Raw genomic sequence first — 72,089 nt, 5'->3', positions numbered from 1 at the left:
GTGTATTAAAATTTAATAAATGTCTTCTACTAAATATAAAAGTGAAAACTACTGATTGGAATGAGCTTGCTGGGGGTGTGCCAAAGTGGCGTAGAAAACATCAGCAAAGCTACTGGACGGATGTGGGGCTCAGCGAAGGGAGGACTCCCTCTGTAACCAGGTGCTCCTGGATGGGGAAGATTTAATTTATAGCTTTGGAGAGGCTTCTTGAAATGACATTCCAACATGAGTGGTATAGCCTAAGTCCCCTTGCATCCCTTTCTGTTTCCTACAGAGCATCTTCCAGTTGTCACTTTAAGGCCTTTGCAGGTTGAGAACTGTGCCCTTTGACTCTGTCTTTATCACTGTCTGGTATCTGATTCCTACTCATCTTAAACACATTCCCCACTAAGCAGTCGAAGTCTTCGTAGTTTCTCAATGTACTGGATAGTTTTCTATCAACTTGACAAAAGGTAGAGAGGTGAGAACTTCCACTGATTTTCCATTAAAAAATTCTCCATTAGATTAGGCTTTGGGCAAGCCTGTAGGGCACTTTCTCGTAATTAGTGGTAGATGTGTGTATGGGAGGAATCCATAGTGAATGTTGCCACTCATGGGCTGGTAGTTCTGGGTTCTATAAAAAGCAGGCTGAGCAAAGCTGTGGAGAAGACAACAGTAAGCAGCAATCCTCTGCATCAGCTCCTGACTCTAGGTTTCTACCTTGCTTGAGATTCTGCCCTCACTGCTTTCGTTGTTGTTGTGGTTGTTGTTGTTGTGATAGTGTTTCTCTGGATAGCCCTGGCTGTCCTGGAACTCACTCTGTAGACCAGGCTGAACTTAAACTCAGAGATCCACCTGCCTTTACCTCAGGAATGCTGGGACTTAAAGGCATGTGCCACCACTGCCCCTTTTGATGATGAACTGTTCTATGAAACAGTCAGTGAAAGAAATCTTTTCCTCCCCAAGTTGTGTTTGGTTATGATGTTTCATCACAAAAGTAGCAGCCTTAAGACACGGAAGATGAGCCACACTGGAAATGTCTGGGTCTCGTGCTGGTGAACTAGAGATACAGACAAATGTAGCCAAACCATTCTCAACACAGTACTATGTCCTTTGCAGTTGTGCCTAGTCCATGACACAAATATATGCTCCTGTAATCATGACTGTAATAAAAGGACCAAAGAGTGAGAACCTGGGCCTTCTCCCATTTACTGCTGCTCTTCCCACTGAATGACTAAAATCTCAGAAGCATCTTGAAGCCAGCTGGGACAATGCATCCTTTAAACCACAGCAGACCCCAGCCCGATTTTACAGAGTAAGAGAGCTTTCTGACTGTATTGCTGAAGTCCTTGAATAAACCTAGAGTGATATTGAGCCTTCAGGGATCAATGTTGTGTGACTTTTCTTAAGGAGATGTGAACCATCTAGTCACCACTGAAGTCTAGTTCAATGAACCAGTGAGTTTACTTGTAGGGATTACTTGCAAGAACATGGGGGACTCCAAGTCAGCTACATCACTACAAAGTCCATCAAAATCATTCTGGAACCTTCTGACCAATTCAAAGGCACTTGTTATAGAGTCTCCTCTGACCAGCACTTGTTACCAATTGCCTAAACCTGGGTGGGACCTTGTGAATATTTTAAGTTTTAGGAGCTTCCTGAGCCTAGTGAATTTTCCTTCCTTACTGAGCCTTGAAAGTCTCATTTCCTCCCTGAATTTAAAGGGAGCTTCCTGAAGAAGGATTTGGAATTATGAGGAAATAGTGATGCCACATTTCAGGATTACAATTTGGGTCCAGTGCAGGAAAGTGGGCACCTTTGTTCCCTCAGCCATGCACCCATGCTGCACTGGTTTATTCTGCTAAACTAGAACAAAGCACAGAATCATCCTTAATGCAACGGAGTCACTCGCTCCAAATTAGTTACAGAAAATTAGAGAGTTAATTGGACCCTCTTCCAACAGCCAGGTGTATGATTTATTGAACTGTCTTGCCCCTCTTTGTCCCTAGTCACTACTCTACAGGCCCAGCATAACTGGAGCCCATTTCAGTCTGTGCTGGTTTTCTGCAAGGATCTCTTCTAAGCAGGAAAGAGGCATGGATTTCACAGGGTGGCAGGATGGCTGCCTGCCCAGCAGAAAGACCTGCACAGAGGCAGATTAACTACAGCAACAGAGCTTTCCACCTGGATTCTCAAGAGCTTTTGAGACCATTAAAACTGTAAACCCAGGATAGCATTAGAAATGTTAATGTGCTGTAAAACTTTCTACATGGCTGCCGTCACCTGCAAAGAAGCTGAGATGAGTCTGCAGCGCTGGCTTTTCATCTTCTCGGTGGATTTTTATTACTGCAGTAACAAGAGCAATCCCACTTAAAAGACTCTCATGTCAGGTAATGGTACAGCCGATTATAACTCAGAATGAGAAACAATCTCTGCCTCATACAAATTTAGAATGACCGGCGTGCAAATGAGCATGAAGAAGGATAGCTCAATGGCATCAATAAACATGAGAAATGTGTGTATGTGTGTATGTATGTGTGAGTGTGTATGTGTGTGAGTGTGTACGTGTATTGGTGTGTGTATGTGTGTGTATATGTGTGTGTTCTGTGTATAAGTGTGTATATATGTGTATATGTTTATGCGTGTATATGTGCATGAGTGTATGTATATATATGTATGTGTATGTGTACACGTGTATATGTATGTATATATGAGTATGTGTGCGTAAATGTGTATGTGTGTATATATGAGTATGTATGTGTTTGTGTGTATATGTGTATGTATGTGCGTGTGTATGTATGTAAGGAAGCCAGACGTCCATATCAGTCTTCCCCAATTGTTCTCTGCCTCATATTTTTGAGATAGGATCTCTCATTGACCTTAGAGCTTACTGATTTGGCTAAAATGAGCTGGCCTGCCAGCCCTGCTTATCTCTACTGCTTCTCCCACCAAGCATGGGCATTACAAGTGCCTTTTTATTCAGGTCCTAGATATAGAAACCCAAATCTAAACTTGTGCAGCAAGTATCTCACTTGTTGAACCATCTTCTGAATCTCTCCACCTATGGGATTTTTTTGAGAGTAGCAAAATAGGAGAAAATATGGGGTTGGGGTCTAGCTATGGAGGGAAATTACATCATTACTTAAAATCATTCACCAGCAGTATACAGAAAGGTCCTTGTGGAGGAATACATTGAATACATTGCTACCATTGAAAAGCCATACCCAAGACTAAGACTGCTATGGCTTTGTTTGCAAGATCTAAAAACTCAGACATACCCCTTGCCATTCTGAGAACACAGACCAGCATGCTCAGTAGGCAAATGACTCTGACACCCTCAAACAGGATCTTGTAAGGTTGTCTCAGCAGGACAGAAGGATTCGTGGTCTGTCTGTCTCCTCCCTGACACATTAGCTGAGGGTTTTTGGTGATATGGATGTCAATTAAAGATTGGCATCAGTCCTCTGAAGCCTGAATTTAGCCTAGAGCTGGCTTCCTCTCTGGCCTGCCTGCTTTTTGACAGATGCTGGCCTGGGCTTGCTCTGAGCAGTAGGGCAGGCACTGAGGCTGATTTGAGTGGTTGCTTGAGAGGGTGAAGCATTAATGAGAAGCATGTGGATACCTGATTGGAACCCATGGTCTCTCATCAGGGTGGTGAGCTCTAATTTCCCTCTCTGCTGTGACGCCTGTGGGAGGCTGACCTGAGTTCAGGACCATATTACTGGGAAGCTGATAGTGACACAGCCTCTGCCTCACTGTCTGTCCTAATGAGTACAATGCTCCAACTATGTAATGTGTCCTTTGGTTTAAATAATGAACAGAAGATTCTAGATACTAGGATGTGGAGATGCTTAGCCGGTAAGGACTCAACTTGTAAGTGTGAGGATTTAGTTAGGTCCCCAGAACCAATGTTTAAAGTTGACAGTAGTACATGTTCCTCATATCAGCACAAGGAGGTAAAGTCAAAAGTTCTTCAGGGTTCACTGGCTTGGCAGCCCCACTCCAATTAGAAAGCTCGTGCATGTACACACACACACACACACACACACACACACACACACACACAGCCTGTTGAGATTTGGTCTTGCTCTCTATTATAATGCTAAGAACAGGCCCCCAAGACCTGAAGTCTGCATGTAGACCCAGTGACCCTGTCCCCAAACTATTGCTGATTGGTAAATAAAAATGCCAACAGCCAATATCTGGGAAGAATAGGTGGGGTTTTCCAGGTGTTGGGGTCAGAGGAGAATGACTGGGAGAAAAAGAAGGGGAGGAGGAAGGAGGAGCTGCCATGGGTTAGGTGAGCCATAGAAATCATGGTCATGAAGGCTAGCCACATGGAGTTAAGATTAGCCCAGATGAAACCTAGTAATAACTTAAGGTTATCAACAGGAAAGGTGTGTGCTTCTATTATCTGTGGACTCATTGGTAAAAGACAGGAAAGAAATCCCAGTTTGGGATTAAATTTTCTACAACACCACACACACACACACACACACACACACACACACACACACACACACACACCACAGACATGCACTTGTGCATACATATAGATGTGCACATACAATCACACACACACATATATGCATATATATTAAAAGTGAGAAAGAATAAAAAGAAAACCTTGTAGGTGTCATGGTCAGAAGGAAGCTTTATCACAGAATCATCAAACATTGGAGAGAAATTAACCCAGTGAAAGCCAGCTTAGATTACCATCAGCACCCAAACAGAAAGGCTAAATCCCTCCAGCACTGCCACAGAAGGAAACAACTTCTGTTTCTGATATGGAAATATTGGGTGTCCTGGAGAACAATGGAGCTTTTCTTGGCTTGGGGAGCTAGGATCTCCCCAAAAACCAATGGTCACCAAAGTCATTTTAAGCAGATAACTTTGGGATTCTTGTCTCATGAATTTGAAGAATGGAGTTCATGCACCACATAGGATGAATTTTAGAAAGATCTTTTAGCTTGACTTCCAGCAGCTTGAAGGAATATGCTCCAGTCCTAGCATAGGGATATATAGAGAGTATCCCCAGAGGCCTGGCATGAAGCATGAGTCTTGGGACCTGGGCCCAAACCCATGCTTGTGATACAGCCTAATTTAGTGTTGAATGTGTATTCAGAGAGTTGCAACTCAGGGCCCTACCAGGAAGAGCTGGGAAATTCAGGATCTTTTTCAGTGAGTCCTATCCTACCAATGACAAGAGGACTGGAGAGACATTTAGGATGGAGAGTGAAGCCAACTGAAACTAGATTTATTTGACTAGATAAAATGATGGAAATGCTTAATGCTGACGGGCAGGAAAGGACAGTGGTCAGAGTAGTGATGGGTCGATTGGTAGTCCTCCACATAGCCTGAGCACCAGAGTTGGGGGTGGTGGTGGTTTCTATCTGGTTTATAATTCAAGAGTTATCATCTTGAGCCAGTGAGATGGCTCATCTGATAAAAGTGCTTACCATGTGCAAGCTTACTGATCTTACTTCAATCCCTGGAACCCATAGAATGGTGGGAAAAGTAGACGCCACAAATCTTTCCTCTGACTTCCACACGCTTGTGGCCTGCACATGTACACACCTATACCCTGCCACTAACAAAATTAACAAAAAGTTAAAGAGAATTATAATCTGTGTTTTGTAGAGGCAAAAGTTTAAATGCACAAGAGAAGAGAGCCAAGTTTTTAAAAAGTCAACCTGCCTGACTTAAAAGCCCAACTCTTGAGCACTGCACCCTTCTATTTGTCCATTTACCTACCCAGTTATCTACCCATTTATAACACCCATCCATCCATCCATCTTCCCACCTGTCCATCTGTCCATTCATCCATCCACCCACCTACCCACCTGCCTGTCCCATCTGCCAGTTCATACATCCATCTATACATTCATCTATCCTCCTACCCATCCATCTGTCCATCCAGTGGTCTGTCTTTCCATCCATCCATCCATCCATCCATCCATCCATCCATCCATCCACCCACCCACCCACCCACCCACCCATCCATCCATCCATCCATCCATCCATCCATCCATCCATCCATTCATCCATCCATCCATCCATTCATCCATCTATCCACCCATTCATCCATGCACCGACCTATCTGCCCATTCCATGCATTCAACCCTCCATCCTTTTAGCATCTACCCATCCACCCATCCTTGTGAGAAACTACTGGGATGAGTTGATGCAGGAGGATTATTATTTTTTAATTCACTTCTAAGATACTCCTGCACTGATGGATGAGACAGATCCTGAAGGGCCGTGGTGTGGGAAGTCTTTTTAAGTGGACTATACATTTCTTGAGATGTAGAAATTTGCAATTGGCAGTGAAACAGTTTTTTCCTCTCTGAGTAACTTTAAAGCTCCATTTTTATCCTGTTGAATTAGATACCAGAAGAAGTGGTGAGAAAAATACACACTCTCTTTCAGTGGCCTAGGATCCAGTGCTCCCTTTGAAAGCTGTGCTTTCAGAACACATGTGTATGGGAGAGGAGGAACCGAGGAAGCTATTTCTGATACTCTATTCCTTATGTTTGGTCAAAGATAACGTGGTTCAAACTTTATATAACAGGGTAATCTAATGAACCAGATAATTCCCACAACTCATAAAATGGTGTTGCATTTCAAATGCGCATATCAAATTGCTTTAGAATCTAATTTTTTAAAATGTATTTTAGAATTTCAACTACTATATTGAATAGACAGGAAAGAGTGGGCAGCTTTGTATTGGTCCTCATTTTAGTGGGATTGCTTCAAGTTTCTCTTCATTTAATTTGATGTTGGCTATTGGTTTGCTGTATATTGCTTTTATTGTGTTTAGGTATGTGCCTTGAATCTGTGATCTCTCCAAGACTTTTACCACTAAGGGCTGTTGGATTTTTATTGAAGGCTTTTTTAGCGTCTAATGAGATGATCATGTGGTCTTTTTCTTTCCGTTCACTTAAATAGTGGATTATGTTGATGGAGTTTTGTATACTGAACCATCCCTGAATCCCTGGGATGAAGCCTACTTGATCATGGCGATGACTTTGATTGTTCCTGCACTCAGTTTGCAAGAGTCTTATTGAATATTTTAGTTTTGATGTTCATAAGTGAAATTGGTCTGAAGTTCTCATTTGTTGTCTTTGTGTGATTTAGGTATCAGGACAACTATGGCCTGAGAGAAGTAGTGTTCATTCTGTTTCTATTTTGTGGAATAGTTTGAGGAGTATTGCTATTAATTCTTCCTTTAAGGTCTGGTTAAATTCTGTGCCAAAACTATCGGCCTTGGGAATGTTTGGTTGGGAGATTTTTAATGACTGCTTCTATTTCCTTAGGAGGCATAGGGTTTTTACTTTCCCTGATTTTGATTTAACTTTGTTAAGTAGTACTTGTCTAGAAAATCATCTATTTCATTTAGATTTTCCAGTTTTGTAGCTTACAGGCTTTTGAAGTATGACCTAATGATTTTTATAAAATTTCTTGGTTTCTATTGTCATGTTTCCCTTTTTGTTTCTAATTTTGTTAGTTTGAATACTCTTTCTGTGAAATCAATCTGGTTGTTTCTCAGAAAATTGCAAGTATTTCTACATGGAGACTCATCTGTATAGCTCCTGAGCATATACCTGAAAGATACTCCACCATATCACAAGGACACATGCTCTATTATGTCATAGCAGCCTTATACATAATAGCCAGAAAGTGGAAACAACCCAGATGCCCTCAACTGAAGAATAGGCAAAGAAAGTGTGGTTCATTTCCACAGTGGAATACTATTCAGCTATTAAAAACAAGGACTTCATAAATGGATGAAACCAGAAAATATTATCCTGGGTGAGGTAGCCCAGACAAAAAATGATACACATGGTATGTATTCACTGATAAGTGACTATTAGTCATTAAACACAAAATACTCATGATATGCCCAAGAGACCCAAAAAAAATTAAACAAGAAGGAAGGCCCAAGCAAGGATTCTCCAGTCACACTTAGAAGGGGACACAAAATAGTCATAGGAGGCAGAGGGAGCAATAGAATTGGGTAAGAGAGAGAACAGAGAGAGGAATGGGGAGCAGGATCAGATGTACAGAGAGATAGGAGAGAGACCCAGAGGGCCAGAAGAATGAATGGAAATCTGCAGCTACCAGGCATGGAAAGGGGTTGGGGGATTCTTTAGGAAGTCCCAGAGACCTGGAATGGGGAAGGCTCCCAGGAGTCAATGCGGGCAACCTTAGCTGTGATACCTAATAGTGGAAAAATGGAACCTGAAGAGGTCACCTCCTATAGCTAGAACAGGGCCCTCAGTGGAGGGATAAGGACCCCAACCCACGCACAAAATGTTCGACCCAAAATTTCTCCCGTCTAAAAGAAGTGCAAGAAGAAAGATGGAGCAGAGACTGAAGGAATAACCAACCAGTAACTGGCCCATCTTGAAATCCATCCCATAGACAAACACCAGTTCCTGACATTATTAATGATACTGCTATGCTTGATAGGAGTCTAGCATAACTGTCTTCTGAGAAGCTCCACCCAGCAGCTGACTGAAACAGACTCAGAGACTCACAGCCAATACTTTGTTAGAAGTCAGGGACCCTTATGGAAGAGTTGGGAAAAGGAGTGAAGCACCTGAATGGATGGAAACCCCACAGGAAGACCAACAAGTCTACTATCCTGGACCTGGAAACTCTCAGAGACTGAGCCACCAACCCAAAGGACACACATGGGCTAGAATGAGGCCCCCACACGTGTTGCAAATGTGAAGCTCAGTTTCTCTCTGGGTCCCCCAACAATTGGAGCAGAAGCTCTCCCTTCAGGGCTGCCTTGTCTGGCCTCAGTCAGAGGCTACACTTACCCTGGCAGAGACTTGATTCTTTGGGGGAGGTAGGTACCCAGAGAGTGACCCATCCTCTCAGAGGAAAAAAGAAGGGGGAACAAGGCCAGTCTCTGTGAGGGGTAACAGGGAGGGGCAGTGTTTAGAATGTAAATAAATAAATACCTAATGATATTCTGCTATATTAATAGATTGGTCCCCAACCAAACTGTCATCAGGGGGATGACATCCAGCAATTGATGGGAGCAGATTTGGACATTCTCAGCCAAACGCTAGGTAGAGCCAGGTGAAACCTGCAAGGGAGTGGGAGAAAGGCTTGTTTGTAGGAGCCAGAGGGGTTGAGGACACCAGGCAAACAATCAATTAAGCAGAGCTCACAGGAGCTCACAGGGACTGCAGAGACTGAAGTGGCATGGACCCTGTATGGGTCTGAGCTAGGCTCTCTGCATATGCCTTATGGTTGTGTAGTGTGGTGTTCTTGTAGGTCTCCCAAAAGTGGGGGTGGGGAGAAGTGTCTCTGACTCTTTTGACTTCTTGGGACCCTTCCCTTCCTACTGGATTGTCTCCTTCAGCAATGATATGAGGATTTGCACCTACTCTTATTGTAACTTAGGCTGTGTTCAGTACATATTCCTGGGAGTCTTGCATGTGTGTGTGTGTGTGTATGTGGAGTACAAGTGTGTATGTGTATATGTATATGATGGATATGTATATGATACATATGTATATGAAGTATATATGTACATGTATCTGAATATGAATACATATATGTATATGCTTATGTTCATTCATATGTGCATGTTGATGTGTATGTATATGTATGTAGGAAATGGGTGAGAAGTGGATCTTGTGGAAAGTGAAGGTTGAGAAGAGACTGGAAGGAGTAGACAGAGGGAAAACTGCAAGATGAATGTAATGTATGAGATAAGAATAAAGAAAAGAAAAAAAAAAGAATCAAACTACAATCTTCTTGGTTCACACCCTCCAGTTCCCATGGCGTCTGAATGGTCAGTCAGCTGTGTGCTCCCCGTCTGCTTCTGCTTCCCAGGTATGTGGCTGTCACGCACCCAAAGCTACCTATCTGCTAAATAGTAGAATATCAAATGCGATAGAGGCCCAAGTAGATCTTTTTATTTTAACTTTTAAAATTTTATTTCTTAGTAAATACATAATAATTTATATTTATTAAATGAAATTAAATAAAATATAATTTAATTAAAAACAAAATTGAAAAGAGAACTAGAAAAACAGTTATAAAGAATAGTTTAAATACATAAATGACAAATTAATGAAAACAGAGTATATCCGTTTCCCCCTTCCCTTTCCTCCCCGTGTCCCCTCCAGCTGCTGTCCTTTCAACTCTTCCCTTGCACCCCAAGACGAAACTGTCAGTCATCTGGTTCTTGTTTTACCTAAGCGCCGTAAGCTTTTATGAGGCCTCACCCCCATCATATCATCTACTGTATTTATGTGTTTATGTGCACATGACTCACTGCAGTTAAAGTTAGTGGAACCTGAACTGGATCCCAGTGTACACTGAGCACTTTGAAGGTAAGGGTTCAATGGTCTCTGAGTTTGGCTCATCACCTAGCCTAGTGTCAAGCACCTCGTTATAAATCTTGGTGAGAAGAAGGAAAAATAGTAAAAGTTTGTGATCTGAAGCAAGTTTTTTTGTCATGGCAGTGAAGGCTGTAGTAGAAACTTCTCGAATAGAAGGGGAGGCACTGGGGTTGATTCTGATGAGGTCACAGCTCTGCTCCGAGTGATACCTTCTGGTCTGTGGTTAAGGGCTTTGTTCTGTATGGGAGCTTCTGAAAATAGTAGCATCTTTATGGTGCCTCTAGGTGAAGAACGGCAGACTGAGAAATTATTGTGCATGTGTCTGAGCTTATGTGTGCATATATAACCTGTGTTTGAGGACAAGACCTTTGGTGTAAATTCACAGTGGAGTTTGTCATGTGAAAAGATGGTTTCATACTGTCATAGGAAGACATCCAAACTTGTGACTGTATTAGTTGCCTCCCTGCCTCTATGACCAATTAACTGACAAGAACCAACTTAAGAGAGGAGATAGTTGTTTAGGATGAGAGCATAGAAGTACAACTCCTTGCGGAGGTAACCAATCAGGAAGCAGAGATAAATGCTGCTGTTCATCCTTCTTCTTTCTGTGCTAACTGGGACTACAGCCTGCAGAATGGTGTTGTCCCTACCGAGGGCATGTCTTCCCCTGGACATCGTCCAGTAACTACAGGTGGATTCTGTTAAGTTGACGGTCAATAGTAATCATCACAAGGTGTTTAAATGAATTCTTCAGCTCTGGGTCTCAGCTTCCTCCGGTGAGAAGCAGCGTACAGAGCTTACTCTCCTTAATGATGAATGAGGACAGAGGTAACTACTGATCTTGAGTTCTGTATGCTACAAATGCTCAACAATTGGTGACTAAACACCAACTTCAGTGTTACAATTTGTATCTGTAGTAAATTAGTTCTTATTAAATCAATTTATAGAAAAGCATAACTATCATTCCAAAAGCTCAAAAGTGACCATATGGAAGCCATCTTTCTGCATTACAAACTGCCACTGTGATTTTACACCAAAGGTACTGACTTCAAACATAGGCTGTACATACACACAGAGGTGTGTGTGTGTGTGTGTGTGTGTGTGTGTGTGTGTGTATGTGTGTGCTTGTGCTTGTATTTATCCTGTAAATAAAGTGGTTCTCAAACATGTTTCACAGCAGTTTTTTTTTCAATCAGTCATGACATGGAACTCACTCTATCCTATGGTGTTATTCTTCAGTATGAAAGAATCCAGATCTCAAATGCTCCCCGGTTCTGTGCTTTTAAGATGTCTGCCACGTGCTGTGGGAAACCTTGCACATGCTCTCTGAAGTCTCAGTGAGGGCAGTTCTCTGTAGCTCATTTGGCTTGTCCTGTGTGAGCACTAGAGAGTGTGTGGGTATTCTCTGCCCAGAGAATGTGGCTGAATTAGAAACCTACAGTCGTGGACTTCCCTTTGTCCCTGCCACATGGCTAGCTTCATTCTCAATTCTTGGTGCATTATGTATCATCTGAGTTGTGTGTGTATGTGTATGTGTGTGTGTGTGTGTGTGTGTGTGTGTGTGTGTGTGTGTGTATGGATGTGAAGGTACAAGTAGGTAACATGCATGCTTGTACATGCATTTCTGTGTGTCTACATGTGTAATTGTATGTGTGCATTTGTGTCTGTATGTGTGAGTGTGTGGTTGGAGGCTGATACATCCAGTAGCCTAAAGGCTGCTAGTATAGGAGCAGGTATGCCCATGAAAGACAGCAGCAGAAAAGAAGAGAACCAGATGGAGAGATGGAGGGGTACCAGTAGGGACTGAGCTTAAGAAGCTCATAAAGGGTGAAGGCTGCTGCTCTTGGGCAAGGGAAGCAGGTTGAAGACAGAAGCTCATGCCTCTCAGAGCCATGTTAGCGACATGCTCACCCTGGACCTGGGCTGTACTGAGTACTGAAAAGAGGGGGTTGAGAATGTTGGCTGAAAAAGACATTCCTGGGAGCTGCCCTCTGTCCCTTTAAGATCTACAGGATCATCATCCTCTTTACTCTCCTCTCTTTGCAGCAGGATGGGCAGGTGCTCTGCAGGTGGGAACAGGCTTCTGGATTCATCACTGGAGGGCTCTGCTTCAATCCCTGCCCTTGTACATCTCTAAGACAGCAGCGTCAAACAGGAGAATGGAAGCTGAAAACTTATGGCGGCCTGACCCTTCATCGCAGCAAAACTGCACGGAGGAGGCAAATAAATTTTGTGCTACGCCAACTTCCTTATCTATTTTTATTTTGGAGAAAGTGGTTAAAAGACTGCATAGTTCAGCTGATGTTTTTATTCAAAATGGAGTAGATCATATCCACTTTAATATACATATATGGCAAGAAATGCGTTATATTTCATCCACGAGCTTCTTGCTATTTTCTTCTCTTACAGATAATTCATTTTTGAGGATCATCACGTTGGTATCTAGGGACATTTGTTCAGGCAGCGAGATGAACAAACACCCCACCCCTGCTCTGGTGGTAAGCTCACAAATCAATCAATGATCTGAAGATCTACCATGCCTCCCAGCTGTGTTTATTTCCCTCCAGGGTTTGACAAGCCTCTTGCTTTGGTTTCTGCTCCAGGATGGAAACACTTGACCCCCGCCACTGCAGCATCATTCACGCTGAGTTGGAAGTGATCAGTACTGTGTCGCTGTTGATGAGCCATTCAAGGACAAATGCTATAAATGTGGAAGCATGCAATCTCGGCCTCTCTGCAGAGTGATTAATCTTCCCGGTGTAAATATCAACCTCTGAGTCCTTCCAAACATGCAGAGGAAGCTGCTGGGCGATGTAGAAATGGGAGCTAAGATGTTCTTGTCTGTTGACTGACTTGCTATTAAAGGGGCTAAGATGGCAGAGGGTAAGATGGTATTTCACCAGGGAGTGAGCTTTTGTAGACTGGCCTGCATAGGAGTGTAAGGCAGAGGGAGTGGGATTCCCAGTGCGTGTGTGTATGTGTATATGTTTGTATGCATGCATGTGTGTGTGCCTGTGTACATATGTGTGTGCTCATATGTATGTATGCATGTGAATGTTTGTGTGTGCATGTGTACACACGTGTGTGTGCATGTGTGTATGTGTGTGTGTTTGTGTGTGTGTGTGTGTTTGTGTGTGTGTGTGTGTGTGTGTGTGTGTGTGTGTGTGTGTGTGTGTGTGAAGATGGTTATGTGTAAGTGTGGAGGTCAGAAATATGAACTGAATAGCTTATTTAATAGCTCTCCACCTTGTTTTGTTTTGAGACATTCTTTTCACTAGAACCTGGAACTCATAGAACTAGTTGGGCTAACTGACGTGGGAGCTCCAGGGATCTTCTTTTCTCTGCCTGCCCAGTGCTGTGGTTGTGAACACTACACTCTGCACAGCTTTAAACACAAGTTATCAGGGATCAAGACCAAGTCTCTCATAACCCCTCTACATCATGTTTGACTGAAATCAGACTGTAGCTTCTTCCTAAATGGCAGATGCAGACACCAATGTGGCCCTTTGGCATTGGGCTTGTGTAGCAGATGCAGGGTACATCCTTTCACATGGAGTTTCTTCTTATAGTACCCCACCATCTTTGTGTTCCTAGTGCAATTACATCAATAGGAGCATCATAATGCATGTGATTGCATCTTTCGCTTCCCTAAGCACTGACAGTTCTTTTGATGCTTTTTTTTCTCAGCACCCACCACAGAAGCCGAAAGGTGCAGAGAAATGATATACTTAATGCAGGTTGTGGTAGTTTGAACGTAATCATCCCTAGGCCCATAGGGAGTGGTACTATCTTGAGGTAAGGCCTTGTTGGAATAGGCATGGCCTTATTAAAGGAAGTGATTTACTTTGGGGGATGAGCTTTGAGTTCTCCTATAATCAAGCTACACCCAGTATGGCACACGGTCTCCTTCTGGTGCCCGCAGATAAAGATGCAGATTTCTCAGCTTCTTCTCCAGCACCATGTCTGCCTGCATGCTGCCGTGCTTCCCACCATGAAGATAATGAACTAAATCTCCGAAACTGTAATCCAGCACCAAGTAAATGTTTTTCCTTTCTAAAAGCTTCAGTAGTCATGGTGTTTCTTCACAGCAATATAACCCAGATGTAGACACATGGAAACCAGCTAATGAATGCTGGTCACATACAGAGTAGCACCTGTGTCATCTTGCCTGCACATACACATACACATGGAGATGGAGACCAAGTCTGCATACAGATGAGGAAATGGAGGCCCAGCACTTAGAGGTGGGAGTGTGAGGTTCCTACTACTAAGAAGAGGGAGTAAGGGGGATGGATCAGGTTCAACCTGTAGCACCCGAGGCTGTTAGACTAGGCTCTCCTTATATGTAGCCTTCAAGAGACCCAGGCTAGTAGGCAGTAGAGTGGTGTAGAGAAAATTTCAGGCTTCTATCCTCCAGACCCACCTTCTCATTCAGGCTCTGAAGGGAAACTGCAGAAACATCTGCCTCTGCCAATGAGGTAAGGTTCTGCAGCTCCAAGGCATGGGGAATAAGAGCATGTGTCTTTGAAGATGGAGTCATACTCTGAGGGTGCTGGAGCAAATCAATGGTGGTTGTTCTGAGGAACCTGGAGAGCTGAAGCGGAGGCTTTACTCCCTGCAGCCAGCTCTGCCCCCAGCAACTGGAAATGTCTTGCTTTTTCACATATGGAATTCTGGATGACACGGGAAGTTTTTCCTATTTTTTATGAGCTACTAGACTTTTTTAAAGTCTCTTCGACACTTTCCAACTTACCAAGTGGATGCTGAGCTGTGTTCATGCAAGCTAAGCAAGGTGTGTCTAACCCCCACCTGGCTTATCTTTGAATCTGATGAATCCAGCCTCCTCCATCTCTACCTGTGTGGTATCTTCAAGTACAGACACCAGCTACAGATGTACACTTCAGGGTATTACCAGCTTCAGGAGGCTCCAGAACTATGGAGTGAGTCTCAGGCTTTCTAGCAAGAGAGAGGACTCTATGCAGTGTTGTATGATGGTTAAATAACTAAAAATTTTAACAACTTTGTATAAATAATTCTCTGACATTCTGAAGGGAGCAGTAATTTGATCCTGACTTGATCCTGAGGTTGCATTCAGCCAACTTGTGTCCTTTGAAAGAAGAATTGAAGCCATTCACATTTAGAGTTATTAATGGAAGATATGGTGTGTGTGTGTGTGTGTGTGTGTGTGTGTGTGTGTGTGTGTGTGATTTTGATATCTTTTGATATATTTGTTTGTTTGTTTTACTGGTTTGGGTACTTGTATCTTGTATGTCACTAAATTGTAGCTTCATTTGTTTTTTATTTGTGTTGTGCTGTTGTTGAATACAAATTTTAGGCTGTTTGGATCATAGAAAGCTTTTCTTTCTCCTTCCACTGTGGAAGATAGTTTTGCTGGGTACAATAGTTTAGGTCAGCAGCCATATCTTTAAGAACTTGGAATGAATCTCTTCAGACTCTTCTTGCTTCCAGAGTTTCTGTTGAGAAAGTGAATATTATTCTAATAGGTTTTCCTTTATTTGTGACTTGTGTTTTTCTCTTGCAGCCTTCAGTGTTTCTGTTTACTTCATTTTATATGTTTAGCATTTCAACTATGATATGCTGTGGGCTGTTTACTTTTTCTTGTTTAGCTGGGGTTCTGCATGCTTCTCTATGTTGTTCTTTACTTTGGGGAAGTTTTTAATCTATGATCTCGTAAATATAAGGCAATGCCACTTGCCCCGATATTCTTCTACCTCATCTGTGTCTCCAATTCAAAGATTTGTTTTCATGGTAATCTTAAATTCCCTGTGAGTCTCTTTCCTGTGATTTTTAAAACATTTTTCATAAGCTTTGCTTATTTTGTTGAGATCCTTTACTTTATCTTCAGGTACCGACTGTCTATCTTTTGCTTCTCTGGGTTTTCTAATTGGGATGCTGAGTCTTTCAATTCCTTTCTCTCTTCAGTTTCTGTTTTCTTCAATGTTTTATGTCATCGCTGAGTCCAGTTTTCAAATCCTGATTTGTCTTTGTCACTTTTTTCAGCTCTGTGTTTATTACGTGACTTTTCAACAACCCACAGTATAAAAACAGTGACCTATGAGGGAAAAGCTGGGGAAGCAGAAAAACAGACTCACCTGTCATCTGAGAGCTGACTGAACGGATATTAAACTAAAACTAATGAGAAGAAGCAAATGGTGGTGCTTCATTATAATCAAGAGGTACATTAATCAGGTGGGTATCACAATACTAAACATGTGCACCAAACCCTGTTGCACTGAAGTTCATTAGAAGCATAAAATGCAATTAAAGACATAGATTAATACAAACCCAATAGTTGCAGGGGATTCAACATCCCACTTTCTCTGATCAAACTGCTTCTTACATCCACCTAAATACCAAGAAATATAGTGTCTACTCAGAAAAAAATATCCTTATATCCCTGATAAACATAGATGGAAAAATACATAATAAAATTCTATATAAGCCCATCTCAAAAATATAATTTACCACAAGCATCTTGGCCTTATCATGGAAATACAGGATAAGTTTAACACATGTAAGTCAATAAATATAATAAATCATACAGATGACCTAAAGACAAAAATCTTATGATAATCTCAACAGATAAAGAAAGTGTCTTTGACAAAATCCAGTATACTTTCATGATCCTGGAGAAAGTGCTACTGGAGGTAGCACTTTGTTGAGGTTCTCTACCTTAACAAAATGAGGGGTATAGATAAAAAGCCCACATTCAGTGTTATCTAAAATACTGAAATTTTATCAGTATTATCTAAAAAACCAAAAGCAACCCCATTTAAATCAGGAATTAATGGATTCCAGTGATCCTTGCTTTTTTTTTTTTTTAACTATAGTATTTCAAGCACCAGTCAAGAGCAAAAGGCAAGAGTAGCAAATTCATGGAAGACAAACAGAAGATGTCCAACTATCCCTATTTGCAGATGCTATAGCATTATATCCAAGATATTCCAGACACTCTGCCAGAAAATTTCTAGACACAACACTTTCAGCTAAAGGGAAGCATTTTTAATACATCAACAACACACTGAGGAAGAGATCATAGACATACTCCCATTTACAATAGCACCAAAGACAGTAAAATGTCTTTAGTAAACCCAACCATGAAAGTAAAGGACATCTACAATTAAAACTTCAAATCTCCAAAGAACAGTATCAAGGAAAAATACCCCATGTTCATGGATCAGAAGAATTACCATTCTATCAAAATGTATTTATAGATTCAATGCAATACCAATCAAAATACCCACAAGATGCTTCGCAGAAATAGAAAAAAAAATCCCAAGAATTGATTTGTAGTTAAAAAAAGACTCCAGACAGCCAAAGGAATCCTGAATAGAAATAATAATAGTGAAAAAGTTCTATTCCAGACATCAGGATATATTATAGGACTACGCTGATAAGAACAATATGGTACTTGCACAAAAACAGACATGTGTAGACCAATGGAATAAAACAGAAGATCTCAGTGTGGATATTCATTACTACATAATCTGATATTTGAAAGAGAGTCTAAAAACACGCAATGGAGGGGGAAAACACATTTTCAACAAATGGTCCTTTGAAAACTGGATGTCTACATCCAGGAGAATGAACTTGGGTCTATAACCATCAACCTACACAGAAACTAAACTTAAGTGGCTCATCTTGAAGCCTAAAGCATTAAAAGTACCAGAAGAAAACATGGTAGTACTGTAAGAGACATAGGCATAGGAAAGGACTTTCTGAACAGAATTCCAGGAGCTAAGGCAAAACACTGACAACTGGCTAATGAAACAATCACAAAGACACATCTTAAAGGCAATGATGCCACTTGAACTGACAATGATCCCCACAAAATGGTAGACTAACAAAATCCCCTTTTCACATTTGACTGCGATAGTTCAGGTGACCCGCAAATCACTAGGAACTATGAATGGAGCCCTTGGTGGCTTCTGAGAGGTTTAACTTAGGCCTTAATGCTGAAGACACGGAACACTTAAGACAGAGATATTGGGTGATATACCCTGAAAGTCTACTTCCTATGGCTATAGTTTTCTTAGAACCAGAAAATATAAACTGCTAAGGAGGGGAAGGAACTACACACCCAGCTGTGACATCTATGAACCGTGACAGTGCCCAAAATGGCAAAAGATTTGTAAGGAAGTAATAAGTGATACTCACTTGACTGTATCACTAGCAGCAGCTCTCTAGTTGGATATGATGGACCACTCATCCAGAGGAAATTCATGCCTGGGATTGGAAATTTCTGCTGCTACCAGGGATAGTGATGTTAGGGAGCCTTCAAAAGAGTCCACTAACATAAAACTTCCTAGACCAGCATAATTCAGCACAACATTCTAAAAAAAGTGTATCCCCATAATTCAGATAAGCCACCACACATCATCAAAGCAGCTTTTCTTTGTGCAAATGGAGAGCATCCCATACAACAACATGTGTCAGAGATCAACTATTTGGGGGAGTTCAGTAGCATGTGCTCACCTGCATCCCAGCCCCTGAACCCATGGGTCAGAGGGCATCACAGAAGAGGCAAAGCGTTGGTAAAAGCCAGAATACCAGGAAGTGGGCTGCGACTCAGTCTTTCCTAGAAATGCCTGCATAACAAGGCAAGAACAACCACAAAGTTATAGACTTATTAATGTGAAAAAGGGGGGAATGTCTTGGGGCTCCATGCCTAGACAAAGAGCTATAGGCAACTTGAGAGAAAGAATTAGCCTCTCCCAGGGACAAGCCTCTTTACTGATTGTCCAATAAGTGGCCAGCCCTGAAACCATATACACACGAAAAATAAAGACAGACTCAGCAGATTGTATTTATATATTTGTGTGTGAGTGTGTGTGCGTGTGTAACAATAATAATTAAAGAAAAAGAGGTTGTCAGTTTTGTGAGTTGAGGAACTATGGAAAGGTTTTGAGGGAGGACTCATAGGCATAGATGGAAAAAAAAGGAAGGAAGGGAAAAGTTAGTTAATTCTACTTTAATTAAAAATGTATTTAAATAAATAAATAGCTGTTACATTTTATAAAAATTCTTTCTGTAACCTTTGAGCTGAACATGTTTTTTTTTTTAATCATTTTTTCTACAAATGTGGTAAGCTACAGTTTTTTAAAAAGTGTTTAAGTAAACTCCAGTTTCTGGAATAAGTCCAATTTGGTCGCTATGCAGTATATTTTTAAACATACATTATTAGGTCCAACTGCAAAATATTTTAGTTAAGATACTTTTGCCCATATATATACAAGGAAGTTTAATGAGATGTTTTGTGGTTTTGTCTGAGTTTTGACATGTAGATATTTATTAACTCTATAAACTGAATTTGGAAGTGATTTTTCTTTTGAATAAAATTTTTGTGAGACTTTTTATTTTAAAAAATGTGTGTGTGTGTGTGTGTGTGTGTGTGTGTGTGTACTCATGTGTGTGGGCACAAGTGTGTGCAAGGAGGGGGAGGCTGGATGTTGATACTGGTGCCTGCTTTGACCACTCTCTGATTTACTGATGGGTCAGGGTCTCCTGGAGCACGAGGCTCAGAACTTTCAGGTTTCCCCATTAGCTTGCCAGTGGGCTTGTCTCTGTCTTCTGAATGCTGAGTGGTGACCTCCTTGCCTCTCCACTTGCTGCGGGTCCTCTTCCCCCACCCCCACCCGATTCTCTCCTTTTAAATGTTTAGAAAAACTCACAGGTCAGTTCACAGAGGAATCTTCTTTTAAATTACTAAGACAGTTTATTGAATAGATATAGAAACACTCATGTTATGTCTTCTTGGTTATAACTGATCATTCTTTTTTTTTTTAAATGGCTGTCTACTTAAAATTTTTGACCAAAAAAAAAAAAGTTCAAACTTGCTTTCAATTATTTATAAATGAAATTCAGTCATCATATCCCCATTATTTCCTGGAAGTGATTTTCATCCCTTCCCCTTAAGTCTGTCTTGTACTTTTATTTCACAGATCCTCACATATCCCATGCTGGCTTCATTGCTATGTAGCCAAGGGTGATCTTAAACTCTTGGTCCTTCTGCCTAGTGAGTGCTGGTGTTCTGAACCATGCATGTTTTGTGTGACCGAAACCAGGGTCCTGCACTTGATAGGCAAGCACTCTTACCTGTAGAGAGACTATCTTGTGGGTTATATGGATGTATCACCTGTCAATTAAAAAGGCTGTGGCTTATGGCTTAGGCAGGAAATAGAAGGTGGGGCATCTGGGAGGCAGAAAGGATTCTGGGAGATTTGCCTGGGATGATGTAATGAGACAGACTCATGGTGTCTGAGCACAGGTGACCAGCCATGTGGCAGAATGCAGATTAGAATAAATGGGTTAATTTAAATTATGATCTAGTCAGAGAAGAGCCTAGCTATATGGCCAAGGTATTTGTACATATCTTTTGAGTCTGAGTCATTTCTGGGAGCATGGGAGAAAGAACCAGGCCCTACTTTTACACTTACCAATAAAACCACATCCCCAACCTCCCTCCTTCTCTTTTTCTGTCCTTCCACACCTTTCTCTTTCTGCGTTTAATCCTTTTTTTTTTTTTTGTTTCCTTAAGAAAAAAGTTATCTGAGTTGTTTTATTTGTTTTTTAATTTTTTGAACTTTCTACTTACAAATATTTGCACCTGCTGTCCTTATTCCTCCCTGTATTTTTTGGGGGGACTATTTTATGTTCTCATTGGAATTAATGGGCTCACTGAGCCTTCTGCTCGGACCAGGCTTTTCAGGTCTTGGCTCCTGGGGTGTTCTGGGGGTTCAGCAACAATTTCTACTTCCCTGACCCAGCAAGATCATCCAGAAAGCCAGGCAGGTTGCTCCTCTTATTGTCTTTAAGCACCAGGTTACAATACTTCCGTTAGGGCCAAAGACCATTGCAAAGTTCCAGCCTGGAACCGATTCTCTGCCATCACTGCTTTGAACTGAGTTTTTATTGTTCTTGCTCCAGATCCTAGGCCTGTGGAGGGAAATCTAGAATCATCACTTTGCTAAACCAGCATATACTCTAACTACACTAAATATGTATTTTTATACCCACAGGCATCATTCTCATCCCTGATCAAGGAAGCTTATTCTTACAATAGGCAGCAACCATTACAGAAAAGCACAGCAGGTCATCCATAATACAGAGATCAACAGATCATGGGGGAGGCGCAGCCCCACTGCATATATCTACGGCACATGACCATTCAAAACTCAGGGAACATGGGTACATCAGAACAGAAAGACTGTAAGGGCCAGAGGCTCGGGAACTTTGCTGTGAGATTTGTCTCCTAGAAATGACAAGAAAGCTACACCCATGATATACTAACAACATGGCTGCCCAGACAAGACCGGCATAATGGTATTATCAATAGGCAGATTAACACCGAAGGGAGAAAGTGTATGGGGTCTCACTTCTAGACAAAGAACTGTAGGCAGTTAATGGTTGCTCAGAAAAGGAGAACTAGCCTTTCCTAGAGATGACCCCCTTGACTGGTTATCCAATACAAAGTGTCCTTCCTGAAACCATATATACACAAGCCACAGAAAGCAAACTCAGCAGGCTCTATTTATACATTTATGCATATATACATACTTACCAATGGTAAAGGACATCAATTTGAAATGGAATGAGGAGGGATCATGGGAGAAGATGCAGAAGGGAAGGGAGGAGTGATGCGATCATATTTTAATTTTGAAATTTTAATTAAAAATACCCATCATGTGAACTGAAAGCATATTTATATTAATTGCAATTAAATTAAAAACTAGCTATAAAAGTACACCCTTCATGACCAATGCAGTGTTTTATTAGCCCTATTTCTAGAAGAGTAAAGTTCAGGATAAAATTAAAATATTCGGCTTCTCTCTGCAGTCATTTGGTTTTTCTTGCATGTTGCTGGTGGGTTTTTCTCCTCAATAACTTTACTATGACTAGTATTGGAAACTGAGAATGGAGCAGTTAACGTAGTGAGGATGATTTCACTTAATGACAGTGTCCCCCGGCAGCGACAGACAGGCTTCTAAAGTAGTCACTCTTTGGTGATGATTTTGTTCCAGCTTTTAAGTCTAGAAATATGATATCATATGAAATAAAAATATAGTGCTTCTGGAAATGGAGCATCATAACTTAGGATGTAGAGTATTCTTATTTTTAGACAAGAAGTAAAAATGTATAATTGGTCACTTGAATATGTGCTTGCTGTTGCTCGGGAAAGAGGAGAGGTTGCCCAGTTAAAGGCTATAAGGTTTTACATCGACAATTTCCTAAGACCCCAAGCTCTCATTTTTACATTAAGGTCTATTGAGTGGATTTTTTTTTCATATAGCGTGAGGTCGGAATCTTGATTCATCCTGACATCTAGATATCCAGTTATTCCATGTATCTTTGCTTATTAATGGGAAGACTATAATTCTCTCTGCCGACAGGCCTTGTCCTCATTGTCAAAAGTCAGTCAAACCTGGACACATGATTTATTTCTGTTTTCCTTGGATTTCTTTGCTTGATTTGATGCTAACATCATTTTTTCAAGAATAAAAATGGCCATTAGAATGTTTTTAAGAATTGTTTTAAGAATTGCTTTTATTTTTAAATCTCTCTTTCTCTCTCTCTCTCTCTCTCTCTCTCTCTCTCTCTCTCTCTATCTGTGTGTGTGTGTGTGTGTGTGTGTGTGTGTGTGTGTGTAGGTGGGGAAGGGTAATTGCATGTGTGTGCAGTTTCCAGCAGTGACCAGAGGAGGGCATCTGATCCCCTGGAGTTACTGTGTGACACTGCAGGGGTGCTGGAAACAAAACTTAAGTTCTCTATAAAAGCAGAGATTATTCCTACTTGTTCAATCATTTTTTACAGCTTCAGACCATTAGAATTTTAAAAGTTATTCTATCACATCAGCAGATCAGTTTGAACAGCATAGCCACCTGGGCGGCCTGACACCTCATAGTTTATGACAACAGATCTTGTTCTATTTATGCAGCCAGAGTTTAGTTCCTTTCATCAATAATTTGAGCTTTGTAATGCACATCTATTGTGTTCCTTTGGTTAGGCTCATTACAAAGTATGCTTTCTTTCAAAATTCTTACTACCATAAGGAATTATCTATTTTTATTTCCGACTGCTCATTGATAGTTACAGAACTACACCTAAGTTTTGTTGATTAATCTTTGTTGCTTAAAATCATGTTAAAGTCGGTTCCCATTTTTCTTGTTGTTGTTGTTGGTGGTGGTGGTGGTGGTGGTAGTGTGTGTGTGTGTGTGTGTGTGTGTGTGTGTGTGTGTGTGTGTGTGCACGCGTGTGTTTTTTTTGTTTTTTTTTTATAAAACAACTTTATTTTACAAAACAAAGATAAAGGTACAGATTTTAAACATTTTTTGCTTAAAATTATACATTTTTGTCAGTACTTTTTTTCAGATTTTAACATAATTTTTACATAAAACTATATGAATATATTTTTTTAGTCAGTACTTGATTTTTTTCGAGGTTTGATTGTATGCCTTGAAAACTTAATAGTTACAATGAGCTAAAGTACATGTAAAACAAAATGTAACATGGAAATAGTAAAAGTTTTTTTGTTTTGTAAATATTTTTTTGTTTTGTTTTGCTTTCTTTATTTCTTGGACTTCATACAGTCTGTGAGTTGTTTCTGGGGGAGTGCAAGCCTCTGGGGTTAGCATCCTGCTATCAGTGACAGCATATTATGTCTGTTCTTTTGTGACTGGGTTATCTCACTCAGGATGATATTCTCTAGATGCAGCCATTTTCTTAAGACTTTGGTTAAGTCACTGTTTCTGGTGGCAGAGTAGTATTCCATTGTGTATATGTACCACAATTTTTGTATCCATTCATCTTCTGAAAGACATCTGGGTTCCTTCCAGCTTCTGGCTATTATAAATAGAGCCGCTATGAACATTGTGGTGCATATATCTTTGTTGTGTATTAAAGTGTCTCTGGGGTATATGCCCAGAAGTGGAATAGCTGGGTCTTCAGGTAGTACTATATCCAATTTTCTGAGGTATCGCCAGACAGATTTCCAGAGTGGTTGTATTAGCTTGCAACCCCACCAACAGTGGAGAAGTGTTCCTCTTTCTCCTCAGCCTCGCCAGCATCTGCTGTCATCTGAGTTTTGATACTTGGTCAATCTGACTGGTGTGAGGTGGAATCTCAGGGTTGTTTTGATTTGCATTTCCCTGATGGCTAAGGATGTCAAGCATTTCCTCAGATGTTTCTCGGCCATTCGGTGTTCCTCAACTGAAAACGTTTTGTTTAGCTGGGTTGGAATTTTGATGGGGATTGCATTGAATCTGTAGATTGCTTTTGGTAGGATGGCCATTTTTAAGATGTTGATTTTTCCAATCTATGAGCATGGGAGGTCTTTCCATTTTCTGAGATCCTCCTCAATTTCTTTCTTTAGAGGTTTGAAGTTCTTGTCATACAGGTCCTTCACTTGCTTAGTTAGAGTCACACCAAGGTATTTCATAGTTTTTGTGACGATTGTGAAGGGTACCTTTTCCCTAATTTTTTTCTCCACATGTTTATTCTTTGAGTATAGGAAGGCTACTGATTTGTTTGAGTTAATTTTGTATCCAGCCACTTTGCTGAACTTGTTTATCAGCTGTAGGAGTTCTCTGGTGGAATTTTTGGGGTCACTCAAGTACACTATCATGTCATCGGGAAAGAGTGATGTTTTTATCTCTTCCTTTCCGATTTGTATCCCCTTGATCTCCTTTTGCTGTCTAATTTCTCCAGCCAGGACTTCCAGTACTATGTTGAATAGGTAGGGGGAGAGTGGGCAGCCTTGTCAAGTCCCTGATTTTAGTGGGATTGCTTCAAGTTTCTCGCCATTAAGTTTGATGTTGGCTTTTGGTTTGCTGTATATTGCTTTTATTATGTTTAGGTATGGGCCTTGGATTCCTGTTCTTTCCAGGACTTTTAACATGAAGGGGTGTTGGATTTTGTTGAATGCTTTCTCAGCGTCTAATGAGATGACCATGTGATTTTGGTCTTTGAGTTTGTTTATATGGTGGATTACGTTGATGGATTTCCTTATGTTAAACCATCCCTGCATCCCAGGGATAAAGCCTACTTGGTCATGATGAATGATCGTTTTGATGTGTTCTTGGATAAGGTTTGCAAGGATTTTGTTGAGTATTTTTGCATCAATGTTCATAAGTGAGATTGGTCTGAAGTTCTCTTTTTTTGTAGGGTCTTTGTGTGGTTTAGGTACGAGGGTTATTGTAGCCTCAAAAAATTAGGTGGGTAATATTCCATCTGATTCTATCTTTTGGAATAGTTTGGCGAGTATTGGTGTTATATCCCCAATAAATGTCTGATAAAATTCTGCACTGAACCTGTCTGGACCTGGGCTTTTTTTGGTTGGGAGGCTTTTGATGACGTCTTCTATTTCTTTAGGTGTTATAGGGTTATTTAGATGGTTTACTTGGTCCTGGTTTAACTTTGGGACCTTGTATCTGTCTAGGAATTCGTCCATTTCCTCCAGATTTTCCAATTTTGTGGAGTATAAGTTTTTGTAGTAGGATCTGATGATTTCTTGAATTTCCTCAGTTTCAGTTGTTATGTCACTACTTTCCTTTTTGATTTTGTTAATTTGGATACTCTCTCTTTGCCCTCTAGTTAGTCTGGCTAGGGGTTTATCAATCTTGTTGATTTTCTCAAAGAACCAACTCTTTGTTTTGTTGATTTTTTCAATGGTTCTTTTTGTTTCTATTTGGTCTATTTCTGCCCTAATTTTGATTATTTCTTGCCGTCTACTCTTTTTGGGTATATCTGCTTCCTTTTGTTCTAGGGCTTTTAGCTGTGCTATCAGGTTGCTGATGTGAGCTCTCTCCAGTTTCTTTTTGGACGCACTTAGGGCTATGAGTTTTCCTCTCAATACTGCTTTCATTGCATCCCATAGGTTTGCGTATGTTGTGTTTTTGTTTTCGTTGAATTCTAGAAAATCCTTAATTTCTTTCTTTATTTCTTCTTTGACCCTGCTATCCTTTAACAGAGCATTATTTAGTTTCCATGTGTATGTGGGCTTTTTGTTGTCTTTGTTGTTGTTAAAGACCAGCCATAGACCATGGTGATCTGAGAGGATGCATGGGAGCATTTCAATCTTCTTATATCGATGGAGGCTCATTCTGTGTCCAATTATGTGGTCAATTTTCGAGAAGGTGCCATGGGGTGGTGAGCAGAAGGTGTATTCTTTTACTTTAGGATAGTATGTTCTGTATATATCTATTAATTCTAGTTGGTTCAAAGTCTTTGCTAGTTTTGCAGTGTCCTTGTTCAGTTTCTGTTTCCCTGATCTGTCCATTGGTGAGAGTGGGGTATTAAAGTCTCCCACTATTATTGTGTGGGGTGAAATGTATTTTTTGAGCTTTATAGGGTTTCTTTTATGAATGTGGGTGATTTTTTATTTGGAGCATATATGTTAAGGATTGAGAGTTCCTCCTGACAGATTTCCCCGGTAATGAGTAAAAAGTGTCCTTCCTTATCTTTTTTGATAACTTTTGGTTGGAAATTTACTTTATTCGATATTAGAATAGCCACTCCAGCTTGCTTCTTGGAGCTGTTTGCTTGGAAGTTTTTTTCCCACCCATTTACTCTAAGATACTGTCTGTCTCTTTCTCTGAGATGAGTTTTCTGTATGCAGCAAAAGGCTGGATTTTGTTTATGTATCCAGTCTGATAGTCTATGTCTCTTTATTGGGGAGTTGAGACCATTTATGTTAATAGATATCAAGGAATAGTTGTTTCTGTTTCCTGCCATTATTGCTTTTTTGGGTTGAGTTGTGTCTGTGTTTTTTTCTTCTTATAGTTTTCTTGTTTAGGAGTTTTCTTGTTTTTACTAGGCTGTATTTTCCCTCATTGTATTGGGTTTTCCACCTATAATTCGTTGTAGTGCTGGGTTTGTGGTCAGATATTGTGTGAATTTTGATTTGTCTTGAAATATCTTCGTCTCTCCATCGATGGTGATTGATAGTTTTGTTGGGTATAGCAGCTTGGGCTGGCACTTGTGCTCTCTTAAGGAGTGCATGATGTCTGTCCAGGCTCTTCTAGCTTTCATAGTCTCTGTTGAGAAATCGGGTGTGAGTCTGATTGGTCTGCCTTTATATGTTACCTGACCTTTTTCCCTTACTGCTTTTAGTATTCTTTCTTTATTTTGGGCACTTGATGTTTTTACTATTATGTGTCTGGACGTAGTTCTTTTCTGGTCCAACCTATTTGGAGTTCTGAAGGCTTCTTTTATGCTTGTAGTCATCTCATTCTTGAGGGTAGGGAAGTTTTCTTCTATGATTTTGTTGAAGATATTTACTGTGTCTCTTAGTTGATACTCTTCTCCCTTTTCTATTCCTATTATCCTTAGGTTCTCTCTTCTCATTGTGTCTTGTATTTCCTGGACATTTTGGGTTAGGAGCTTTTTGTTTTTTGCATCTTCTCTGGCTGTTTTGTCTATGTTTGCAATGTTGTCTTCTGCCCCCGAGATTCTCTCTTCGATCTCTTGTAATCTATTGGAAATGCTTGCTTCTGTGACTCCTGATTCCTTTTTTTGGTGTTCTGACTCAAGGGTTATCTCTTTTAGAGTTTTCTTTATTGTGTCAATTTCTGTTTTAATTTCCCTCTTCCATTCCTTTATTTCTTTGGTTCTGTTTTCCTCTAGTTCTTTGAGTTCTTTGAGTGTTTTTCTTGTTTCTTCTTTAAAAGCTTCTGAATCTTTTTGCTTTTCCTCCCTTTCTTGTTTAAATATCTCTATCAGCGTCTTGAGGTATGATTTCAGGTCTGTGTATTCTTTTTCTGGAGTGTTTGGAATTCCGATGTTTGCTGTTATGGGAGAGTTGGGTTCTGGTGTTGCTAGATTGTCTTGGTTTCCTTGGGATATACTCTTTCTCTTTCCTCTTGCCATTTTGTTGTCAGTGATATGTTCTTGCCTTTCCCTTGTCTCTGGTCTGTGACCCTTGTTCTCCACTGGTCCAGTTGTCAGATGGGCCAAGCACTGTTTTATGCCTCAGAGTCGTCGGGTGTGAGCAGAAGTTCCAACATTCTGTTTCTGGTTGCTGGATCGGGCAAGGCAGGGCTGGGCTAGTTAGGGTGTATACTTTCCGTGTGCACTCCGCAGAGATCTCTCTGCTCCCCTGCAGCCTAGGTCTCCCACTCACCAATTGTTCAGCCTCTATGCGCCGCCGTTCCAGGTGGCAGATGGGCCAGGCTCCGCTCTGCGTCCTGAAGTCGCCTCCGGGTGGAAACAGAAGTTCTAATTTTCTGTTCCCAATCGCTGAATCTGGCAAGGCAGGGCTGGACAAGGTAGGGTGTGCACTTTCCGTGTGCACCCCGCAGAGATCTCTCTGCTCCCCTGCAGCCTACGTTTCCCATTCACCAGTTGCTCAGCCTCTATGAGTCGCCGTTCCGGGTGGCAGATGGGCCAGGCTCCACTCTGTGTGCGTGTGTTTTATGGGCATGTATGCATATGTGTGGCTATGTATGCTCATTTGTGCATGTGTATGTGTAGAAACCAGAGGTCAACTTCTGCTGTCTTTCTCTATCACTCAGTGTTTGAAGACAGGGCCTCTCAATGAAAATAGAGCACAGTGTTTTGACTAGGTTAGCTGTTCCTAACCTACTTAACCCTGGTTAACTTTTGGAGAGAACCCTGGAGGGATTACTCTACCCACCCCCTCAGGTCTGGGGTTACAGGGATGTGCCTCAATGCTCAGCTTTTTCCCTGGTGCTGGAGAGCCAAGCTACACACTTGGGCTTGCGAACTCTGCCCTACCCTATAGTGCATACCCACACAGAGATCAAGGTCTCTCAGATGTGAGAGCTTGGCTACGGTTTGGTGTTTTCTTAGGCATATGAGCAGCTTTGCATGTGTGACTTCTAAAGTTCTCAGTGCATTTAGGAGTCACTTAGAGTGTCTATAGCGTTCTTACTGCTTAGCTTTCCATTTCAAGGTTCCTTGGGCTATTGCTTGCTACAGTACTGTTTTTAGCACTTCTTTTAACCGTATCTCCAAAATTATTTTTAAAATATTTTAACAAACACCATTACCTCCTGGGAAATGTTTATTATCAGTCAACCAATTACCACAGGCATTTCAAGTAAAGCTTCCAGAAAACAACTAGATACATAAAATTTATATACTTGTTACAATTTTTATTAGATTTTGAGCCCTTAAATCATATGTTAGTAAACACAACTGCCTTGAATTTTATTTCCAGGAAGTCTGATGCCCTCTTCAGGCCTCTGAGAAGAACCTGCATGTATGCGGTACACATGCATACACTCAGGCACACATATGCACACATAAATTAAAATGTACAAAATTTAAAAAAACTCAATGCATGTTTAAGTTAAGGACTGGTTGGATGACAATTGCTTTTAGGGGTTACCTGTGTGACTTTGGACAACAAAGAAAGTATCTAGAACAATATTGACCAAACGGTAATTTCAATAAATTACAGTTGTTGCAGGGATATAAAGCAAGCAGAAATAAAAATCATCAAGGTCAAGCAGTACATGCATGACTCGTTGCTAACACATGCATGCTTGTGTGTGCGGGGGTTATATATGATGTTCCCAGTATTTTCATACAACTGGAATGTCCAAACTAACATGTTGGAAATATAATTTGGTTTCAGACACTTTATGTCCATGCAAAGCTTGTGATTCAGTTAGGGTCTTTTTACTGTGGGATACCCGTGAACTCTATAGTCAGGCAGAAAGAAGCCCGTGACAACTCTGACCAGAGTGATTCCTGTCACCATCCTCCCTGGCCAGGTTTCCAACACCCGGCACTTCCTTCATTCACAGTCGCAAGGCTTCTGTTCACTCAGCTCATTGGAAGTGAATTCTAAGCTCTTTTCTGTCTCCTGTGGGTTTTTCTTAGAATATTTTTATTTATTCATTGATAATTTTATGTATGTACCTAATGAATTTTGATCATATTCACTTACAAGTCCCCTCCCTCTTTGGGTATTTTTAAAAAACATATAACCCACTAAGTGTGATTTATGCTGCCCACATGTGGGACTGTGACCATCTGAAGGCATGTGGACAAGAAAAACTATGCACTTCCTTCAGCATTCATCCATCCATCACCTGCCAATAGCTCCTCTGCTGGGGACAAAGGCCCATGAGCCCCTCCCACATCCATGGACATTCATGGATGCTTTGAGTTTGTGAATGGAAGGCTGTATCTTGTTCAGAAGATATCCACCACAGCACTCCTCACCAGCCTTCATCTTTTGAATTTTTTCTACCTCATCTTCAGTGATGGCTCCTAAGCCTTAGGGGTGTTGTGTACATGTTACATTTAGAGATGAATGGTCAATAGTCACTTTCCAGTACTGTCTTAGTTAAGTTTTTCTGATGTGAACAGACACCATGACCAAGGCAGGCAATTCATAAAAACAACATTTAATTAGGGCTGGATTACAGGTTTAGAGGTTCTATCTATTATCACCAAGGCAGGAACATTGCAGTGTCCAGGTAGGCATGGTTCAGGAGGAGCTTAGAGTGCCACCTCTTGTTCTAAAGGCAAACAGGAGAAGTCTGGCTTCCAGGAAACTAGGATGAGGGTCTTAAAGTCCACACCCACAGTGACACACTTCCTCCAGGAAGAGCACACTTACTCCAACAAGGCCACTCCTCCTAATAGTGCTACTTTCTTGGCCTCGCATATTCCTCAATCTGGGTCCCGGAAGAATTCAGTCCCGCTCTCTGCTGTGGACCCTCCTCACACTGCCAGCATCCATTCCCCATGGTTAGCTGTCATGATTCCCAGGAGCTTAACAGAATCAAAACTCTATAGGCTTGTAATTTATCAATTAGGTTTATATCAGTAAATTCTCACTTCTCAAACTATCTATACAATAAACACAGAGCCAATTGATACTGATACAAATTGCCCACATAGATAAGACAGATTGTCCTATAATCATCCATCTCTTATCCATAGCTACTTGTGGCTATTTAAAGCCACACAGGGGTGGATCATCTTCTTTCTCCTTCATCTTCTCTCTTCCTCCTTCTTCCTATCTCCTCCACCATTCCAAAACTCTATCCCTGCCTCTCTTTTTCACTGCACAATCACAGGCCTTGCCTTATCTCATGCCTGCCCTCACCTGCATACAGACATCAACCACAGCCCACAGGTAGGATCTTTCTACCTCATTTAATTTAGTTTAATCAAGAAACTCCCCCGTGAGACATTCTCAGAGGTTTGTTTCCATGGTGACACTAAACCCATCAAGTTGACATTGAGGTTATCATATGTCCCACATCTACCCACAACTCTCAGAGATAAGGTTTGGCTTTTGCCTTGTCTCATCCTAATGACTACAGTTAAGAAGTCTCCCAGTCCATCCCATGGGCAAACACTAATCCCTGGCACTATTAATGGTACTCCATTATGCTTACAGGCAGGGGCCAAGCATAACTATCCTCTGAGAGGCTCTATCTACCCAGCAGCTGACTGAAACAGATGCAGACACCTGCAGCCAAACATTGGACAGAAGTCAGAGGCCCGGGACCCCTATGGAAGAGTTGCGGGGAGAGTTGAAGGGCTTGAAAGAGATGGAAACCCTACAGGAAGACCAACAGTGTCAACTAACCTAGAAGCCTAGGAGCTCTCAGAGACAGCTACCAACCAAAAACCATACAGAAACTGGACCCTGGCATATTTGTATATGGGCATCTTGTCCTGCCTCAGTGGGAGATGTACCTAATCCTGCAGAGACTTGATGAACAGGGCTGGAGGAATACCTAGAGTATCCCCCCCTCTCAGAGGCAAAAGGAGGGGGTTGGAGGGAGGGATTATATGACAGGGGTACCGAGAGCATTTGGAATGTAAATAAATAAATATTTAAGAGGTTCTCAATCCCAAGGCCTCCTGTGTCTAGTCTGGACTTTCTGCGTGATCCATGAACACCTTCCTGTCTTTTTACCCTATAAATTATGATCTTTGGGCTGGAGAAATGGCTCAGTCATTAAGAGCACTGACTGTTCTTCCAGAGGTCCTGAGTTCAATTCCCAGCAACCACATGGTGGCTCACAACCATCTGTAACAGGATCTGGTGCCCTCTTCTGGTGTGCAGGCATATATTCAAGCAGAACAATGTATACATAATAACACAGTGGCCAAAAGTACTTTGGGCAGCAAAGGGTTCATATGACTTACACTTCCACAAACTTCCACTTCCACGACCTAGTCCACCACTGAGGGAAGTCAGGACAAGAACTCAAGGCTAAAAACTTGGAGGCAGAAACCGAAGCAGAAACCGTAGCTGCTTACTGGCTCGGTCCCATGACTTACTAAAGCTGCTTCCTAAATCTGTTCGGGACCACCTGACCAGGAGTGGCACCACAGAGGGCGGAACCTTCCTCCATCCATCACTAATTAAAAAAATGCCTTACAAGATTGCCTGTGGCTCGATCTTGTGAGTCACTGTCCTTGCTCCTTATGGTTTACTCGATTTACTTATAGCACTCAGAACCACCAGCGCAGAAATAATACTACCCACTGTGAACTAGAGTCTCCTCTCCACCACCAATCCTAATCAACAAATGCCCCACCCCCGACTTGTCCATAGGCCAGTATGATCCAGGCAACTCCTCCATTGAGGTTCTCCCTTGTGTCTCTGATTTCTAACAAGAAACCAGAAACCGCAGAGATAGCACCTTGCTGGAGGAGGTGACTCACTGGGAAATTGGTCTTGCTTTATAACATGGCTCCACTTCCTGTTCATCCTTAGTGTCTTTGCCAGAAGATACAGTGTGATCAGCTGGCCTCTTTTTCCTGCCTCCATGAATTCTTAAACTTTGAGCAAGAATGAACCCTTTCTCGTGTAAGTTTCTTGGCCAAGGCATTTTGTCATGGCAGGAGAAGTAAATGAATGGCCCGCCTCTCCTGGCCGGAACTGTGGCGGTTGCGGCGTGAACCACAAGACCGTAAATGACGACTCACAGTCTACCGCTGTGCAGTATGGCTTTCTTTCTGAGCCATGAAACTTAACGTCGCAGAGTCGGTCACGCAGTTTACAGGTCAGTTGCTAGGATCAGAATATTTTGGCAGGTCTACCGTACCGGGGGTGTGGGTCCTCTGTAAAAGACTAGCGTTAGGTTTAGAGAGCCACCTGGTTCTGAAGATTGGTCATGGGCTGTACTGAGCCTCAGGTAACAGATTTGTTAGGAGGAACTGTAGAGAGAAGAGGCTGACACAAAGCTTTGGCTCATCCCTGCAAAGCCAAGCATATTCTTTTATGGTTCCTTGTGAGAGAGGAGGCAGGGCGAGGTGCTATGACGTAAGTGGGTCTAAGGTCATGTGACCCTCAAAATACACTAAAGGACTCTAGACTTTTTGTAGAGGCAGGTTTTTGGAAGGTCCCAAAGAAATTCCCAAATAAAGACTATCTGGAGGGGGTCTAGTTGGTGTGTGATTTGCTCAGGGTGTCAGTGACCAGCCTGCCTCTCTCTGGGAGGCAGACAGCTGGGTATATTGTCCCGTGTAGCCCAACCTCCTCTCTAACTGCTTAGGTCCATGCTCTCTGGATGGATCTGTTCCCAGCCAGGATAGGCTCCTTTCCCGTGTGTGACATGACAAATATGACAAATATGCACCTGTTGGTTTGGGGGAGCAATAGAATGAGATTGTGTTAGCTTATTCCGGATGTTGGTAAAATGGAAGCCCTGCAGGTGGTGACTTCTGGGAACAGAGCCCAGGTAGGAAGAGGCTGCTCTTCAAAAGGACATGTTTACACGGTCTGAAATGAAAGGGGATGCTTTCCCATCAGCCTCCCTTGCTTGCTCTTTTTAGCCCTAACCACAATGTGTATTGATTTCTGCCCCCAGTCAGTCTTTCATTTAATAAACACTGGGCATGTGAACATCAGTGAGCTGACAGACAATATCTCTGTCCTGTGGTTCTTTCATTGTCTAGTCTACCATTTCCTGCAGCTTGGTTTATGCTGGATGACGGGAGACAGGAGGCTACATTAGACACACACCTGCCTCAGTGAGTTGACCTATAGCAATGAAAAGACAGGGCAATAGGTTACCAGCATCCACAATACATGAGAGCAAACTGTGGTGAGGTCATAAGGCCCTGGGCAAGCACAAGATGGGTCTGCAGCTGGCCAATCCAGAGGCTCCAACTACCCCACTATGTACCAGCCAGCCGAACCTTGTAGAGTAGTGGGATTTTGAGTTTTTTTATTTTGTTCTATTTGTTGTTATGATAATGTACGTGTTTGTGTATATGTTGTGTGTATGCTGGTGAGTTTGTGCATGGTTGTTTAGTTGTGGATGTTCTTTAGCCTTCATCCATTCATCTCCATCGATTTATTGAGACATGGTCTCTCTCTGAACCTTGTGAGCAATCTGGCTAAAGCGTTCCAGCCTCATTTCCAGTGGGATGGGATTAAGGATGATCTCGGATATACTGACCTTTTCACAAGTGCCCTAGGCATCCAAATTCTCATGCTTACACAGCAAGTGCTTTACCCATTGACACATCTCACCAGCAGCGAAGATGGATCTTCTGAGGATTTGGAAGAAAGGGTTGTAGGAAGGCTCTGTGATATAGAACCAGTCGTGAACTCAGGGGCAATTTTATTTGCCCAAATGCCCTCTCTGCCCTCATGTCTGGGCTGGGCTGGGTGCTGTTGATGGTTAGCTGTAAGCAGGAAAGAAGACAGTGCTTTATTAGGTTCTAATACTGTTGGATATATGTGGAGTATCAGCTTGCTATTGGCTCTCCTGTGTCTGTTGCAGTTGTCCTGTTGGCCACAAAGTACTGGGGGCTGCAATATCATCTCTACATCTGGAGCAGTGGTGGGTGGAGACCCATCAGAGGTGACAGAGAGAAGTGTGTCACAGAACCCGATGGTTGCTGCCACAGCTTGTGTGCTCTAGTTTTTTCTTTGTCTTGCCAGCCTGGACTCCTGATCCAGGCACAAACACTCTTGCCTTAGTCATGGAGCTACTGTATCCACCACCCCACCCGATAGTCCTAGATTTGATGTACGTTTTTCGAGCATTTGTAGGTCTCATTCATATACCAGAGTCAATCTGCATCTGATTTTATTTATCATTAAATGATTTATCAATTCTATTTTTATACTCATTTCCTCCCTGATCAAAATACTCCATAAATTTCCCAATGAAACTCATTAGACACAGAAGTAGGAAAGAGAGGAGGCACTGGGAAGATGGCTGGATTAGTAAAGTGCTTATCACACAAGCATGAGGATGTGAGTTTAGAGTCTAACAATGCACAGAAGGCTGGACATGGTAGTTCATAGCTACAATCCCCAGATCTCATGGAAAGATTGGAGGTAGCGACAGAACCCTGGAAGTTGAAGGGCCAGTTAGTTTGACTTACACAGCAGAAAACAAAGAACTGATCATGTATTTTTTAATTGGGTTCTATTTTTCTACTTCCCTTCCAACACGGATTCCACCATAATCCTTTCCAAACCCCAATACTAGGTAAGAGAGAAAGAAGGTTAGAGGTGAAAGGGGGCATAGACCTCTATAGGCTACTTCCTGCTGATTGTGGGTGTTGAATTCCTGGAGGCAAGTTCAATCTTCACCATTAGAAAATATAGCAGCCCAGCAAGCCAGCAATTCGGGAATATCAAATGCAACAGCAAGATGAACCAGCAACAGCAGGGGCAGCAGCAACCATCACACCACCACACCCCCTCTCAAGGCTCCCCCACTTACATCTGCTCCAGAGCCCCAGGAATCAAAGTATCTGCAGCTGGAAAAAAAAATCACACCCTGCTAGTATAGGAGGCAAATCATAATCACCTGCTGTGAAGCAGCCTCTTATGCCCACACGTGGGAAACAAACACAGATTCATATAACATAACTGGATTTTAAAGAGACCAGAATTCGCACAAAGAACCCCTGCCTCAAATGAGATATAAGGAGAGGACTGACACTGAGAATGGTCTTCTTTCCTTTACACTTGTGCTGTGGCACACACATGCTAGCACACACATGCACAGATGCACACTCACACACACGCACACACACTGGCATTAATATTCTGACATTAATTAAAGAAGGCGCAGGAGGAAGAGTAGAAAGAGGAAGAACAGGAGGAGGAAGAATTTACTTGAAACACAAAATTCATTGGCTCATAGCTGGCACTTTACACGTGCATTTCTATGTGTGGAGAGAGGAAGAGAAAGGCAGATAAGGAGGAGGCAATGAAAGGTCAAATAAACAGCACGGTCAGGAACCCTTACAGAAAACATCGAAAAGACTGATGTCAGCTTGCTCTTGGTCCCCCAGGCCTGGGCTCCCTAAAATTCTAGACAATGGGCCCAGGAGGGTCTGAGCCTTGGGGACATGTGAGGATCCTTACTGGAGAATGTTTTACTCAAACATGATAAAACAGTCTTTTTACCTGAAGTTTATCTGAAAGATAATATCATACAAAATAAAGATTTCAGTATAAATAAATTCTCAAAGGGAGCAAAACTAACATTTCATTTCCTGTATTGTCAAGATTTTGAGGAGGAAGTTCAGAGATAGGGGATAGAAGGTACTTTGCATGCATGTGCGCACACACGCAAGACCTCCCCCAATAAGGAGTTGTACTGGCTGGTTTTGTGTCAACTTGACACAAGCTGGAGTTATCACAGAGAAAGGAGCCTCAGTTGAGGAAATGCCTCCATGAGATCCAGCTGTAAGGCATTTTCTCAACTAGTGATCAAAGAGGGAGGGCCAGCCCATTGTGGGTGGAGCCATCCCTGGGCTGGTAGACCTGGGATCTATAAGAAAGCAGGCTGAGCAAGCCAGGGGAAGCAAGCCAGTAAGTGACATCCCTCCATGGCCTCTGCATCAGCTGCTGCTTCCTGACCTGCTTGAGTTCCAGTCCTGACTTCCTTTTGTGATAAACAGAAATATGGAAGTGTAAGCTGAATAAACCCTTTCCTGCCCAACTTGCTCCTTGGTCATGATGTTTGTGCAGAAATAGAAACTCTGACTAAGATAGGAGTATTTCTCTAAGTTCATTAATCAAACTAAGTACCAAAGAAGCCCATCAGTGGTCTGGTTCCCTTTCATTTGTGTTCATTTAATGATCTGTGTAAGGCATTGAAAACAGAAGATGGCGCTGGGCTCAGTTGCTGAAACACTCAGCTGGCAAGCAGGAGGGCCTGAGTTCCTCCCTCAGAACACACTTCCTTGAAGCTCGGTGTGTTGTCTCACAGCTGACATTACTGTGCTGGGGCAGGGAAGACAGGCAGCTCCTGGGGTTTCCCCTGACAGCCAGTGTAGGTCATAGGAACCACTGAGAGATTCTGTCTCAGAACAAAGGTGGACAGTACCTGAGGAATATCACTCAGAGGTATCATCTGGCTATTACATGTGAGTGTACACACATACACACACACATGTGGACACATACACACATGCACACATACATATACACACTCATACACAAAAATAAATATAAGTTTAAGAATTCAAATGCAAAAAAATAAATTGAATGTCCTAAAAACTGTTGTTACTCTTGCAGTAAAACTTAGTTCATGTCCCAGCACCCATGTTGGGGACTCACAACCACCTGCAACTCCGGGTCCAGTGGATCTGATAATCTTGGCCTTCAAGGTCACCTGCATACATTTGCATAGACATACAACAAATACATACACATAAAACAATTTTTAAAATATTTTGTCCACAGGGAAAAGAAGATGGGAACTTCATCTGCTAAACAAACAATGACTCAGAGCAGGCCATACTTCACCCAGAGAAGCAGGAGAATAGCAGAGTTTACAAGAAGAAAGAAACTATTGAATCCCAGCGAAAACCACGGAAGAGCCCTTAGATGTGAAAGAAAAGCATGGTTCCTGAACTAAAAATGGCCAGGTGCACTGAACCAAAGCTAAGCTGTTTGCTCAATGAACATTTCCAATTAAGGGATAAAGGGTAAAACTAAAAAGAAAAAGATGCAGAGCACAAAGCCGCAAAAGACCAAGATCTATTAAAACAGGGTGGTGAAAATAATTAACTTCCAAATGGACTAAAGATTGGAAGAAGCATCTTATCAGAGAGGACAGACACACAGCACATAAGCAGAGGGAATCACAGACCAATAACCCATTTCAAAAGTGTGGGACCCTTCTGCCATGCTCAGAAAATCCACTGTTTTATCCATGTTTCCCATTGTGCTGAGCAGCTAGCTTGACAAAGGACTGAATAGTCTATTGTAGGGTGACAGATCTGGGGCAAGGTTCTTCAGAAGGTTTTATGTGCTCTAAGTGGCATCCCATACATTTTATTGTTTCTCTTACAGCCAGGATCCCTGGGTCTAGAACTCAAGGGTTGGAAATGGGTATGGGACCACTCAACACCATCCTCTTGATCTCTAGCAAAATTTAGTTTTAATTTTCCATCACTATAATATGCTCGGTTGAGCAGAAGTCTTTGTTTTGGCACAGGGGTAGGAGAGAGTTTCCACAAGAAAGCACATGTATTTCATTGAACTGGAAAATGATTTCCCCTCATCACTTTGGGTTTCTGATGCCCTTAAGCCAACAAGCTAAAAAAGGCATTAGTGTTGGTTGATCAAGAATACCAGGTGGGGATTAAACTGCTTCTCTGCAATAGGGTAAAGATTATTGTGTGGAGTGAAAGGATCCTTTAGGGTGTCTCAGCGTTACCATATCCTGATATTAAGTTAAGTGAGAAACCAATTCAGAAGGGCCGAATACATGGCCCAAACAGTTCATAAATGAATGGTTAAGTCACTTCTCCCTATACAGAGCCCCTGCTTAATGAGGGAGGAGAAAATACATAATGGATAGGAGAGAGAGGTAGTTAAAAATGCCAGCTAAGGCCATGAGGCCAGTAACAGAAATGAGGATTGTACTAATGACGTGTATACATTCATGTGAATCCAGTACCCAGCTATGTTTCCTTTCCTTTCACTAGGTAGCATAACATCAAGTTAATGCTAATTCCTAAGTGTTGCTAATCCTACCACCCTTCTTCATTTATGAGATATAAAAAGAACACATATTTACAAAAGAACTTCACTGGCTATTTTAAGTAAACCAGTGCAGGTTTGGTTGTATGTGGCACAGTAATAGCATGGTGGACAGAATGATAGCCTTAATGTTGTCTCTATTTAGAAATGAAGCATCATAATGTAGTTGAGGATCAAGTTGATAGGGTGTGTGTGTATGACTGTTTCAACTGTCAACTTGACAGAATCTAGAATCACCTAGGAGATACATCTGTGCCACACATGCCTGTGAGGTAAGGGTATTTCCAGAGAGGTTTAACTGAGAAAGGAATTCCCACCCTTGCTGTGGATGGCAACCCAATGGGTTAGAGTCTCATATTGAAACAAAAGAGAAATGGGGAAAATTAATTGAGCAGCAACATTCATCTTTCCATCAGGGACAGGGCTACAATATGTCCAGTTGCCACCTGCACCTGCAGCCATGGCTTCCCTGCTACAAAGGCTCTCAGCCTGGAATAGTAAGATAAAGTAAACCTTTCCTCCATTAACTGCCTCTTCCTTAATATTTTTTTCTCAGCAATTAGAAAAATAATGCAGGTGTTTAGCTAACAAAGATTCTCTTCCATTCTCTGTAGGCGGAATCTCTTCCCTCAAGTGTTTCTTTTGATATAAAAAAAAGTTTTATTTTTTTCATGCAATCCCATTTGTCAGTTCTTATTTCTGATGCTGCTGGAGGTCAGAAGACAACTGTATGGTATCAGTCAGCTCTCTATTTCTGCCTTTTTTGTGATTCTGGGGATCAGACTCAGGTCATTAGGCTTTTGCTGAACTGTCTTTAACTATTGAGCAACCTCCGCAGCCCCTGCTGCTTCTTGATGTGTTTTTTCCTTGTAATTTTTTTCTAGCATTTCAAATATTTGGCCTTACATTATCCATTTTGAATTGATTTTTAGCAAATTAGTTGTAAGCAGCTCTTCCTAGGGTCTGTGACTTATTTACCCATCGTCTTTTGGCTGTGTTAATATTGTTGGTATGAATTCCATACCACAAAGAAGGAGTTAGATCCAATCATATTGTAGCTGAAAGTCCCAAACATGGGTGCCCCTATTGCAGTTTGGCCATACTTTATTAGACCAGTTAATGTAGCTCAGAAAGGTCACAGTTTACAGGTGAGGTGGATGGTTGCTTTTCTTCTCTGCTGATGTGTATAGCACCTCTTAACACCATGAAAGATATAGCCAACAAAGATGAGGCTCCAAGTTTAGTATCAGCTTGACTTCTTCATGTTCTATGACCCAAATATATGGCATCTTCAGCAACTGTGTCTTACCATCAAGTTAGCAACAGATGTTTAATGATCCAAAGAGAACATCGGTTTACCAGCTGAGGATACATAGAATGTTTTTTTTTTTTCCAGGTCTGGATTACATCACTCAGGATGATTAATTTCACTTATGTCCATTTACCTGTAAATTCAATAATCTTATTTTTAACAGCCAAGTAATATTCTATCATATAAATGTACCACATTTACATTATTCATTCACCATTTGATTTCCATTTCCTTAGTAGTGTGATAACAGCTGCAATCAATAGTCAAGAGACAGAATCTCAGGAGCAAGAAATGAATTCCTTTGGGTTTATACCCAAAGATGATATAACTGAATCACATGGTAGATCTCTTTTTATCCTTTCTGATAGTCCTCCACACTGATTTCCATATTGGCTGTACTAGTTTGTACCCCACCAGTAATAAATAAGCATACACTGGTCCCCTAGCCATAGCTGTCCTTCACCTTGGACAGTGTGATTGATTGGGATACAAAGGAATCTCAAAGTAAGGAAATCGAACATTATAAAAAATGTTTCTTAGTCATTTTTATTTCATTTTTTTTGAGCACTCCTGTTTAGGTCCTCCAATGACATACTACCTCCAACAAGGCCATACCTCTTAAGCCTGCATAAACAGTTTCAGTAACAGGGAACAAACATTCAAATGCCCAAGACTGTGGGGGGCCATCTCATTAAAACTACAGCAGTTGGTAGTTTTGCAGTCCTTGTTCTGTATTTGTTCACACCTTCTCTGAGTTGCTTGAACCTGTTTATAGCTGCTGTTTTGAAATCATTGGCCCGTGGAACAGCTAGGTTGCTTTTCTCAGCAGACATTACAATAGGGAGCTTATTTCTCGAGAAAACATTATCTTGGTTCTTCATGTTGCTGTGTTTTTATGTTGGGATCTAGGAATCTGCAGCTAGGTCAGTGAGTCTTTTTTGATGTGGGTATCTGCTCTCATCTTTGTGGAGAAGGTGTTTGGATCTTTGTTGTTGTTGCTGCTATTATTGTTGCTACTACTGCTGCTGTTATTGCTTTTGTTGTTGCTTTTCATTTTGTTTTTGTTGCTGTTGTTACTGCTGCTGTTGCTATTGCTGCTGGTGGTGCTGTTGTTACTGTTGTTATTGTTGCTGCTGTTGCTATTGCTATTGTTGCTGCTGTTGTTATTGTTGTTGCTACTGTTACAACTGTTGCTACTGTTGTTGCTGGTATTGTTACTGTTGCTGTTGTTGTTGTTGCTGTTATTATTGTTGTGGGTGTTGTTGCTGCTATTGCTGCTGCTGTTCTTGGTGTCTCTTCTGCTGTTGTTGCTGTTTTTATTGTTGTTGCTATTGTTGCCGTTGTTGCTATTGCTACCCTTGTTGCTGCAGTTGTTATTGTTTCTGTTGTTGTTGCTGCTGCTGCTATTGTTGCTACTGTTGTTGCTGTTGTTATTGTTGTGGTTGTTGTTGTTGCTGCTGTTGTTTCTGTTGTTATTATTGCTGCTTCTGTTGTTGCTGTTGTTGTTATTTTTGCTTCTGTTGTTATTCTAAGTGGTTAGGTTGGGTACGAGCTAGATGTTGCTTTGTGTTCAGTCTTTGGAGCCATTCAGTGTTGCTATGTCAATAGGATGTCATAAGTGGTCCCAGCTCAGATAGAGATAAGCATGACTAAGGAGCCTAGCTGCAAAACTTTTACAGTTATAGAAAATTTTCTCTATCAATATTTCAGGGTTTGTAGAGGGCTCATTAGGTCCTTGGATGGCAGAGGCTAAGGTCACAATAAGTGGGCCGTGTTCCATGAAAGCAGGGAACAGGACCTCACATCATTGTCATGTGAAGACAGGAGAGGTTAAGGCTAATGTGGGGAATCTTTGTGTGGTGTCAGTGATACAGAACACTATGATGTTCTAGTACATCTTAGTAAGGAGAGTGGTATATTACCTGTAGTTTCAGGTTGCACTACATGTGTTTCTGGGCAGCAAAATGGGTATGGTAACTAACAGGCAGACAGGGTATCATATAAGATAGCTAACAGGCAGGTAGCAGCAGGTATGGGTCTGGGGACCTACCTGTTGTTCTGCCTTGAACTCTTATGGAGTGCTGTGTTGAGTTAACTGATAGGCAAGCAAGTGACAGGGCCAATATTGTCCCTTCCTCCCAAGATTTATCTGGTTAAGCACTGTCTTTTGTGTCCATATGAATTTCAGAACTTTTTTTTATAGTTCTATCAATAATGCCATTGGAATTGAGATTAGGATGGAATTAATGTTATAGTATATGTGCACCTCCAAAACACACACACACACACATACACATACACACTTGTGTAAACACAAAATCTTATATAGACAACAAAAAGGCCAAAAAAGAAATAAGGAAGGAAAGGAGAGATGAAGGAAGGGGCAGGAAGGAGAGAGGAAAGGAGAGAGTGAAGAACGGAGGGATGGAAAGAGAGAGAGAGGGAGGAAAAGAGAACAGTTAAGTGCTCAGAACAGAGTATGTTTATTTGTCAATACCATCCCTTCCTCCTTCTTTCAGCACATCACAGGGCAGCTACAGCTTTTGTTCAATCTTTTTCTTCTCTGGCTTCCTCTTTGCCCAAGGCAGGGGTTTAGTCCTTCTCAGACACACTTATCCAATTATCTTCATTTCAGAATGAAGAGCTCCCAATGGGCCTGAGCCATCCAGCTCCAACTCTGGAGTCTTTCTCTTCTACTTTCCAATTTCTTTCTTTCTTTCTTTGATGCTGAAACAAGTACTTTCTATCCCTTGCTCCCTGTAAGGTCACTGCTCTCCAGTTACTCTTGGTTTGTTTCTAAGAGATTCTATAAGTCTGTGCATGGATTTTTATCTGGTGCCCCTTTACCCACTAAGTATTTTATACATATGAAATTCTTTGAATCTGGTCTGGGAAATGAAGTCAAGACATACAGGTACACTCCCCCACCACTGTTATATGGATCCACATCCATGTCATTGTTGAATGGGTACAGATTCACACGCATCATGTTGATATGGAAAGATGACCACACCACCATGAAGTGCATCTGTCAGATTCCCTGTAAGTCAGAGTCACTGTTGAGTAAAAAGTGGCTGTTGTTTGTGTGAGTTTCATATCCTAGGAATGCTAAGCTCATATATTATTTCTAAAAGTCTTCTCCACTGATGAATTTTGATGATTTTCTATATTATACAAATAACTGTGTTGTCTGTAAATATGGGCAGGTTTATTTCTCATTTTGCAGTTTGAATCTTGATGCATATATAGCATTATGAATAAACCTCCACAGAGATAGAGGACAGCTCCTTATCTTAAAAATGTCCTCATGAAGTCTCTTCATGGTCAACCTTCCTGCTCTCCTTTGCTCTTTACAGATCATACTTTTCATCCCTATTCTTTTGCCTTTCATAGAATGCCATAAAAACACAATCATAAAAGCTATCATCTTTGGATATAGCTACTCTCAGTTATAAAATGTAGCTGTTGTGAATATACATTTCTCATGAATCAATACTTTGTCCTTCTGGGTTGTTCAGTTGAGTTCTATAATTCAGAGGTACCACTTTTTAGTTAAACTTACTCAACTTCTGTGTTATGTCTCCATCTACTCATTCACTGGTGGACACTTGGACTCCTCCGTGTCCTGGCTACTGTGAGTACCGTTGTAATGAATATTCAGGAGTACATGCCTTGAGATACATAACTAATCATGGGCCTGCTGGATCATGCATAATTCTATCTTAGTTTCTTCAGAAATTTACGAACTATTTTCCACAGGATTGCAATGACATTTCAACCTACAGAATGCAGGAGGAGAGCAGAGCTCCCTTCACTCCACATTCTCTCAAACACCCGTTTCACATATTCTTGTCAATGTCCAACCAAAGTGGTGTTAAGTGGCATGTTGCTGTAGTCTTGTCTCCGCCTTTTCTGATGATCCGTGATGTTGAACACTCCTAGTAGGTTTGTCAGCAATGTATAATAAGTCTTTGGTTTGAGAACTATCCAGGCAGATGGGTTGGCCATGTTTCAATTAAGCTGTTGTCTGCTCAGTATTGAGCTGTAAGTTCTTTATATATTTGCATATTGACACCTTGACTTCTGTAGGGTGGAGAAATTTTTTTCCCGTTCTTTAGGGAATCTGTTCCTTCTGTGGATTGTTTTCTTTGTTTCTCCTTGTATGATGCCAACTTGTCTACTTTTGTTTTTATTATCTGTGGTTTTAGGAGTCACTGCCAAGGAAAATCATTGCCCAATATTGCCCCTGGAACTCACTTCTACTCTCTTCACTGATTTCTTCTCCCAGTTTGGGAACTTAGGCCTTCAATTCCTGTGATTTCCAGTGCATTTCATATCCCTTAACACAGGAAGACTGCAGAGTCCTACTGGGACAGCCAGTCTGTGCTGTTACCCAGACGGGAAATTAATTCACAAATGGAGCTGGTGTAGAGATCACCCATTTTCTTTCTTTTTTATTCTGCTGCCATTTCAATGGCTCAAAAACCTTTCTACATATGTGGAGGGCATAGCTCAAATGCAGCCTTCAGGAAGTTGTGATTGGCTTGGAACATATCCTTGCAGTGTTAGACATTGGAAATTAACTTTTTAAGGCAATTAGTGAAGGCTTAGAGAGTCTGTATTCATTGGGATAAATTCCAATTTAAGTCTTGAATTCACCTATATTAGTTATATGTCCTTAGGAACATTTATTTAAAATAGTTGTGCTTCAGCTTCCAGTGTGCGAACATTTCATTTCTTGGAGAGACATGCAAATGTCTTCACCCCAGACAGGCTATCAAGGGCAGACCAGAAAAAGAAATCCTCCTGATTCTGGTGAATCAGAAGACTTAATTATAGTTATTTATAAGAATGTAAATGATGGATAATTTATAGGAACCCGGATAACTTGTGTATGACTCTACTGTTTTCTGGCAACTGTTAGCTTTTTATTCTCAGGGAGGTGGGGACCTTATGAACATTTCTTTGGTAGCACCCACTAACTTATATCCTCACTATCCTTGGTCTTCAGGAACCTATATATACCCATGACCAAATAAGAACCAACACTGGATGCTGTCTTTTGACCACTGCATCAATGTTTCCTAGCATGCACATACCTGAACTCATATGTATAAATGCATGCAAGTGCTTGCTCTCTCCCTCTCCCCCTCTCTCTAACACACACACACACACACACACACACACACACACACACACACACACACACACATAAAGACAAGATAGACAATACAGCCGTCTCCACAAACACAAACTTTCTTTAAAGGATTATGTGATTCTAATGCTTCCCGCCTTCCCTTCCCAGGGTTTCCCAAGCTCTTCTCATTAGGAGTAGACAGGGCACTGACAAAATGAACTATCTTTAAAGTCTGACACTTGCTTCTGAATTGTCCATTCACAGGCACATTGGTGAATGGCATGAGAGAAAGTCAGGAGCTCAGACTGTAATACAGGAGGAAGGGTGCAATACCCTTGAATATCTAACACAAGGTGAACCCTTCCCTACCTCAGCCTGACCTGTGAATGAAATTAGAAGAGGAGATCACACCAGATAAAGAACGAATCGAGCTTGGGGTGTTTAGAGGGCACACGTCCGGACTGTTCATTGGGTTGGAAAGAAAACATTTGGCATTCCTATTGCACTTGAGCTTGTAGAAACAACACAAGAACAAGGCTCCACTGAAAGTCGCTCGTCTAGCATGTGCATACAAAACTGCAAGGGACGTGTGCTAGAAACATTGGAAAATCTCTTCTGCCCCTGAAAGTCAAAGCCCCTGTGTGCAGAAACTGATTACAGCGGTAGCTATGCTTTGTGTACAGATGGCAGAAGGCAGGGAGTAGAGTGGAGCAGCACAGACTACAGCAGTCAACATGATATATGTTCAGGGGTCACAGAGACCATCAGGGAACTAAGGGGACAGCTGGGCCTTGGTGACACCAGGGAGCCCCTGACCCTCTTAGGGAACATCTGCTCAGAGCTTCGACATATTCATCGAGTGCCTCCTCACCATTCAAGGGGTCCCAACTGGCATGTAAAATACCCTTCTGAATGCCAGGTACCGTTTGTTGCTGTTGTTATAGAGCTATGATCAGATGTAGAAAAGCACAGAGACAATTTTAAGTTGAGACCAAAAATAAACATCGGTGTTGCAGGGAGCCAGGCAAGACAGAGAACTTTTAGAACACTTATGTGCATTTTAATTAAGGAAGAATATGAGAAAATAAAAAAGGATGAAGAAAGAGAGAAGGAAGAAGGGTGGGGAAAGGAAGAAGGAGTGAAGGAAGCAGGGCTTGCAGGGTGGAAGGCAGGTAGGTAGGCAGCGGCCATGGAGAGGGAGAAAACCTCATTCCTGGGCCTCCTGTTGGCCATTTCTGACCATAGTTACACAGGGAGTCCCTCGGTTCTAGTCACAGACCCTAGAAATATGAAAAAGAACCAAGGCTCTTTTTGGTTTCTGGGTGTTTTCTGGACAAGACTCTTTTTAAAGGGCCCAACAAATGCAGATTTTTAGCACACCCAGATATTGATAGGATATATTAAATAGGCCTGCAATATTCCTTGGCAAAATTATTCTTATTTCCTTGTAGTCAGCAGAGTTGACCATACACACAGATACCAACTATATATATGTATGACAGTGGAGATGACAATACACATAGATGCTGACCATATACATGTATGTCAGTGGAGGTGACTACACGAATAGATGCCAATCATATGCATATATATCAATGGAGATGACTATATGCATACATGCTGTGATGATTTGCATATGTTCGGCCAAGGTTGTAGCTTTGTTGGAGGAAGTATGTCACTGTAGGGGTGGGCTTGAAGACCCTCTTCCTAGCTTCCTGAGGATGCTCAGTCTGTTTCTGGCTTTCTTTGGATGAAGATGTAGAACTCTCAGCTCCTCCTGCACCATGCCTGCCTGCATGCTGCCAAGCTCTCACCTTGATGATAATGGACTAAACCTCTATACGTGTAATCCAGCCCCAATTAAATGTTGTTCTTTATAAGACTTGCATTGGTCATGGTGTCTCTTCATAGCAGTAAAACCCTAACTAAGACACATGCCAACCACATACATGCTTGTCAGTGGAGATGACTATATGCATATATGCCGACCATATACATGTATGTCCTCTAGTGCTGATGTCATGGGGATTGTCATCAATCTGACTTCTGTAAGGTCATCTGGTCCCTACATGGTGATGTCTGAACATAAAGCCACACTGTAGCCCACAGACACCAAGCCTGTTGAAGACCCTCCATAAATTATACTTTTGTAAGAAGGAAAAGGTTCACTTTGTGCTTTACTGGGTGACCTGAGTTTAACATGTCTTTTGTTCACTCATGCTTTTGTCATAACATGCTGCTCAGCTTCACCGATGAGATATGTGTTGTTTTAATCTCTTTCACAATACATGTCACTGAGTTTTTGGTGTTACTCCAGTAAGAAAATCTGTCTTTAAATCAGAGTTTAAAACATTTATGTTGATGGTAGAAAATAGCATATCTAGTCAGGTTTTGGGAAAACAAACAATGGTACCCACGTATCTTGGAATAAATATCTTGTTTGCCATACTAATCACTAATGTCATCAAATTTCTTTATACGTTTTCACAGCTTACGATAATGTTATACTTATCAAAGGCAAAGAAAAATATGTTTTTGCATGACAATGTATTTATCGGGCCTTTCATCTCCCAAATTTCTAATTAGAATCTCAGGTCCAGCCTTTGCAATTTTGTTTCATATTAGTCCCTCGGAAGCAATACATCATGGCTTATCAGTCCTCTGGTCCCCGTCGTGCTGGAGAGATGGCTGCCACAGCAGAGCAAGCAATGGAGAACAAGGATCCTGGCAATGAAATAGACTCTCCTAGGGAAGGGGAGCTGAGAAGGTCAGAGCCATTTGTCATGTGCTCTGCAGTTCCCACAGTTCTCCATGGAGATGTTCCTAGACATTGGAGCTTAATACTGGCAATACCAGTGTGTCCAGCTGAAGACAGTGGACACGTGACTATCAGATGAGGCTCGTCTCCCTGTGAATCATCAAAGGCAGACAATGCTTGGCTTCCGAGACTATCATGAGGTGGCGTCTCCATCTCTGTGTGCCTCTGATGTGTAACTTGTGATCGAGTTCCTGGGATTGTTTCCCAGGCTAAGAGGAGTGGCTTGACCCTACCTTCTTCTTCTATAATGCAAGAACAACAGTTCATAGACCCAATCATGGTTGACTCTTATAAGCAAGCACAGATGATCTGATTGAAGATGGGGGGAGGTCTTGAGATTTCAGATGGACATGAGCCATTATCAACTTCATTGCATCCTTCTCTCTTATAAGTAGGCTAAGAAAACTTCTAGATACATGTTCTCTGGCCCTGGCACACTGGCCCCTTCCTATATAACAGTCATCAGACAACCCTACATACACCTATAAGGAGCTGATGTCCTGAGGTCTTCATGATAAGATTCAGCTCTTCAACAGCTGGGCTAACCCTACTCTCTTTTCTCTTCTCTTGTTCCCCATGTTAATGTGGAGTCGCTGGAACTGTTCAGCATGAAGTTTCAGCTTGCTTTTCCCTCTCTCCATCTAGTGGCTTCTCATTATTGTTTCCATTCTGCCTCACATATCCCTTCTACCTTCTGGAAGAATTAATCATTGTATCCTGGCTCCCCTGTCATACTTCATAGCATAAATTATTAGTCTGTCATTGATTCATGTCCTATAGGTGTGCTCTGTCCTATGCTTTCTTCATCTACAGGACACCTCTCACATTCCTATGACCAGTGAGGGCTTGAGTCAACTTTACTTGCTTAGATATTGTGTTGGTTTGTATACATTTGGCCCAGGAAATGGCACAATTAGAAGGTGTGGACTTGTTGCAGTAGGCATGTCATTATAAGTGTGGGCTTTAAGACTCTCATCCTAGCTGCCTGGAAGCCATTATTCTACTAGCAGCCTTCAGATGAAGATGTAGAACTCTCAGCTCCTCCTGCATCATGCCTGTCTGGATGCTGACATGTTCCTGCCTTGATGATAATAGACTGAACCTCTGAATCTGTAAGCCAGCCCCAATTAATGCCGTCCTTATAAGAGTTGCTTTGGTCATGGTATCTTTTCACAGCAGTAAGACAGATATCATTCAAGTATGAACATGGAAGTAAATAGAAGAATTAATGGCCCGGGTTTACCTAGTGCCTGAACATGTCAACTCCAGTGCTTTGGGGACCCAAGTCTTCTGGATTTCAAAAGTTTTGTCCATGGGGAAGGTTAAACTACCAGTTAAATCAGTGCTCCATGAAAATCAATTTCTTGGTAAGAGAACATCAGCCATTGTGTCTGTCAGGCAGCAAGTGCCAAGGCCTCATGGGAGATATGGAGTGAAAATTATTGGGCAAAGAATTGTGGGTAAATCGTTGGAATTCTGGGAATGAACTAAATCAGGATGATGTTGAAGGGTAAGGAGATGGAGCATTTTCTCTAAGAAAACCAATACTTAAAGGGAAGGTGAAGGAAACTGAAATAAGAAGAGCCAGGAAGAACATTGGCAATGACTTCCACTGACAGCACAGACACGAACCTCCTGAGGTCTCAGCAAGGAGGGCAGTGTGCTCTCTGCCATGAGGAGACTGCAACAGCTGTTTGTTGTTTGACAGGCGGCCACTGGGCTGGGCTACAGAAGCCTGGGCGAAGCCCAGGAGGGAGCTTCAAGGTGATTCAAGACAAATAGCTATCAGACACAGATGGCTTTGAGGTGGACCTCACTGTGATAGGAGAGAGAGAGAGGGCAGAGACAGTGTTGTACAAAGGGGCAGAAAGAGAGAGGGAAGAATGAAAGGAAGGCGTGAGGGAGAAAGAGAAAGAGGGAGAAAGAGAGAGAGAGGAGATGGAGAGACAGAATGAAAGATCTCAAGACAGAGAAAGAGAAAAGGCAAGAGTTAAAGAGACAGAAAGATATACAATGAGGCAAAGATACAGGGTAAAAGGGGACAAAGAGACAGACAATGACAATCAGTGACCAAGAGAGACTTTAGAGCATGACAGAAAGAGATGACGTAGAGATAAAGGGAGAGAGACTGGGATATAAACAGTGGTAGGGATACAGAGAAAGACCAAAGGAGAAAGAAGCAGAGGGGACCCGAAGGTCTACATAAGGCAGAGTGCACCAGGCTCACAGTGTGTCTCAGTGTTCCTAGTGCCTCCCAGTGCTCCCACTGCCTCCCAGTGCTCCCAGTGCCTCTACGTACTTCTAGTGCCTCTCAGTGCTCCCAGTGTCCCCCAGTGTCCCCAAAGTCTCCCAGTGTTCCCAATGCTTCTCACTGCCTCCTACTGCTCCCAGTTCTCTCAGTTCTCCCAGTGTTCCCAACTGCCTCAGCCTCAGCTCAGCAGGGCTCTGACCATAGATAGGGCCTATGACCCAGGTAGGCAGGCTCCTGGCAGTGAGAACAGGGTCTGCTCCAGCTTGCCTTGCTTCAAGGACCAGCACTTGGGAAGGGAAAATGCTGGGGGTAATCTTCACATTCAAGTCTGATTTCACTTATGCTGGTTCACCTCTGGAAATAGAAGTCGTAAAGCATTGGCTTGATGCCACTCTGATTTTGCCTGGCACATTCAAAATGCAAAAGCGAATGGCTTTATTGATTTCTCTTCACCACAAAATAAGCCATAAAACACAAATAAATCAACCTTCCCAAGCAGAGCTGTTTGCAGTGGGGAGCAGGCCGCCCGCCAGAGCTCATCAATTACACAACCTCCCCAGGCTCTCCGTTATTTTAGAGTTTAAGTAGAACTCATGAGCTGATGACTCCACTTGCTATATGGTCTTTTCCAGTTCCTGGCTGCAGAGAAGCTACTGGCAGTCCTGTGAAGTAGTCCCTTAGAATGGGCTTTCCTGAAGTTAGGTATCTAAGCAGGCACTGTTGGAGTGTGGGGGGACACATGTTCTCTATGGAACCACAGTACATGCCAGGGTCCATATGTATCTCCAGAGGATGAGAACCATTAGGAAAGAATGACTTTATATTATGAAGAGGAGTTTATTACACCACAGGAGGTGAGGACCAGGGTGGCTATATTTGTGCAGAAAGGGCTGAGAATCCAGTAGCTGCTCAGTAAGTGAGGAGTTTCCTCAGCAGTTCCGATCTGAATCCATAGACCTGGAAGGTTACCAGAGAGATGCTGGTTTTCAGTGTATATGGAGAGGCTACAGAATCTGTCGTCTGAAGGCAGCAAGAGTATGAGCAGCAGCAGCAGGTGACAGTGGAGAAGATGCACTCACCAACAAGAAGTGAAGTCAGGCATGCATCACTGATTTTACTCAGGACGTGATACCCACTCAGGAAATCAGTAATCTATCCTAGAAGTCCTTCTCACCAACTCACCCCGGAGAAGCTGATCACCTTCAAATGCAATACAGTAGACAATCAAGATTATCAAACCTGGAAGCTGTGTCTTCATATACACTTTCCACATCTGGCCAGACTTGAATGTTTTCTGTCTATATGTTCTATTTCCTTTTCTCCATCATGCCAATCAGGGATCAACATAAAAGCACAGGCTGACTCCTTTGAATGCTGACTTAGGATATGAAGTAGGCACAGCTGATCTGATGAAATGCTACTGTTTAGCCAAGAGTCAATCATTCAACAGCACATGGCTCTCCTAACTTCATATCTTGTGTTTTCATAACTCACAGAGACCAGCCAGTGCTACCTTTTTTTTAAAGGTTGAAAACATTTTTTATTGGATATTTCATTTGTTTACATTTTAAATCTTATCCCTTTTCCCAGTTTCCCTTCTGGAAACCCCTTATCCTGTTCTCCCTTCCCCTGCTTCTATGAGGGTGCTCCCATACCCATCTCCGCATCCTAGCATTCCCCTACACTGGGGCATCAAGCCTTCCTGGGACCAAGGGTCTCTCTTCTCACTGATATCCAACAAGGCCATCCTCTGCTATCTATTCAGCTGAAGCTATGGGTCTTTCCAAGTGTACTCTTTGGTTGGGGATTTAGTCCTTGGGAGCTCATATACAGACACCAAACCTAGACACTATTGTTGATGCCAAGAAGTGCATGCTGACTGGAGCCTGATATAGCTGTCTCCTGAGAGCTCTGCCAGAGCCTGATAAACACAGAGGGGGATGTTCACAGCCAACCATTGGATTGAGCACAGAGTCCCCAATGGAGGAGTTAGAGAATGGACTGAAGGAGCTGGGGGAGTTTGCAATGCCATAGAAAGAACAACAATATCAACCACCCAGTGGTACTTTTACCTGCATGAATGTAGAGCCATCCACTGTCGCACAGGCAATGCATGAGGGGCCAGTTCCCCAAAGGAAACTGATTCTCCAACCCCTGGCAGCTTGCAACTGCTAAAGCTCCGTAAGTGGAATTGTAACTGGTTTAATCTTGTAAAGATCCAGTGCAGGCAGCCACAGCCACTTTGAGTTCATGAGTGCAATAAGCATGTCTTGCTCAGTCCTCCTCTACTCCTGGAACTTATAATGTCTGTTCCCTCTTTTGTAACATCCTGGGAGCCATGCCACGAAAAGGGTCGATATAGACATCCCTCCTGGGACTGAGAACTTTCTCGGCATTCTGACAAACTATAAATCTCTAGTTGCCATTCACTGCACAGAAGTTCTATCTGAGAACGTCTGAGAGTTGTTCAAGTCTATGGCTATAGAATTATGAATTCAGCTGAGATCTTGGTCAGGTATATGACACCAGGGTACACCTTTCTGTTGTGGTGAGCTGAAAGTGTGTGATCCTACACTACAGTTGAGTGGATGCGGGTGAATGGAAATGTGTATTTCCCTTCCACCCCCATATTCTAGGTTCTACTACCCGCCCGTCTTATCTTTCTCTTTCTCCTTCTTAAGGCCCCCTTTCTAATTTTCTGGCTTCTACACACAGTTACCTCCATATAAATACAAATATGTAAGGACTAGAGAGATGGCTCAGATGTGATTCATAACTGCCCATACCTACAGTTCCAGGGAATGTGTGATGCTGTCTGCTGGCTTCTACAGATATTCCCAACATGTGACATAAACACACAAGCACATAAAATTATATATACATATATATGTGACATATAATAGATGATAAATACATACTACAAAATATAACATATAACATATAATTAATATATAATAGAAATATATTAAGACCTAGGACTTTCATATGATAGAGAACATGTGATGTTTGTCTTTTTGAGCTTAAAGTACCTCATTTGATACAGTAATTCCTAATTTTCCCTCTCAGTTTTGGGATGCTGTCTTTAAATCTCATACAGGTCTTGTGCATGTTACCACATCCTCTGTGAGCTCATACGCATATAAGTCCTGTTGTAGCTGGAAAACACTGTTAACTTGAAGCCTTCCATCTCTTCTGGCTCTTACAATCTTTCCTTATCTTCCTCTGCCTTTATCCCTGAGCCTTGAGCAAAGGAATTTAATAAAGACTTTTTCCAGTCTGTAGGTTGCTGTTTTTCCCAGATGATAATTCCATTTGCTACAGAAGCTTTTCAGTTTTGTGAGGTCCCACTTATTATTTATTGGTCTCAGTACTTATGCTATAGGTGTCCTGTTCAGAAAGTCCTTTCCTGTGTCAAAAGTTCAAGCACATTTTCTATGTTGTCTTGTATCAGCTTTAGGGTTTGGCCTTATGTTGAGGTCCTTGACCCACTTTAAGTTCAGCTTTCTGATAGATATGTATCTCTTTTCTTTCTTCTACATGCAACCATGAAGCTTGGACTGCACCATTGTTGAAGATGCTGAAATGTCCATAAGTGTATGGAACTAAATCTGGACATTCAACTCAGTTCCATTGATGAGTGTTTCTGTCTTTTTTGTAAATATTTTGCTACTTTTAATTACTCTACTTCTGTAATATATCTAACTCGAAATCTATAATAGTGATACCTACAGTTGTTCTTTTATTATTGATGATTGCTTTAGCCATCCAGGGTTTTTTTTTTTTTTTTGTGTGTGTGTTTCCACATAAAGTTGAAACTTTTATGTTGGAATTTTGATGGTGATTGCATTAACTCTGTACCTTGCATTGGACAGAGTAGACATTTCACATGTTTTTTTACTGATCCATGATTATAGGAGAACTTTCTATCTCCTGGTATTTCCTTTAATTTCTTCATGTTTTCTCATTTGACTTTTATTTTCATGTCTTTCATTTGCTTGGTTACAGGTATCCGAGGATCATTCTTAACCTATTATGTGAGATGCCATTTCCTTGACTTCTTTTTTAGCATGATTATCATTTGTTTATAAGAAGGCTAGTGTTTTATGTGTGAATTTTGTGTGCTGCAACTTTGCTGAAAGTGTTTATCAGCTGAGGAGTTTTTCTGGTAGAATCTTTTATATATAGAAGCACAGAATCTGCAGATAAAGGTACTTTGACTTTTTGTATCCTCTTTATATCATTCAGTTGTCTTATGGCAGTAGCTAAGATGTCAGATACTATTTTGATATGTATGAAGAGTGGACATCCCATTCTTGTTCCTGATTTTAGTGGAAAATCTTCTACGTTCATTTCTATTTACCTTGGTTATGAACTTGCTGCAACCATTTTTTTTCTGTTCAGATTTGTCCCTGATATCCTTAGTTTCTCCAAAGCTTTTACCATGAGGAGATGTTAGATAATGTCAAAGGACTTTTCTACATCTAATGAGATGATCATGTGGCTTTTGTCTTTCAGTCTTTTTATATGATGAATTATGTTTGCTAATTTACATTTGTTGAGCCATCCATGCATCTCAAAAATGGATAATTATTTTGATGTGTTCTCTGATTATTAGGTCGTCAAGTATTTGAAAGAATTTTTTGCATTCAAAAATTTTGTGTTCAAAAGAGATATTGAGGTATAATTTCTATTTTTGTTGAGTGTAGTGATCTATGCTTTTCCTTTGTGTTGAATGTCTGTGTAGTTTTGGGTTCACAATCACCATGATGCTGCAAAGACAACTGGGGAATGCTCCTTTGTTTTGTATGTTTAATGGTTTATTATGGTCATGGACAGTTTCTTTCCTGGCCCTGTCTACTGATATTCTCTATGAGTTTTGCTCCTTGATAGGCATCTCTTTCTGTAAATTTGAAAATTTTTCTTCCATGATAGTGTTAAACTATATTCTGTATCTTTGACTTGTGTTTTCTTTTCCTTTTCTTCTTGGCCTATTATTCTTAGGCTCGTTCTTCTCATATTGTCCTAGATTTCTTGGAGGGTTTGTGTTTGGACCTTTTAGATTTAATATTTTCTTTGACTGAGCAATCCATTTCTTCTACCTTGTCTCCAAGACCTGAAATTTTCTCTTCTGTTTTTTAATCTGTTGGTGAAGCTTATCTCTGAATGGTTTTTATTATTATTAAATTAGATTAATCAATTTTCTTTTAGGTGTGTTTTTTTTATGTGTATGTATATATGTATACCATTTACATGCTTGGTACTCACCCACACAGATGAAAAGAGGGCATCAGATGACATGGAACTGGTATTTGGGATCGTAGTAAAACATCATATGGGTTCTGGGAATCCAACCTGGGTCCTTTGCAAAAGCACTCAACCACAGATCAATGTCTCCAGTACCAAAATATACTTTATTGTTTAGTTGGTTGTTTGGCTATTTTGTTTTGTTTTTTCGAGATAGGGTTTCTCTTGTAGCCCTGACTGCCGTTGAACTCATTTTGTAGACCAGGCTAGTCTCAAACTCACAGAGATCCACCTGCCTCTGCATCTGGAGTGCTGGAATTAAAGGTGTACACCACCCTGACCTCAACTCAGCTCTGTGGGTTTTGCTTAGTGTTCTAAGTTTCTTACTTACAGTTCAGTTTTAGTTTGGGTCTTACTTAGAAATATATTTCCTTGTTAAATTCTACTTTCGTGTCTTGAAATGTTTTCATTGTTCTGTAAAACTGTGTTTTTATAGCCTTCACTAAACTATTTGTTTATATCCTCTTTTAGGTCCTTGAACATTTTCATAATTGCTATTGTGAAGTCCTTGTCATGTGTTCCAGCAAACTGCTTTTCTCGCGTCCTACTGCAATAGGCGTGCTGCTTCTAGAGGAGGCTCGTTGTCTTAGCCGTTCATGTTCTGTTTTGCCCTGGAATCCAAGCATCTAAAGCTGTGGTGCTTTAAGTGTTTTCTGGTGAATCTGGTCTTCTATTTTTGGATAGGTGTTCTTTTCTTTTGGCTGCTGCTGTCCACTCAGGATTCTAAGCCACTGTGGTAGCTATAGGTTCTCTAGTAAAGAGTATAGAGCATTTCTATGGGCCAAAGAGTGACAGCGATGGAGATGGGCTATGAGGCATGTCTGAGAGGAATAGCACAAAGTCCTAGAACAGTGGTTCTCAACTTGTAGGTCGGGATCCCATTGATGCTTGAGTGACCTCTGGGGGTCACATTTCAGATATCCTGCAAATTATACATTTACATTATAATTCCTAACAGTAGCAGAATCACAGTTATAAAGTAGCAACAAAAATATTTTTAATTGGGGGGGTCACTACAACATGTGATTAGGAAGGATGAGAATGCTGCCCAAGGGGAACCCTGTGTCTTCATTTACAGGCAGATTCCCCAGAGATTAGAGGTGGGATGGGATTAGGGGCTCCTGCTGGCAGATTGTCATAAGACTAAGTAAGTCTGAGGAGAACAGAATGAGAGACAAGAAGGATGGTGACAAATGCCTTCCCAATGTAGCCTTCCTGACAGGAAGTAGTTTTGCAGTGAGCTGATGGCACAAAGGGATGGAGATGGGCTAGAAGGGGGTACTGGGGAAGATATTGAGACAGAGCTAGGGAGACTCTGGATCTGCCAAAAGAGACTGACACCTTAAATAATGGAAGTAGAGTGAGAGAAGGGGGTTCTGCTTCCCTGCTGTTGGGATAAGAGAGGTGTGCCATGACTCCCTATTCAAGAATCAAACATTTTTTAAAGAGAAAATATTCATTATCTGTAACTATTGTTGTTATTGATATAGTCAGGAAGAATTACAAAGAGAAACAATGAAAAGAAAAGCAACAATGTAAGATACTGTGTCTAGGGGGCTGGAGAGATGTCTCAGCAGTTAAGAGCACTGGTTGCTATTCCAGAGGTCCTGAGTTCAATTCCCAGCAACAAAAATACTGAACCTGGAGTTGTAGAAGAATCTAGGCACCCAAGAGACTGAGGAGAGCTAGGAAGCCAAGGCAGAAGCTGTCTTTGTTATGGTTTCTATTTCAATAAAATACCAGGACCCAAAAGCAAGTTGGGATAGAAAGGGGTTTTTTGGCTTACACTTCCACATTGCTGTTCATCATTGAAGGACATCAGGGCAGAACCTCAAACAGGGCAGGAGCCTGGAGTCAGGAGCTGATGCAGAGGCCATGAAGGGATGCTGCTTACTGGCTTGCTTCCCCTGGCTTGCTCAGCCTACTTCTCTATAGAACCCAGGACCACCAGCCTAGGGATGACATCACACATAATGAGATAGACCTTTCTCCAGTGATCACTAATGATTAATGCCCTGCAATTGGATCTCACAGTGGAAGCATTTCCTCAACTGAGGCCTCTTTCTCTCTGAGGACACTTAACTTGTGTCAAATTGACATAAAACCAGCCAGTGCAGAAGCTTTATGTGTTTTCAATAAGAAGAGAGTAGGGACATTCTTTCTTTTTTCTCTTACCAATGCTGTCTCCTTTCCCTTGACACTGTTGGAGTGTTCCAGAAGGAAAACAAACACACTAATTTGCTTCTGTATTTTTATACCTTGAGATACAGCATACTGATAATATGTGACAATGATCAGATTGATATTACACGGGTTTGAAGCAGAGATGAGTAGGTTCAGTTTTCATTATGGTTTTTAACCTTGTTACTTGTGTGGTATTGACTAAGAAAGTATTTTGTAAAGACCAGGCCTCAACTTTGCTGTCTGTGAGACTGAATCTTTGGTACATGAGTCCCTTCCATGCCTTTTCTAATGTATAGAATGTTCCAGAAAGGTTGAAATAACTTCACAAATAGTTTTAATAATATTTTCTTTTTGGAGATAAAAGTGGACACAATCATACTAACAGCCCTGCAAAGAACTATGGTAAGAACCCCCATAAAATTATACTCCCACAAACATTTCTCAGCTTATTGGAGTTAGGAGTAAGTGACCCACAGAGACACATTCAAGTGACCTGCAAGCTGAGAAACTTCACTAAGCCTCCTTAAGGCTCATCAACTCTCTGTCTGATACAGGGAGACCCTGAGTGATTGCAAGCAGGTTCTCTGTGGTACCCAGCCACCTTAGTAACTGTTCCCAAAGTGGTTGTCCAAGTTTGTACTCCCACGAGCAATGGAGAAGTGTTCCCCTTGGTCCACATCCTAGCCAACATGTTCTATCACTTGAGGCTTTTGATCTTAGCCATTCTAACTGGTGTAAGATAGAATATCAGAGTTGTTTTGATTTGTATTTCTCTGATGACTAAGGACTTTGAACATTTCTTTAAGTGCTTTTCGGCCATTTGAGATTCCTTTCTTGAGAATTCTATGTTTAGCTCTGTGCCCATTGTTTAATTGGGCTATTTAAGTTGTTGGTGTTTAACTTCTTGAGTTCATTATAAACTTTGGATATTAGCTTTCTGTCAGATGGAAGGTTGGTGAAGATATTTTCCCAATCTTCAGGCTGCAATTTTGTCATATTGACAGTGTTCCTTGCCTTAGAGAAGCTTTTCAGTTTCAGAAGTTCCCATATGTCAATTGTTGATCTTAGAGCCTGAGCCATTGTTCAGCTCAGTAGATTGACTCCTGGACCAATGTGTTCAAGACTATTTCCCACTTTCTCGTCTATGAGATTTAGTATATCTGGTTTTCTGTTGAAGTAATTGATCCACTTAGACTTGAGTTCTCTGCAGGGTGATAAGTATGAATCTATTTTCATTCTTCTACATGTATACATCTAATTAGTCCAGCACCATTTTTAAAAGATGCTTTCTTTTTTCTATTGTATAATTCTTGATTATTTATCAAAAATCAAGTGCCCATAAGTATGGGGGTTTCTCAGTCCTTGGCTCAATTCCACTGATCAATCTGTCTCTTGACCAATATCATGTAGTTTTTCTCACTATTGTTCTCACTATAGTATAGCTTGATGTCAGGAATGGTAATTCCTTGGACATAAATTTGGTGGCTTCTCAGGAAATTGGGAATAATTCTACCACGGGACCCAGCTATATGACTCCTAAGCATATAGTCAAAAGATACTCCACCATTCGACAAAGACACTTGCTCAATTATGTTCATATCAACTTTACTGGTAATAGCCAGAAACTGGAAACAGCCTAGATGTCCCTCAACTAAGAATGGATAAAGAAAATGTGGTTCATCTACACAATGGAATACTATTCAGCTTTTTAAAAAATCAAAGATATTATGAATTCTATATGCAAATGGATGGATCTTGAGAATATCATCCTGAGTGAGGTAACCCAGTCACAAAAAGACATGCATAGTATGTATTCACTTATATGTAAATATTAGTCATAGATTACAGGATATTTATGCTATACTTAACAGACCCAAGGAGGCTGGACAGGAATGAGGGCACAAGCTTCAGCCTCTTTGGGAAGGAGAAATGGGATGGTCATGGGAGGAAAGCGGAGAATAGTGGGAGAGGGGAGGGGGAGGGGAGTGAAGGAATCGAGGTCATTGAGGGGAGGGACTGGGAGAGATGGCAGATGATCATGACAATGAATAGAATCTGCAGCTGATGGGCAGAGGGAAGATAGGGGACATCTTCAGGAAGAAGCTGAGATGGGGAAAGGGTGGTACCCAAGAACCAATAGGAGTATCCTTCACTATGTCTCAAAGCATTGGGAATATGTAACTTGGGGAGACCCCCTCCAGTGGTCAGGCAGGAACCCCAGTAGACTGATAGAGACACCAACCCACCCACAAAACTTTTAATTCAAAACTTAAATAAGAAATGCAGGGATTTGAGGATAGAGCAGAAACTGGGATATGGCCAACCAATAACTGGCCCAACTTAGACTCATCCTATGTATAAGCACCAATCCCAGACACTATTGATAATATTCTGTTATGCTTACAGACAGGAATCTAGCATGCCTATCCTCTGAGAGACTCCACCCACCAGCTGACTCATATGCAGAAATCCACAGTCAAACACTGGATGGTTTTTAAAGGTTCATTTATTCACTTTATGTATGTGATTATGCCACTGTCTTCAGACACACCAGAAGAGGGCATCAGATCCCTTTACAGATGGTTGTGAGCCACCATGTGGCTGCTGGGAATTTTACTCAGGACCTCTGGAAGAACAATCAGTGATCTTAACTGCTGCACACTTATGGAAGAATAAGGGAAAGGAACTCCACAGGAAGACCAACAGAATCAACTAATCTGGATCTTTGGGGCTCTCAGAGACTGAACCAACAACCAAAGAACATACTTCGACTGGACTTAGGCCTCCCTGCACATATGTAGCAGATGTGCAGCTTGGTCTTCAGCGGGTCCCAAACAGCTGGAGCGGGGGCTTATCTCAAGAGCAGTTGCCTGAACATGGGTAATGGTCTTCTAGCTGAGATGCCTTGTCTGCCATCAGTAGGAGAGGAAGTATGTAGCATTGCAGAGACTTGAAGTATCAGGCCCCTCCCACCGAGTGGAGAAGAGGAGAGTTGGTGAGGGAGGGACTATGGGAAGGAGTGACCAGGAAGGGGCCAGAGAATGGGATATGAAGTGAATAAGTAAAATAAATGAAAAAAATAAGAATAACTGTGATACTTAAATATTAACACATTTTCTGGTCTTCTTCCAAGTATGAATATGATTTAGTATTTTCAAAGATATGCTCATAAGATGCTGCATTGTGTGTGAAAGAGAGTATGATTTGTTTGAAAAATATATGATTTTTTTTTATAAAAGGAAGAGAACATTTTTCCCCCTCTGGGATACTGACCTTGTGGGTGGAAAGGAGAGAACACGGTTATTTTCGAAAATTACCTGTAAAAAAGGGCCCTGCAGGCAAACATTAATTGCCGATTTTGGCTTTGTTTGTACAGTAAGAAGGTGCTGTCTTGAAGAACTTCTCCCTGAGGATAGATTCTCATGTAGAAGGTTTCTGTCATGAGCACTTTTCAAAACTTGGGCAGCTGAGTGAAATGGGCTCTCTCTAACTTCTCTTCATATCCCAAGGTGATAACTCTCTTGAGTTACTCACATTCTTCCTCCCTTGGGCTATTAACCTGCTACTCTTCCTGCAGAGCAGCCATCCATATCAGCAGAGGATTCTGGGAGAACCAGGGGCTAAGAAAACAGTGCCTCTGTCCTTGAAGGAGCTCTACTGATATTGCTTCTTCTCATCTTTCCTCTTAAGGTTTATTTTTAAAAATGAGAAATGGGCCATGAGAGAGGACCTCTCAGAGAAGGTGAGAGGAAGAGGTCTCATTCAGTCTCAAGGGTGATAAAAGAAGGAAGATGGTAAAGTAACTGTCTTATAAGAGCCAAAAAATGTGAGATTTAAGAAAGATCCCTTTTTTTTTTTTTTTTTTTTTTTTTTTTTTGGTTAGGAGACAGACTCACAAAGACTGATATCAGATGCTAAAGTACATTTAGAAGTAAGGTATGAAAATGAAACTCAATAAATATTAATTTAGTCACTAGAAGAATGAAGGGTAGATGGACAGATAGAGGGATAGAAGGAAGGATGGATGGGTATATAGTGAATAAGGGAACGGGTGATAGGTAGATGGATGAATGGTCAGAAGTCCAGGGTGGTAGGTTGTACCTGTTAAAAAGATGAGCTCTCTATATTGAAGCAATAAGAAAGGTTCCCAGAGGGCAATACCTCACCCAACTCAGCCTCTACCTCATGGAAGAGCCTTAGGGGTTGTCTGGTCTTAGAAAATATCTGGAAAATAAAACTGCTACTAATGAGACTCAAGGTGACTGTCTAACTCTGTAATGCCATCCACATGGCCTTTGGACACAGGAAGGATACAAAAGGGATGATGTCCTGGATTCTCCTGCAATTTCAGGGAGACTCTAAATCTAGGCTGCATGTGTCAGGAAAGTCCCTCCATGGAAGTCCCTGCATATGAGAAAGCAGGAGGCCCTGAGAGGCCATTAAGGGAAGCTATAAAATGAGCCCCTAGGCTGTATTATATCCCTTAAGATGTTACAGATGTCAGAGCTGTGGGCGATCTGCCAAGGAGAGCAGCACACAGGTAGCAGAAGCAGCCCTAGAAGAGAAAGAGATGTCAGAGGCACTGGAGGGGTGGGGCTCTTTGAAAGGAAAGACATGGACTTGGAGCTACAGAATTTGGTGTTTGCCCTCTTGGCCTTGCTTCGGTCCAGCATTTCCTCAGTACACCTCAGTTTCTCCGTTTTCCAATGGCAATGCATATTCTGTCATTGTTAAGAAGGGTTAATGCCCGAAATCAAGGAACCTCAGACAAGCTGAGAAACTTCCAACTCACCACAGTGATAAGAACACCTGACCAGCATAGTGTGAGCCATCACAGAGATCAGAACATCTGCTGAACTAAGCAGCCTTGGAACTATAAAGAACACACACACACACACACACACACACACACACACACACACACACACACACACACCCATACCGATAAAACGTCCCTCCTCAAAATTCTTTCCTCTGTCCTGTAAGTTTTTAAGCTCCTTGCATCTAGGGGCACAGCCTCCCCTCCCATGCAGAAGGTGCTCTTCATGGTTCTCATTAAAGGACAATCAATCTTCTTCTCCTGAGGTCTGTCTCCCCCTTTTAATTCCATGTCTCCTTGATCAATCCTGCTCTGACAATATGTTGGAAATATTGTGTATTTGGCTTTATTGCTGTTGTTGTTGTTTTACAGAGGGTTACGGTTCAGCGATCACTCTGAGTTTTAAAAGAGATCTTGGACTTTTAAACGGTGTTGGGACTGTGAGAGACCCTGGGGGCCTTACAGTTGGACTAGATGCAGTTTGCACTGTGATATCGTAAAAGAATTCCTGAGAGAAGCTGGGTTTGGGATGTTGCAATTCCAGGGCTGTTTTAGAATTTATTTGGGGCAATCTTCAGCCTAGTAAATAGTCATTCCTTACTCCTCTGCATCAGACTTAACACCCCGACAAAGAGATTAAAAACAAACAAACAAACAAACAAACAAACCCTTTTGGAAATCACCAAGATTTCCTCCAGTGGGAGTAGATGCTGAGAGTTTAATGCCTGAGCCACTGTTCTTTCCCTCTGAGTACACTTGTAGCTGAGATACTATGTTGACATGTCTCCAGATGGACTCATATCCCTAAGGAGTTGTGAGTGAAAGTAAACTCTTCCTCCCATATGTCTCTCTTAGTCACGATATTTTGTCATAGAAACAGAGAAGTACTGATACTTTGCCTCCTGCTGCAAGCTTCTTTCCTCCTCCCTGTATAGACCAGGGAATCCAAATTATTTGCTTAGGTCACTGAATTCCCTACTGTCAACTCCACTGAAATATTACTGGATAGTAATAAGATTAAAGGTTGTCCAAAGACCTGCCCATTGACACCCTCTGTGGCTTTGATCATATATAAGAAAGGTGAGGCTAAACCTCAAGGTGGAACCATTAAAGTTGGAGCAGAAAACCTTGTCTGAAAGAGCTGCTGCAGTGTGCTAATGTCATGAAGCTTCAGAGACACCAGGTACACAATAGGTGATCGGTAAGTGCCACTTACAGAGCAGGGAATCCTGAGCAAAAAGCCTCCAGGTTTCAGGGAGTCAAGGTACAAATGGCCACCTTGAAAATAAGCTTTGGGGATTATTAGAGATCTTTTCTTTGTGCAAATCCATTGAACACAGTGGAGGCCTGCCAATCTCCGAGTTGGTGGTATTTAACTCAGCATTGAACTTCCTGTCTCAAGCTGTCATAAGAACCTAGATACAGTTGCTCATGTTTTTGTGCCCACATCCTCAGCACTCTCATCTGGTACCTTTTGCCAATTGATCCCTACTCTTGCTGGACATCTGTGCCAGAGGGGCCCTGTGGTTGATCATCCATTTTCACCAAGACTAGACAGAAGGGAGAAAAATCTGAATGACAGCTGGTATCAGCCAGACTGTCTTAGATATTTGGCCATTTTTCCTTTAATGCAGAGCAATGATTCATTAAGAATTATCTGGTTCCTTGAAATGTGACTATCCCAAGAACCCTTAAATCCATAGCTAGTGTCTGAAGTGATGTAGGCTTAGGCCTGGTACGGAAGATATTGGAACCCTGTCTTTTCCTAATACTCTGTCACCCACACACCATGAAGGAAACAGGACTGCGCTTCACACTCATACCCCAATCTTCTTCATCACTGGCCCCAGTGGTGGGGCCAAGCAACCATCCATTGGACCATACGAAACCGAATCATTACGATTCTTCAAGCATTTTATCATATCTGACTAACACAGTAGTTGTTACTGGTCTAGAGGCAGTGGAACCTGGAAGAATGGAGCTGATGAATGAAGTAGACTAAAATCTCATGCAACAGCCAGCTTTATTCAGAGCATCAGAAAATTTGGTAAACTTCTCATTAGTTCAAGCTGTATGCAACCACAAGAACAAGCCATGAGTGGAAAACCCATGTTTTTCCGTAGAAGCATGTATTGGGTAGTTTAAACATTTAATTGAATTAATTGTTGTTAATTGAATGACAGTGTTGAATAATCTTATCCACCACACCTGGCAGGAGCACAAGAACGAATTTCAAGAATCACCCCATGCTTTGGAGAAACAGAGTCCACAAGTCTCTTGTCTTGTCTTCTAGAAATGTTCTCACAAGCACTTAGGTACTCAGACCTTCATGAGCACTTGAAGTAGAAGCCAGTCCTACACTCCTGATTTATGTTCTACTTTGACGTTCATAAAAGATGCATGTTATAAGGTTGATATAAAGGTTGGATGGAGTGGGCCTGGTAGTATGTACCAGGACCCAGACAAATAGTGTGTCTAATAGTTTAGTATTATGTAATAGTTACTGTTATTGTGACTAAACATCCTGGCATGGTTTGAGAATAAAAGTGTAAACTCTGCCCTTACATTGTAGCATCTATTTTGGCAATTGCTTTCTATTTTCTTAACTTGGCTTTGTCTCCTCCATAAAGTGAGGTATATAAACATAGTTACAATGTAGAGTTTTCAAAGACCTTGTGTGATCTAATACATCTGCTGCAGAGCTTGGAAGAAGTAAACATATTAAGGAAATATTAGTTGTTTTTAAGTGTATTTTTACATTTATAGCCTGGAAGCTTGTTTCTTTATTTTTTGAGAATTGCAACTGTGCTAAGATGTGCTTAGATCAAATCCACCCCACATTTATCTCCTATCCCAGCCACTTTTCCATCTCAACTTTAAGTGCTCTTTCTTTACACCTGCTTAGTCTGCTTAGATTGCCTGAATGTGTGTGGATATCAAACCATGTACTAGAACCTGGGTGACCTCTCAGGGGACGCATCCCTGAAGAAAACTTAGTTTCCTTCTCCCAGAAGCCAATAATTGCCAATAGCTCCTCTGCTAGGGGTGAGACTTCATGAGAACCTCTCCATTTGTGCTGGGTTTGAGCTGGCTCAATCTCGTGCAGGTCTGTTACATAGTCACAGCCACTGTTAAGTTCCTAAGACTGCATTTTCTGAACCAGGAACCCCACCTAAGCAGCCAAGGGATGCACACCTGCTCACAGAGGACATTAGGCTAGATGACACAATGACCTAATTCTCAAAGCTGTGCTGCTCCATGGAAGATAGATCAGATGTATCTGATGTAGGATAGGATCTTGTGGGTTGGGTTTTTCTAGCAGTGAGCCTTCTACCTGGCCCCACCTCCTCTCACTGCCGTGTTCCACTGGGCAGATCTACCTCTTTGGCGCATCACCCCTGGTCTCTTCTTTCAACCAGAAGAAAACTAAACCCATAAATTCTGTTTATTCATTCTGCTTCTAGAAAAATGTTTCTTAACCAAACTATTCGCACATGATTATGTGACAAGACGCAGAAATGACAAGAGTTGTCAGGACAATGAGGGACACACAGCTCCTGTCTTTAAAAGAAGGGGCCACCTAAACATGGTGTGATTTTTCAAATATGCACCAATAAACCCCCAGTTTTCAAATGTTATTGTTCTTGTAACTTGAAAGCTATCATAATTAGTACCCCAGGGAGGTAATTAAAACAAAAATAAAAGTATTTTATTCAGGTGAGAAACAGAGAGAGCTAGATGCTTAAAATGAAATGTTCTCCCTGGATTTGAACATCACAAGAGAACAAACACTACCAGGGGCTGCTATCCCAGGACTCCATAGCCAGCAGCCACTCTCACAGGGAACCTGCAGTCATGGTTCCTCAACTACACTTGTCCTTTATGATGTACCACTGGTCATCATCAGAGTGGCAGCTCTAGAATTCCCAGATGCTACTTGGATCCACACCGGAATCCTGTAGAAGGTGTCTGTGTGCTCCGACAGGCAAAGGCACTAGGCCCAGAGAAGCAAAGCTTCTGTGTCCATATGCCCTGTTGAGATTCCTATCAATGGTGACAACACAAAGATACTCACACCATCCCACTGATACACACAGGCACACAGATACAAAGACACACTCAAAGAGATATACTAGCACACAGTCACACATACATAGATAAATATACAAATAGTTCATGCCATACAAAGACACACTCCAAATGCACACAGACACACACACATCACACCTGTGTGCACACACAAATACAAACAGTTATATAGACACAAACACATAGATACAGACATGTAGACAAAAATATAAACATATATACATACATACATATATAGATATCTACACAGGAATACTCCTAGACACCTACTCGAACACACACACACACACACACACACACACACACACACACACACAAATGCATGCACAGACAGACAGATAGAACAACTGTCCAGGGCTCAGAGAATAACACCCCAGAATGTATGTGTTTTCTATCCTTGGAAAGTCCAGTGTCCTTCTCAGTGGTGAAATCCTGCCTCCTGATCTTGGTTCCGGATGGGAGTTAGAGAATGTCAGTGGTAACACAAGATTAGATTTTCTGCTTTATACTGATTCCCATATGCTCACACTCAGTCAAAGCCACCACATTTTCATGGGGCTAATAAAATCTCCACATGGGCGAAAAATGGCCCATTTGCAAACTCAGTGATGGACCTGCATGGTCCAGACATTGAGAGACAGTGGACATGCTGAACAAGTTCTTTACAGCAGGCACAACCCCACCCATATTTGCAAGCCAGATCTCAAAGCAGGGGACTTTTCTGGTTCCCTCTTCAGTTATCCCTATGGGAGTTAAGTGGGGGATGTGTGTGCAATCTAAGTCCCCTTCTTTGTAAAGATGGCAAGCTTTGGTGTTTCCCATGAATTTAATGGAGTTTGGTAACACTGGGAACTTTCAAAACTAGGTTGCAAAGAAATTTAGCTCGGTCTCTTCCCTGCTGCCTTTGAAGTCCAGCTGTCATGATCTAAAAAAAGCCCGGGTGTTAGCAGTGTAGCCATGCTCTTATCCTTGAGTGGAGCAGTCTATAAGTTGACTTCAGCTCCAGCATTCCCTGACTGCAGTTGTTAGAGAGATGGGAGGAGCTGGCTTCTGTGCGTGTGACTCAGAAGAGTGAACCCAAGTTCCCTGAAAAAGTCACATGTGTGTGGAAGATGCTGAAAGCTTGAGCCTTCTGACTGAGCAAGTTGAGAATGTTGCTGATCTAGAGGCAAGATTTTCTTGGGCTGCCTTTAGTTTTCCTAGTGGCCATAGTACATCTCTGCATCTGATCTGACATCCTCTGACTGTGAGGTAGGACCTTCAGATTGTATAAATATGGTGAGCAATTATCTTCCACCAACACGAAGATGAAGAATGTCTTGGGATAGCAATTGAAACCCTCAACAGAAATTTCTCAGATTTTCTGAAGTCTCTGACTATCCTCAGAAATGTATTGATTTAGGATTTTCTTTTGCTCTGTGCCCATTAAAAGTTTATGTGACCTGTTGAGTAGTAGAACATGCCAGTCACTCGGGGCACCAGAATCTATGTTCTTCGGCCCCACTTATTCTTCTTTGTCTCAAAATAAACTGTCTCTATTCCCTCTAGGGGGAGAGCTATGTTTGGCATTGTTTCCTGGACAATATTATCTGTGTTGTTCCCTGCTCTCTAACCAAAACAATCCACATCAAAGATGTGCAACCAACAGCAAGCAATTATTTCTCGTGCTGCACACCATCTGGGAGTCCTCCAATTCAATCTGATTCAATTCTGACGCTATCTATTGAGGAATAGCAACAGATGACAGACATTCCCAAGCTGGTCCTTCAAATGCAGCATCAGGAGAGGGTTGCCAGAAACTCCATTCCACTAGTTACAGTTCCCAGTCTCACAACTACTTTCTCACATCAATGAAGTAGGCAGACTTTCCCACAGCATTGCAAAAAAAAGAACAAAACAAAACAACAACAACAGAAACTATTATCAGTTTATAAATAATAATTTATTTATAATAAATTATTATTGTCGTGAGGCTGGGATTAAGTGTTCAAGCAAACATGACAACATGAATTCAGGTCCTCAGCACCCATGTAAAAACCTGGTATGCACCTGTCACCACAGCAATAGGGAAGCAAAGATAAGAGAGTCCTTGGCATTTACATGGCAGCCAGTCTACCCAATCAGGGAGCTTTAGATTCATCAAGAGACCGTGTTGTAGTGGGAATTTTGGTTTCTCTAAAAAGCGAGTTATGTCATGTGAATATGTTTTTGTTTTAATTCTAGGTGTAGGATGAGAGGTGATTATGATTTACCTTATGCACTAGCAGGGGTGTGATTTTTGCCAGCTGCAGATAGTTTAATTGTGGGGTCCCTGGAGAGTGTGTAAATGGGAGGGTCCTGAGAGGGCCTGTGGCAGTTGCTGTGGTTGTGGTTTGACAAGACGTTGGAGTTACCTTGACAATAAAGATTAAAGTTTACCCAAGGAACCCAATGTCTTTAATCAGCAGGGTGTAGTCTGAGGTCTGTGTCCCTTTTTCCTCTGACCTTCTTTTGCTCCTATCTGTACTGGGGAGTTGGAAAAGATTGATGTGGAAAAAGAGGTTGGAAGGGTGAAAGGTAAAAGAACCCAATAAAGTAGCATAAAGACCAACACTATGTCTCATTATAAAAAAAAAAAAAAAAAAAACCCTGCTTGCGAACCAAACGCTCAGGCCATTTGCCACCTGGAACAGCAGAGATCCAGAGACACAGGACTGGTGAGACTGCGCTGTGAGTAGCCAAAGCACAGAGAGGGCAAGGTGGAGCACACTGAAAATGCAGCCCTCCGCTTGGTTCAGGGGAGCAGGAACTCTGGCATAGGGATTCGGTATCCCCCTGGAAAGCCCTTGCGCACAGACCAAACTGGTGAGACTGTGCTGACCTCATGTCCATAGGAGAGACAAGTACCAATCACTGACAACAAGAACATGTATAATCACAGACAACAAGATGGCAAGAGGAAGGCAGAAGAATTAAGCAATGAAAACCAAGCCAACCTGGCAACATCAGAATCTAGCTCTCCCATCACAACAAGCAGTGGAATGCCAAACACTCCAGAAAAAGAAGACTCAGACCTGAAAGCATACCTCAAGACAATGATGGAGATCTTTGAGAAGAGTGTGAATAACTCCCTTAAACAAATTACAGGAGGACAACCATAAACAAATAGAAGCTTTTAAAGAGGAAACATGGAAAACACTCAAAGAAATACAGAAAAACAGAACCAAAGAGATGAAGGAATTGAAAATGGAACTAAAAACAATAAAGAAAACACTAAAAGAGACAACCCTGGAGGTGAGAAACCAAAAAAAAGAAATCAGGAATCACAGATGCAAGCATCTCCAACAGACTACCAGAGACGGAAGAGAGAATCTCAGGGGCCGAAGACAACATTGAAAACATAGACAAAACAGTCAGAGAAGATGCAAAAACCAAAAAGCTCCTAACCCAAAATGTCCAGGAGATACAAAACACAATGAGAAGACCAAACCTAAGGATAATAGGAATAGAAGAGGGCGAAGAATATCAACTAAGAGGCACAGTAAATATCTTCAACAAAATCGTAGAAGAAAACTTCCCTACTCTTAAGAATAAGATGACCATGAGCATAAAAGAAGCCTACAGAATTTCAAATAGAGTGGACCAGAAAAGAAATTCTTCCCGACACATAATAGTCAAAACCCCAAGTGTTCAAAACAAAGAAAGAATACTAAAAGCAGTAAGGGAAAAAGGTCATGTAACATATAAAGGTATAGCAATCATAATTACACCGAACTTCTCAACAGAGATTATGAAAGCTAGAAGATCCTGGACAGACATCATGCAGACCCTAAGAGAACACAAATGTCAACACAGGCTGCTATACCCAGCAAAACTCTCAATCACCATAGATGGAGAGACCAAGATATTCCAGGACAACACTAAATTTACATAATATCTGACCACAAATCCAGCCCTACAGAGAAAAATATGTGAAAAACCCAATACAAGGAGGAAAACTATATCTAAGAAATAACAAGAAAATAACTAAGCAAGAAAACCAAAAGAAGAAATAAACATAGACATAATTATACCTCTAAAAGCAAAAAATAGCAGGAAACAGCAACCACTATTCCTTAATATCTGTTAATATAAATGGACTCAATTCTCCAATAAAAAGACATAGGCAATCAGACTGGATACATAAACAGAATCCAGCATTTTGCTACATACAAGAAACTCATCTCAGAGACAAAGACAGACACTATCTCAGAGTAAAAGGTTGGGAAAAAATCTTCCAAGCAAATAGCCCCAAGAAACAAGCTGGTGTAGGCATTCTAATATTGAATAAAGTAGATTTTCAACCAAAAGTTGTCAAAAAAAATAAGGAAAGACACTTTTTACTCATTACAGGGAAAATTGTCAGGAGAAACTCTCAATCCTTAACATATATGCTCCAAATACAAGAGCACCCATATTCATAAAAGAAACCCTACTAAAGCTCAAAAAAAACCACATTGCACCACACACAATAATAGTGGGAGACTTCAACACCCCACTCTCATCAATGGACAGATCATGGAAGCAGAAACTGAACAAGGATGCAGTGAAACTAGCACAGACTATGAACCAACTGGAATTAACAGACATGTACAGAACATTTCACCCTAAAACAAAAGAATAAACCTTCTTAGCATCTCACAGCACCTTCCCCAAAACCTGACCATGTAATCGGTCACAAAACAAGCCTTAATAGACATAAGAAGATTAAAATACTCCCATGCATCCTATCAGATCACCATGTACTAAGGCTGGTCTTTAATAACAACAAAGACAACAAAAAGCCTATATATATATGATTTAAGGTCCAGGTGTACCACACTCTGAGAG

This window comes from Micromys minutus, assembly GCF_963924665.1.
Source record: "Micromys minutus genome assembly, chromosome: 5".
In the NCBI taxonomy this organism is placed as follows: Eukaryota; Metazoa; Chordata; class Mammalia; order Rodentia; family Muridae; genus Micromys; species Micromys minutus.
This window is presented reverse-complemented; position numbering follows the sequence as displayed.